The sequence below is a fragment of the Bidens hawaiensis genome, unplaced genomic scaffold (assembly GCF_021521415.1).
Source record: "Bidens hawaiensis isolate Kalapana, Puna unplaced genomic scaffold, B.hawaiensis_p1.1 tig00009774_1, whole genome shotgun sequence".
Taxonomy (NCBI): domain Eukaryota; kingdom Viridiplantae; phylum Streptophyta; class Magnoliopsida; order Asterales; family Asteraceae; genus Bidens; species Bidens hawaiensis.
In genome coordinates this window covers 60,911-132,999 of record NW_027491730.1, presented here as the reverse complement: position 1 = coordinate 132,999, position 72,089 = coordinate 60,911, and the positions used below count along the sequence as shown (strand labels likewise).

The window sequence follows — 72,089 nt, the reverse complement described above, 5'->3', positions numbered from 1 at the left end:
ATTATTGTATTCCCTTTTTTTTTTTTAATTTTAACCACTAATAAATAAAATTTTGTTACATTGGGTAACCCAACTTAGTGATTTGATATGGGGTTTTGGGTTTTAAAGAAAAAGTTAGTGCTTCATTTGAAGACCCAATCATTTACATTTGCTTATGCTAAGAATCAGTGATCTAGCCAACTAGATGATATAACGATATAGACGTAAAAAGTTAGGATTTTGGATTAAAAACGATTGATGATGTTGTTCATCTAGCGAAACTGTCACTTACTATAACATCCCTAAAATTTTGATCCAAATTTGACAACTTAGGAAAGTTGAAGGATAAAAAATAATACCAAATCAAATCATGAGAAAATATTAAATAAGGAAATGTAAGAAAGATAAGAAAATAAAAATATTTCCTAAGTTAAAGTTTACTTACATGAAAAGAAATTTCATCCCACATTGGAAGATGTAAGAAAGTAGAAGCATTCCACTAAGTTATAAATAAGGGAAATGGAATCCATCCCACATTGGAAGTGGTAAAGAAATAGAAACTATTTATAAGAGATAGAATTTCCATAATTATATTCTTTTATGAATATCATGCACCAAGTGGTCCTAGCGGAGGGTGCGTAGCACCCGACGCGCACGGGCTCGGACGAGGACGAGGTCGAGGGCGTTGGGCGCAATGTGGCGCTTTGATGGCGCACTTCGCACGCTCGCATCGCCGCGAGCCACTTAAGAGTCGCCTTAGTATTTTTGGACAACGAGAATTAGACCAGAAGTGACAAGTTACTAAAATACAGGGACTGAAAATGAAAAATAATTTCCAGAGACCTATCGCGCTACGCGATGAGTCCAAGATAGGCCTGTTCACGAGCCGAGCCGAGCCCGAGCTAAGGCAGGCTCAAGCTCGGCTCGATAATCAATCGAGCTGGCTCGGCTCGGTTTTAATCGAGCCGAGCCCGAGCTCTTAATCGAGCTAAAAATTTGAGCTCAAGCTCGGCTCGGTTTTAAATCGAGCAGGCTCGTTCGACTTGATTTGGCTCGAGTTTACCTGTAATAATAAAAATTATATGCAACCATCAAGCTAAACTAAATAAATATGACGTTAAGATCAACACCAAACAAATACAAACTAAATAAATACGTCTATTAACACCATCGAAAACAAAATATGTTCAACAAGTCTAAACCAAACCAAATACAAAATTAAGCAGAGAAGTATTATTTATGAGGGACGCCCGATGGCGGAGGTGAATATGAGTGGCTAGGGTTAGGGTGGAAAATGAAACGTATATAGATTATTGAGTGTGTAAACTATGAAGTCTCATCTCTCTGTTACTCAGTATATGGAATTATGAATATGAACTATGGAGTGAGAAAGGAAATTGGGCTGGATTAAAGGAAAGCTCATGTGTTAAAATAATTGGGCACGATAAGTATACGCATGTATGTATGTATGTGTATATATATATATATAATAAATTAAAATAAAAAAGTTCGAGCCAATCGAGCGAGCTCGAGTCGAGCCGGGGCTAGCTCAGGCTCGGCTCGTTTAGAAATCGAGTCGAGCTAGGCTCGGCTCGTTTACAATCGAGCCGATTTCGAGCGAGCTTTCTCAGAGCTTTTTTCGAGCGAGTTTCGAGCGAGCTTCGAGCCGTGAGCTTTTTGAACAGCCCTAGTCCAAGGAGACGGCCATCGCGATACGCGATGGGTCGTGATGAGTCATCAACACGTGTCGCCGGAGTGCGACACGTGGCAACACACCATGACACGTGACAGAACGTGTCAGACCACGTGGTAGACGTGTCAGGCCACGTGGCAGCACGTGGCATAACCTCAGAAAGCTAGGCATCGCGATACGCGATAAAGGAAGAAAGGAGCCCATCGCGTATCGCGATGGGATCCAATTTTGGCTATAAATAGGGAGGCTCACGGCATTTCCCACACACACATTTCCACCCTCTCTATAAAATTTATACTCTCTCTACCTTGGTTTGCGTACCGAACATTGTTTTGCGTGCCACCGACCCGACAAATAACACATCGTAATCCGTACCCCGCGTTTTCCTCGAAGTTCGTGCCACTCGAAAGTAACCCGACATTCCGTCTCGAAGTGCGTGCACGACCCAGCGACCGAACATTGCCTCGATTTGCGTGCCAAGGAAGGTGGATCAATAACGCCTCGAGAAACGTGCAGATATAGTAGAAGTGCTGCCTGTATAAACTTAGGAAATCTAACTCTGAATACCCGTGCGAGGTAAGGGGTTCTGCCTAAGTTATTATTATATTATTATAAATGGCTTAAGACCATAGTCAAAGTTATAGCCAAACCTTGATTACGATTAAGAATAAAATAACTTTTCTTAAGCAAAGGTTATAGTTAAAATATAGTTTCTTCTTGATTAAGAAACGTAAGCAAGTTTATTCAAGGGATATAACTAAATAGTATTTCTTTATTGTTTAGAAATACAATATTATAAAGTAATGTTTCTTCTTGAAGAAGAAACATGTTTCTTCTTGAAGAAGAAACATCGTGTGTAAATGATAAACAAACAAGGGGACTAAATGTCCAAATGTTTTGAATAAACAAATGCTTTTATCAAGGTTAAAGCTATACGAAATAGACTAAAGGTCTAAAGCTAGATTGTTGATTTAGTTATTTATACAAAATGTTATTCTCGTACTATAGGTCCGATGTAACAAAACAAGAAGAAGAATCAGAAAAAAAAGGAATCAGTAAAAGAAACTGATTATAAACAGACAATGTGAATACTGCCCAAACCTTTTATAATGAGTCTGAATGTTTGCATAGGATTCACGAATCCTTGAAAACTTTGTGTACAATAATAAGAAATGGACACTCTGATTAAGAGTATACATGTGTCTAGATCCAAACATACATGGTGACTCGGAGTTTCCCTGAGGCCATGCATATCATCAACATGCCTCTGAAGGTCTACGGGACTGTTCAGAGAAATGATATTGTGTATATAATTAATTGTACATGGTACTTAGGGTAATTTGATCCCAATTTAGTTGGGTGCCTAATGAGTAGTCACAAAGGTATTATTGTTGGTTTCACAAAGGTATTGAAATAGATTTTAGAGTCAGCGTTATTCACCAGCTTTGTGCTGACTTATTTTCCCACCCATGTTACAGGGAAACAAGAAAGGTTAGAACAGACAAGCAAGAATGAATAGAAGATTAGAGTTATAGTCATTAGATGCTATCTGATGGCTCAGATATTTTATTTGAAAACATTATAAAAGAGTTATGTTTTACAAAGAAGTGTATTTGAAATATCAAACGGGTATTTAAACCCGAGATTTAAATAAGTTTTTAAAGTAATAATATTTTATTAAAGACTTCCGCTGAAATAAAACCCGCAACTCTGATTTATTTACAAAACAGGTACCAACTTGTGGTCACACGCCTAGGCCCTAAAAGTAGGGTGTGACACTTACATATAGCAACTCATTCTCATTAGGTCGTGACATTGACATGTGTAATGAAGACTTTCCTAAGGAAAGACCACCTGCACGACGACAGTTCTAAGTGCCACAAGTTTGATAGAGCGCGCGACACTTGAAAGTCCTAACACAAGTAGTTAGTGACAATGATCGCAAAGTAGTACACGTCGCTAGCAACATTGTTGGCGAAAGTGCCAGTATCGCTAAATGAATGTGATGGCTTCCTGTGTGTTAACTTTTATGCTGATCATGTGACATTTACCCAATCATAGACCATTTAGCACGAAGTAACTAAGTGTGCTACGGTGAGTTTCTAGACCCTTTTTTAATGTTATGAAGGAACATCACTATAAATTGTTCAAGTGATTTGTTATAAGAATGCTCATCATTGTGTTGATAATACGAGAGGAGAACATTATTTTGATATAGTGTTATTATCATTTTTTAGTTAAAAACACTATCTTGATATAGTGTTAGAGCACTCATATTCTATTCACCATCTGTCACTTTATCTTCAAAATTTAAAAACTTGAACAAAAACATCACTACATCAGAGCATTCTCATTTCATTCCTCATCCCTATCTCTATAATTACACTAAAAAATACTACATTTCTCTCTGATGTTTAATTAAATAATATTTTTTATACCTTTATCATTACAATTTTCTCTCTGCTCTACTCACAACCAATCCAACAAATATTAAAAATAAATATGGGCAAACAATGTTCCCCAAATGTTTCCCCAAATTTACAAAAAATCACTACATTTCTCTCTTCACCCTATAATTTACACTCACGATCACTCACAACCTCACCTTATAATTTGCAAACTCCCCACACATAATTATAGGGGATGGGATAAGAATACTCTCACATCCCCTATCTTTATCTCCACCCCTAAAATTTAACAAAAGACCACAAACCAGCCAAAATTCTAAAAGATAATATTCACTCCCCCCCCCCCCACACCCCACCCCCATATTCCTCCTCTAGTTACACTTCTTCCTCCATTCATTCATGCATATGTGATGTTAATTGCCTTGGTTGGCCAAATGATCGCCGTTCTATCACTGGGCCTATATTTTTTTAGCATAATCGTATCAGCTGAAGCTCCAACAAAAACATTATCACTAGATCCAACACCGATGCATAATACACGGGCTCACACTACAACATAACATTGTTGGATTATATCACTTCTACATGAGCTTTAAATCACAAAATCTAATCCACTCACCTTGTGTGTAGCAATCTTTGTGCTACCAACTTAACAACCAATGTCATTCATCAGCGCACCAAACATCTAGAGATTAATCTTTCCTTCATCGAAGGCATGGTTATCTCCTTGAAGCTTTTAGTTTCCTACGGATTTGTCACGAATTAAACAAGTCAAATAAATGTAATAATAGTGAGTGTATGAAATAAAAGAAAAGAGTTTGAAGAACACAAAAGGCCATTGTTATTGTCCTATGTGTCCAATTAATTCATTCCCTTTGGTGAGTGGGACTGATTATCTCAACACAACTTTGTTGTAACATTCCAAAAACGCTCTTAAATTATTATGATTGCCATATCAGAATTGCCAAGCAATGTAGGGTCTTGTGTCCTATTCCCAACACTTGAATAAAAAGTCACAAAAGTGGGCACAAATGGTCTGGCCCTAAGGGTACCCCATAAAGGGGGGGTCTTAAAGTGAGAGTTATGAAAAGATATTGACCCTACACATATGAGCTGTGTAAGCACATGATATGGTCTATTCAATTATTAAGCTTCATGTGAGTCATATATTCACCACATTACTAGCTTCAACCATCTCAACAAATTCAAATCCAATTCATGCATTTGTTAGTAGAATACCAAGAATTTGGACATGTCACAAACTACACAAGTCGGGACAAGTTCGAGTTCACTTGACGTAATTTAACAAACCACGAGCCTGATTGCATAGCTTGGTGTTATCCTTGATAATGTAAACTTGGCTTGAAAACGTACATAACTTGTAGAAAAGTTACTAGATATTTAAAATTATTAAAAAAAAGTTGGTTTGAACTCGAACGAACATTTACACAAACACTATACTTGAAAAAACTCGATAAATCACTGAAGTCGAAATCTTAAAATCTAAATCCAAATTTTAACTTGTTATTACCTTATTTTTATAGTTATGTAAATGAATTAATAAATATATTATAAAAGTATTTTGGAAAATAATCATATGACCCACTCAATTATATGAATACCTGTGTAGAAAGAATAAAATCACGGGCATATATGAAAACAAATCATGTGCCGTGTCTAGGGTGGAACTACATTATAGAAAATGGAATTTTTGGCATCAATAAAAAGTAAATAATAGAAAATATTATTATATATTAGTAATAATAATCCTAACATACCTAAGATAGTTTTTTTCTTTCTTTGAGCTCAATTTTTTTTTCAGTTTTTGTATATTTATTGAGAAGGTTTCTTATCGGTCCGGGTCATACAAGTGTTTTTACCAAATTGAGTCGGGCATTATCTTGTAAAGTCGAGCGGAATACACTTCTAAAGGTTGAAATGGGTTTCTTCCAAACTTTTACATGGACTTGTAATTCTCCAGACCTCAGCCCTGACTGTTTTATTAATTATCTTTCGTTAGTTCTTGGGCTTTTTAGAAAGCTACAGGCCGGATTACTCAAGTTTCGACTGTTTCACTACTACGAATTAAAGAAAAGAACTACTGGCTTACTTGACACGTATCATGCGCATAGGTCCGTCCTGGATATAGTGAATAACATTTTATTAGTAATAAGTTATGACTATAAAAACCTAGTTTAAACATGATACAGTGATTTTTTTCCGTTAAAAAGTCACAAGTAGGAATAATAACTAATTAGTAATTACTAGTAGTAAGTACTAGTCTACTAGGATACATGGAGGTGATTTTAATTGCATCCAATTCTAAACTGGGTTTAAGCCCAAAAGCTAGAATATAGCTAGTCCAGGTTAAGAATACCGTTCAGTGAAGTTGGGCTGTAAATTCATCGGCCTATCTGTAACATCCCGAAATTTCCAAAAATGATATTAATTATATTACTTAATAATAGAGGGAAAGTTTACTCGGGTTATCGGGATATAAATAGAGTAGGAGTTGGTATGGGTCGGGCTAGTGTTGGGTAATGGATATGGGTTATGGACTTGGGTTATGAACGAAGGAAGGAGAGTCCATGGGCTTAAGCCCATGATCCCTAATATAAATACCCTTAACCACCATTTCTCACATATTCCATACACACACCCAAAACACACACAACCCGAACCAAGATCCGAAGGCGAAAACCCGAGCTTGTTGGTGCTGGAACGTCGTGACGGACCAAAACAACATCAAGGCTTATCCCGGTTCGTAGTTCGACTCGTTCAAGGTAAGTTTATAGTTAGAAATCGTTCGTATAGGTTCGATTTGATTTGAGAAATGATAGATCTGAGTTTGTATGGTAAAAACGAATTCAACAAAGCTAATCTTACTGAAAATGGTTATGATTTGATGGGTTTATCGATTGATAAAAAAGAACCCGTACCATTATGCCTAAATCGCACCCTCTAAACATCGATGTTAGGTCGATTTGATAGTTGGGGTTTGTAGGCGCTGGTCAGACGATTCCATGGGTACCTAAATCGAGTTATTTGGTTAAGAAACGAAGGATCTAAGAGCGAACAGAACCTGCAGACGACAACTTCGCCTTCATCTGGGCAACTTCGCCTTCAACGCGACGAACTTCGCCTGCAAGTTAAGTTCGCCTGATGAACTTCGCCTGCAAGCTAAGTTCGCCTGATGGCAACTTCGCTGTAAAGTTAAGTTCGCCTAAGGTTTAACTTCGCCTGAAGCCAAGTTCGCCTAAGGTTTAACTTCGCCTGAAGCTAAGTTCGCCTGAGGTTTAACTTCGCCTAAAGCCAAGTTCGCCTGAGGTTTAACTTCGCCTAAAGCTAAGTTCGCCTAAGGTTTAACTTCGCCTAAAGTTAAGTTCGCTTAGAAAATAAATTAAAAACCTAATGGAAAATGTGTTAAGACAGTTAATGTAAATAAAATTTTTCCAAGCTGACCTGGCAGCTCGACCCCGGCCAGGGGCTCTACCCCTTGGACCCTGCTAGGGGCTGCCGCCCCTAGACCCCGCTGCCAGGGGCGCTGCCCCCGGACCCCCGTTCGTAGTGGGTAGTAGTTAAGACTGGAAAGATGATATGAGTAGTGATAGTCGTTTGATACGTGTACTTGTTATACAGTCAGCCGTGCACAGCTGAAGAAAGGGATTACGATTAACGGTGAACGTAACCGTGTTCAGGTGAGTTTCTAGCCCCATTCCTTGTTATGTTTTCGGGGCTGTGTGCATACTCGATGTGTTGTTAATACATTTATCCTAAGTGATAAGTGTATGTCATATGTGATATGTGTGATAGATATGAATGATTGTTTGTCGGTACGCGAACGATCTTCGGATATTGCGCGTACTGTCAGGTTAAAAATAAAAGTACGAATATTATATATCGAAGATGTATGAATATTTCAAATGAATACTTGTCGGGGCGTGAACGATCTTCGGATATTGCACGTAACGACAAGGGGTATGGTTGTTAAATGAATGAGGTAAAGAATGCCTAGAGTGTTCTTATGTTATAATGTAAGTATGTGTATATAGGTACACGAATGGCATGTGAGTTCTACGTTCGACATAGTAAGTTAGGATGGCAAATCCCTCTAGCTTCTGTCGGACATAGACTCGGCTGGTGATGGCGTAGTTAAGGACTGCGAGCCTTATACGTGAAGTAGATGATATATGTAAACGTAGATAAGGACTGCGAACCTTATACGTAATGTAGATAGGCGTCAGCATAGGAAAGGACTGTGAACCTTATACGTGCTGTATTTGTAGCATAGGGGAGGACTGCGAACCTCGTACGTGCTATGAATTAGGTTGCAACATAGGGAAGGACTGCGAACCTTGTACGTGTTGTGGATGTATTTCAGCATAGGAAAGGACTGTGAACCTTATACGTGCTGATTTTGTAGCATAGGGGAGGACTGCGAACCTCGTACGTGCTATGAATTAGGTTGCAACATAGGGAAGGACTGTGAACCTTGTACGTGTTGTGGATGTACTATGGTATAGGAAAGGACCGCGATCCTTGTACGTACCATAAATGGTGAACATAGGTAAGGACTGCGAACCTTGTACGTGTTCACGACCTTGAGTACAGGTATAGACGGTGAACTATGAACGTACTCTCGGTAGACTGAGGTTAGTGATTGTAGATATGTATGTATGTATGGTAGCAAGTATGTATGTAGAACAGAAGGGTAACTAGTGAAGTATGGATATGTATCTACGGATATGTACGTATGTATGTATTGTATGGCGTTCGATCTCAGCGTAGCTGACTTTTAGTATGCACGCAGGTGAGCTGATTATAGAGTTAGCATGAGGATGACACACGGCATGGATTGAACGGCTGGCATCTGAAGAAAGAAGTAAAGATGTTTTAAATATAAAGTTTTGTGTTATGGTATCAAAGAAAAGATTTAATGTTTTGTAACAAATGATTGATGTTTTATATTCCGCGAAAAGTTTTAATAAACTCTGATTTGAAGAACTGTGTTTATGAGTAAATCCGACGCTAAAGTAGGGCTACCGGTAACGGGGCCTTACACTATCCATATTCCATATCATATGAGATGTTTTGGAAATCAATTCTTGAAAAGTTTGACTTTGTACTGTCCTTAAGTGGAAAGCTAGGTTTTATCTTTTGGTGGGAGGCTCACGCTTGTTAAATCGGTTCTAGGAAGTTTGGGAGTTTATTACTTCTCGCTATTTAAAGCCCTCACGGGCAGTTAGAATCAAAGCAAAGGAGGTTTCTTTGGGGTGGTAATGAGGATAACGAAAGGATAAGTTGGGTGCAAAAAATAATTAGAGATAAGGATAGAGGTGTGCTAGGAGTGGGGAGTCTAAAGGCTATTAACCTGGCATTATTGGCAAAATGTTGTCAAGGTACAAAAATGACAATTCCTCTATGTGGGTCAAAGTAATTACCGCCATTCACACGGGTACGCAAAGTTGGGCATGCATACTGGTTAAAAAATCTATTGGAGGAACATTAATAACTTGGAGTCAGGGGCAAATGGGAAAAAATTAAATCTCTCAGCTAGGCTTAAAGTTCAAGTGGGCAGGGGAGATAAGGCACAATTTTAGATTGATACTTGGGCTGGTGAAAATTCATTAAAATATATGTTCCCCTTACTGTTCGGATTTGGCGGTGGGCTAGGCCTGCTAGAGCTCCTGTAGCAAAAAAATGAACCGGCCACTTGCAAAAGTTTGTTGGCAGGTTTGGAAATGAAAGACAAGCCAGATTTATGGTTGTGAAAGGATGTGGAGGGATCAGAGGTGGAGTATATGGTGAAGAACCTAAGATGGGAAATGGATAATGTGAAATATCAAAAGGTAGAAGGTAACTTTTGGTTGAAATGCATTCCAATCAAAGTTAATTGTTTTGTGTGGAGACTTCTTTTGGATCGGGTGGCTACAAAAGAAGCACTTTTGATAAGGGTATTAATGTGGGAGATAATAAATGTGTTATGTGTGAAGCGGCGTCAAAATCGGCCTTGCACTTGATGGTGTGGTGCAAGGTGGCGAGATGGATCTGGGCTATAATTCTTGAATGGGTTAAGATACCGGGGTTTAATTTTTCCGAGTCTGTGCGAGAGATAATAGATTATCCAGCAAAGTTCAAGATGAATAAGATGGAGTGTGAGGTGATTCAAGCAATTGTTTTGGTTACGTGTTGGGAGATTTGGTTAACAAGGAATGATATGTTATTCAATAAAAAGACGTTTTCGATGGTGAAGGTTATAAATGACATTAAGGTTATGTCATTCCTTTGGGTGTGTAATCGGAACAAGAGATTGGGTATTGACTGGGAGAAGTAGTGTCGTTTTCAGTTTAGTTAATTTTCTAGAAGTTTTTGTTTGGCCTAGGTTTACTTGCGTCTTGTAAGTGTTCCTTTTTGTGGTTTTTTTTTATAAAATTTGGCCTTTCAAAAAAAAACATCTATGACATCTTGATATATTTTGTATAACTAGGATAAAGACCGTGTGATACATAGATGGTTAAAAAAATATAACTAAAAAGTTAAATATAATAATATACATAATAGCATACATTATAAATTCAAAAGATATAAATAATTTTCCAAAATACATAGATTAGTAAGAATATTTTGTATTCATATTTTAAAGAAAATCAAAATGGAATGTTATGAATCTATACCAATTAAGAAAAAGAGAAAGTTAACATCAGTTCATCTTAGCCTAGTTGGTAAGCCACAAATATTTTAAAAGCAAAGTAATGAGTTCGATGACATGTGAAAAATTTGTATTGCCTTAATAATATAGTTAGATTTTGCAATCCCATCAAGTACGCTATTCATTTTAAAAGCTACAATTATAGCAAAAAGTGTGTGCGCCTGTGAAAGTCAAAATGACACAAATGACTTCCTGTAGTTTCTCAGCTGGTCGGTTTGAGTCCCTTCGTCTAAACTAGAGATGAGCAAATTCAGTACCGGTACCGATTGGTACATGTACCGTACTGTACCAAAGTTTTGAGTTTCGGGATCGGTACGATACCGGTATTTCCCGAATTTTTACCTTCAATACCGGTACCAATACCAAACCGAATATTTCGTACCGGTACCAAGAATTTGTGATTTCCGGGCTCGGTATTTTCGGTATCAGTATGGTACCAAGCTCATCCCTAGTCTAAACGTCCATCAGTAGAGTAAAGCTACAATACTATCATGCCCTAGATAAAAACAACCATTTGCAACATTACGTGCTCAAAATATATATAGAACACCAGGGATTTGTAGAACAGTAATGATTTGGATCAAATAAAAATGAATTTTATCGTAAAAATTGTAAAAATAACTAAAGTAATTATGTTAACACTGGATTAATTATTATTAGACAATATTATTTTTTATAACGTAATTACCCTAATTCAAAACTGTAATTATTCTAATTATTTGATGGTTAGTATGTATGTTAATTTTATTTGTAGCGGATCCTACCCAAATAAAGAATAATATTTCCAAATAAAACGTGGGTCGGAAGTGAAACCAAGTAGGTTCGGACAACCGTTGATGATCCAAACCTTTATAAACAACTCCCACAACCCTTCTTCTCACTTTCTTTCTTTCTTTCTTTCTTTCTTTCGATTCTTCAAGTTTTGAAATCATTCACAAACCCTAATAATAATAAACCCAAACAAAACAAAACAATTTATTATCTGGGTTTCTTTCGTTTGACCCAAGAAATCAAATTATGGTTGGAGGTGCACAAACCGGTTTTTTTAAAAAAACCGGTTCGGTAATTAACCGGACCAGTTTTTTTTGGCCCGGAAAAAAACCGGTTCGGTTAATAACCGGACCGGTTAATAACCGGTTTTTTGCTGTCAAAACCCTAACCGGTCTAACCGGTTAGGACCGGTTTAGAAACCGGTTAGAACCGGTTAATAAACCGGTTTTTTTTATTAACCGGTTTTTTTTATTTTTTTTTAAATTTCGCGGTTTCAAATACGAATATTTGTTTTTTATATTTTGTACTTAATGAAGACCATTATTTTTTCACAGTATAAACAAACCGGTAACTACAAGGCAAAACGGACTGACCGAAGCCATTCTTTGCTTTCGTTGTTAGGGTTCTTTGCTTGGAAGATGAGTATGAGTGTGTGTTGGTGAATGTGTTTTCAACAAACCAAAGATTAAAAACACATAACTTTCATTTATAGTTTTTACATTAAAAATACAAACATTAAATCGTTATCGCATATTCGTAACTCAAAAATACAAACATTAAATCATTAACACTGAAGAAATCTCTGCCAAGAACTGTTGTTCATGATTTAACTCAAAAATACAAACATTAAATCGTGAACTAGCAGATGCTCCTGTTGTTCCCAATCGCAGTTTGTTCATGATTTGCCTCCATGTTTGCTGTTTCTTTAACTAAATTAGAAAAATCCAAATCAACAAGTAAATAAGAGCACATATTAGGAAAAAGAATGCTTAGACACGATTACATGAACAACTTGCTGTTTCTTACTCATGATTTGCCTCCATGTTTGCTGTTTCTTTAACTAATTTTCTTCGCTACCCGATCCCGAGCTATTTCTTAGGTAATCGTCGTACGCGGCTTCTTCATCGGTCATTGGTTGAGTGTGTCCTTCATTGACCTCGTCTTCATACAAGCCCGCTTCATACTCCATTTCCCCCTCGAGTGAGCGTTGATGTTGTGCCCTATCTAAAGAGTCCAAGTAATCCTTGTAGCAAATCGACATCTCTATAGCTGGTGCAGTGAGTCGAGTCCTCCTAATCGATATAACCCTGCCAGAAACAGAAAAAGTAGACTCCGAAGCTACCGTGGAAGCTTGGACCGTTAGTAAATCTTTGGCCATGGCGGCGAGGATCGGAAACTCATCCTCCTTACCTCTCCACCAAGCCAGCAAATCAAGACTTCTAAATTCATCCGGAGTCATGTGTTTCACAAAGTTGGTACCACCATACCTTCCAAGTTCACTGCTTGGGGTGTTTACCTTTTGACGTTTACCGGCGTCTTCCCAAATCATGTAGTACATCCCCATTTCAAGGTCGGTTTGGGATTGGGATTGGGCAACATCTCTTAACGAGTCATGAATTTGGGAAGACGACACGTATTTTGTAAGGTAGACATCATACATGTTTGACAAGGTGGTGTTGAAAGCATTCTTTAAAGTTTGGCTATAATAGGGGTTTTGATCGTCGTTTAACCCTAGCTCATCACAAATTTTTTCTATTAAAGCTTCAACACCACCAACATTGATGCAAGGGTTTAACGCAGCAGCACATGTCAAAACAGCGGGTAGTTCTTGAAAATATTTTCTAAATTTTTCTTTCATTTTTACACCCATATCAAAATAAGGTGCACCGCTACAATGAAGTTCACTCAACTTTGTGCACATGACAGCAATTTTTGGTAAAGCAATGGGGCTTGTTGGATAGTAAACCCCGGATAAACTAGTTGTGCAAGATTTAAAAATTTGAAGGACCTCCGTAACGATCTCAATCAATAACCAGTTTCTAGGATCGTACGGTGCACATTTACCCCTACTTGACAAAATTTGATGAAACGCAATTAATGATTCTTTTTGTTGGATGGCTTTCTCAAACATATTACAAGTCGAGTTCCATCTTGTTGGACAATCCCAATTTGGCCCCAACCATTGACAATTAGCTTCTACACAAAATTTTTTGTATCTTGAAAATGTTTTATTGTTGCTAAAAACATCTCGTAACATTCTTTTAAAATTGTTTCTTTGCGTTTCGATCACGTTTAACCCATCTTGCACGGCCAAGTTGATAATATGTGCAATGCATCGGCTATGAAAAAACGCTCCATCACAAATAGGTTTATACTTTAATTTTAAATGGCCAACCGCGGCCGTATTGTTGGACGCGTTATCAAACGAAATTGAAAAGATTTTATGTTCAATCTTGTATTGTCGAATGACTTTATCCAAGATTTGAAAAATATTTCTACCCGTGTGCGGGTAATCAAACAATTGAAACGCAACGGTTCGTTTCATCATTTGCCACGACTCGGGGTCAACCCAATGAGCCGTCACACAAATGTATGAGTCGGGCGAACCATGAGGTACCGACCACACATCCGTTGTTAAGTTTACACCAGTTTGTAAGTTTGAAAAGTATGAAATTAGTTCGGATTTAGCGTTTTTCCATGCTTTAAGACAATCTCTTCTAAGGGTCGAACGACTTACGTGTTGGTAGCGTGGTTGAACATAGTTTTGCATCATCTCCGTGAATTGAGGGTTGTCGAAGTGGTTGAAAGGAAGTGTTTGTTGAATCACAAAGTTTGAAAACTGTTGACGTACCGCTTCAACGTCGTACGTAAACACCGCTCCTTGATTCGTCATCTCCGGCTGCGAACTACTTCCCGATTCGTCCTTCAAGACCTTGCAAAAGGGCCTTTGTACATGCGCTTTTAAAGTGGAGTTTGCATCTTTGCCATAAAACTTCAAACAATGTTTGCATCGAGCTTTTTGGCTACCGTTAGACATTTCGCATAGGTCGAAATGTTGCCAAACATCATGGTTTCGTTTCGTGGGGATGACCCGAACGACCGTTTCTCCCGTGTTCGAGGCACCCATGTTGACGGATGAAGCAGCACTTTGGGAGGCCATGATAATCGACTACGAAATAAGAGTGGTATACTCGAGTATGAAATAAACGACTACGAAATAAGAGCGTATGGAGTGGTAATGTAGTATAATTGAGCGTGAGATAACAAAATAATCGCGTATGAAATAAACGTTTAGAGCGTTTGGAGTTGTATAATCGAGTGTGATCTAACCAATACCCAACCTAAACTATATATAGATGTTTGTGGGGGTAAAATGGTAAAAAAAAAAAAAACGGTCCAAAAACAAAAAAAACGGGCATATAGCCGTTATAAACCGGTTTTTTTATAAACCGGTTAACCGGTTTTTCCATAACCGGTTAATAAAAAAAACCGGTTTTTTTATAAACCGGTTAACCGGTTAATAAAATAAACCGGTTTTTCCATTAACCGGTTCGTTAACCTGTTTTGGATCTAGAACTTGTAACCGAAAGACGAACCGGCGGTTTCTAAACCGGTCAAACCGGTTTTTAAAAAACCGGTTTTCGTAAAAACCGGTTTCCGGTTTAAACCGGTTCCCCAACCGGTTTTTTTGGCCATCTCTACTATGAGATCAATAAGAATGAAGCAGTTTTCTGATATCACAAATTACCAGACACCCCCACCACCGCTTAATTTTGATCTAATTCTTCCACTAACGCCTTCATCATCTTCATCTAAACAGCAATTTCATCATCTTTTGAAGGTAAATTTATAATATTTTTTAATCAGTTTTGGATGATATAATAAATAATAATAATAAACTATTCAAGAAAACTCACACATTACTGATCACTTGATATTTCTTTTTATTTTTTTATTATTAAATTGTGCAGGAACATGCAGAGATGATGAAGCTTATTTCTGACCAAAAGTATGACTATATTTTTTTATGGTTTTATAATCGTAGCAATATCTTAATTAATCGATATGTTTTTCATGTAAATAATGGAAACCTAGTGGTGATAATCGTGTCAGGTTATCAGGGTGTATCTAGGTTATTAAAATTTAAAATTGATAAGTAAATTTGATAAACAAACGAACGGACATAAACGAACACAACATGTGTTCATGTTCTTTTTTATATTGAATGAACAAAAACTTATAACGAACTTCCCACCGAATAGTTCACTTAACATTTGGTTCAGGCCTAGATGAACCTGAACACGGCCTGTAAACAGGTTAAATGGGTCGTAAATGGACTGACGGTTTAAAATTGTAAATATTGTTGTCTTATTATTGTTATTATAATTCTGAATCACAGCAAGATCATAGAGATGAACAGAGTTGAGCTACAAAAGATGCGAATATTTGTTCAGAAAACACAGTCGCAAAACTGGAAGCTTGCTCAATCAAACAGTTGTATGATGGCGATTAGTACTTTGTTTTCATAACAAGCAATATCAATCTTATTTTCTTGAACACCAAGTATAACTCGATATTAATGTTTGATCATTTATTGACAGGAGTTTACTATAGGCAGGAAGAAGGTACAATGTTTTAAATGCACAATTTCTAATGTTGCGTGAATTATTGTGGTGTTTATCTTATATGTTAATTTTCTCATAACAGCTAACGGTGTTGGAGCATCAACTTGGCTGCAAAGATGCTTTGTTTAAAGCAATGCGTTTTGACCTTCAGGTATGCATTTAAGTAGGGGCGTCAATCGTGTCTGTTTGTTTTGATAAACCCGAAAAAGATCCATATATTTATCCGTGTACACATCAAATGATTTTCAGGCGAAGCGTGAGACGAATGACAAAAAATGCAAATCTATGGTGGGTTTGCTTGTTTTTCTTTTGTTTCTTTACCCGTTATAAAACAACTAATATTTTATTTCCATTTTGGTAGATGAAGGACTTTGAAAACACTCCTATCAACCGACAGAATACCAACAGACGTATACGTCCAGTAAGAAGTCAATGTAAATACTAAATACTACAAAATTAAAAACTTGTTAAATTGTTAATCAAGTTTTTAGCTATCTTATTAACTAGTCGGCACCTGATGTTTGCAGCAATTGGCCACATGACTACGGTTCAAGCTTCTGAAGAAGAAATAGTTGAGAATAAAAGGTTAGCATAATATTATTATTTGGACATATTTATGTGTTTAATGGCCCATTTCATTCAAAATTACTAAATGTTTGAGAACTGCATAACAATGCGTTTAAAACAATAGATACAAATACATAATTGTCTTATATACCAAACTCAAAACAACATAATCATAAAGTTCTCGTGGTTCTCAACATATTATTGGCTCAATAAATACTTTAATTATTCTGACGTGTTTGATTTTTCAAACCAGGCGCTGTGTGAGAAGGCAGACGGTTGGGTTTACATCTCAGGAAGATGAATTTAATGAGAATTTGTTTGAGATCAAGGATCTTAACGTGCACGAATATTACAGTCCAACTTCAAAAACAATTACACAACAAAAACATGAAAAATGCGGGCTGAAACCCAAACAACAACAAGAATCACAAAGAATTTCGTTTGGAAGACCGCCTCGAAAGGCTGCTGATAAAATACACACTTACAAGGAAACTCCTCTCAATGTCAAAATGAGAAGACCACAATAACATATTTATGATTTCCGGTTTTTAAAAAATATTTCAGGATATAATGTAAACAAATAGAATGTTTGATTTCATGGATTTAAGGTTTTTCTAACCGCTCCATCTTGTTTATTTTGAAACCCCTAATTCTTACTTCCTCAGGCAATGCAGTGTTATCTTTATCAATGCTTTCAACTACCCACCCTTTATTTTGCACCAATCCACCCACTTTAACCTGAAAAAAATGAATACGTATGGTAACGGGTCAAACCAGGTTCTGGGTTTAAACGGGTTGGGCGTTACTTGACCCGTAACACACCTAAAAGTCTCCATCTTTTCTTTTATAGTGTAGTGATTTAATATGATTCCAGCAATAATATTGTTTAATTATCTATGAATAAGTAAATATACTTAATAAATAAAGATTTAGGAGGTCGTATGCAAATAAATATAAAGAAGAATTTAGGCATGTAAATGAACTCAATGTTCAATGAACCGCTCGTGAACTGTTTGGTGGGAAGACATGTTCGTTCAAATAACTTCGTTTATGTCTGTATATGCATGTTCATTTACATTCGTTTATACTCCATTCCTTTATGTTTGTAATTTTAAATTTATTATACTTCATTCCTTTATGTTAGTAACAAACAAATTTTCATTCTAATTTATTTATTACTAATTTTAATTCGAAATCAATGGGATTTTCATATTTCTAAAGCCCTTGTTTAGTTAATTATTCATTCATGTTTGGCTAGTCATGTTTACTTTTAGCTCGTTTCATTGATGTTTGTTCATTTCCATTTGTGTCTATTTAAGTGCGATTGTGTCCATGAACCATTCGTTTAGAATAGGGAGCGAACATAAACACAAACATGAACATTCTGTGTAACTATGAAAATTTGTTCGTTTAAGTGTGTCCGTGTCTGTTCATCTGTTACGTATAGCATTGTCATCCTGTTTAGGTTTGTAAACAAATCTAAACAGGATGACGTTTGACCCGTTTGACACACTCATCTTTTTTAGCTATGTTTTGATTATATTTATAGTTATTTAACGTGCTATACGTAAAACATAAGATTGAATCGACCAATTTATAAACCACAAGACAAATTTTTTTAGCACACCTCTGCATCATCAACCGAATTGATAACAAGGGCTCCATTCAATGACAGATCTTGAATAATTACATTACTACCCTTGATGACCAATGTTGACTTCTGAGAAACAAAGTTGTTTCCACTCACTTTGCGCTTAACATCCGCAAAAGTAACGGCCCATTTCGGTTTCCACACGACACGGGCCCACACCTCAACTTCTTGACCATTAAATACCTCTTTAACCGGATCATCTATCTTAACACCTGCCTGAAAACAAACATAACCAAAAGGGCCCGTTGGTAACGGGTCAATACGAGTTTAATATTTTGATGAAGGATTAAGGTTGACTGTTGACCTTTCTAAAAAATCATGCAATTAGATTGATAAACTGCTGTTTCTCCAGAAGTGGCACTGTGATACGGGTTTCCCTTCGGTACCTATAATTCATATATTCAAATAGCCAATTAAAATAATTAATAATAATAATAATAATTTTTCATTTAGTGATTAGGAAACAAACTACCTTTGCAGCATCTTCTGGATTGTTCTTCACAGGTGCATATGCAAGCCATGGATCTGTAACCTAAACAAACCAGACGTTCAGTGAAGTGTTCATCGGGAAGTTCGTTTATGGTCATATATATAATAAACGAATGAACATGAAAAATGTTTATTCAGTAAAACGAATGAACATGAGCACATGTATTGTTCATTCAGTAAGGTTCATTTATGTTTGTTAGTTTAAGTTCATTCATTTACGTTCATTTGTATATTCATTTAAAACATTTATGAAATTAAAATATCACCTCTTACAGTTTAGTCTAGTTTTATAAAATATTTAAGCTCAACATATTGACGTTTCCGTTTAGTTTTAATTGGTATACGCTCGGTTATGTTCTTTCATCTATGTTCAACTATGTTCATTCGTTTATGTTTGTTTGTACTATTAACAAACAAACATAAACAGACATGAACATGCAAGTTTTCATAACAAACGGACATGAACAAGAAAATCCCATTCGTTTGATTATTCGTGTTTGACTAATTCGTTTGAATGACAATTTTGTAAATTCATGCAATGAGGAATAAACAATGAATAATGTTAGCGCCCATTATATATTTTTAAAGCAATAATCAGTTTTACTTACTGTAAATCCAACGCGTGCTGACGGGGACAATGTTTTAGGATAATCTTGCATCATACATTCTAACCTAGTAGATGACTTGAATGCAGTTTTTGTTGAATCCTTGTATCTAACAAGAATTAGATTAATTTTACAGCTCTTAAAAATGATCTTTTAAAAAAAAGGATGCTCGAAATATCAAAAGGTAGTTACTTGGGGTTAACAAACTCCTTTATAGCGCCACCAGTTTTTGAGAGCTCATCAATGTAAGAACCAAGCTCAAGAATTAACTGCAAACAAACATAATAATAAAATTAAGACTTAAAACCAAATTACTACACATGATTAAGAATGTCAAAAAAAGGTGAAATATATACTTGGTTTATGTTTCCAGGATATGGAGAATAACCGGTTTCACAATTAACATCACCATCAGGATGACCTGTTGCTCTAAGCAATGGATCCAGTTGATTATACTCCACATTAATCACCATTTCTCTTCCTGCAGTTAATATATTAACATTAAAATGGCATGATTGTAAATTTGTAATATATAATTAGATAACAAAATGTACCATCTGCATGGGTGAGTTTTGTAATGCCTCCAATAGCCTCTTTAGCTTTGCGAGGAACCGAAAGAGAATTAACATGGTAATTTTTAGTGGCGCTAACTCCTAAAGCTGCAGGAATTGCCTGAAAAAATAATCAATTTATTTAAAAATTATCTTATGAATTATAGTAATAAAGTGTGTAAGCAATTTATTCTGATGGAGACCTTGAATAGAAGTCCATTTGTATCTTGGAAAAACAGCACCCATCTCAAACCAGCTTCTTTCCTATAAAAGATAGTTATACATGATTGAAAAAAAGTTATCAGATAACTAAAAAAGTAACATTTTTTATAAATACTAAAAACACACCATTCTTTAAGAAGCCCGCTTGAATAGAGAAGTGAATGAACATCACCATGACCATGCGGTTTTGTCTAAAAAGATAAACAAAAACGGTTAATAACTCTTGAAGAAATAATAATACCTAATTATATACCTTAGAATATTAACCTGTATTCTATATTTATTTTTTGGATCTAAAGCAAGCCGAGCATCATTGTCAGCTAAACAAGCAACTTTTTCCTGTTTAAGAAGTTTCACTTGTGTCGGTTTCATCCCAAAATAAGAATTTGATTCCAAAAGTTGTAGCGTGCGTGCATGAGTATCGTCTGAAGTCATTATCACAAAGGGTACATCTCTTTTGCCTTCACCTACAATTCAACAACACTCGTGTGATTGACTTTTTATATGCTTATTTTGACTTTATATCGGTCTATTATAATATGCAAACAATTAGCAACCTTGAGCCTGTTCATAACTAGCTTCAGATAAAGATAAGATAGACTCTATGTAGTGTTGTAAGAAACAGGTTCCTGTAGTTGTCTCCATTGGAAGTGCCACCTATAAATGGATCGAATTTTAATAAAAACATGTATTAAAAGATCAAAATTCAAATAACAAAAATAAACCCTTTATTCCACTGTATCCAAGACGTTCACCGAGCCCACCTACCACAAGAACAAATGCAGCATTTTGCACTTGCGTGACACCGGTTTCCTCATATTTTATAAAGTTATCATCACCAAATGTCAGAATTTCACCGGATGGAACCTGCAGAAATGCATTTCAAATCTAAAACTAATAAAAAAAAAGTAATAACAATTTGCAATAATCGAGTGTTTAAAGATATGTTTTACTTACTGATGGTTTAAACCCATCAAATGGATTCTTTCCTGCTTTTGAATCTGCTAAAAGTTCTCTTGCAGTTTTGATATATGATTTCAAACCACCGGGGTAGCTTGAATTAAGAACAGCAACCTAAAAGAACATGGTATGATCCAAAAATTAAGAAAAACATGTGTAGCTCATAATTTATGAAGTATATATTTCTTGTAGAAGGATTCAAAATCTGGATTTAATTTTTATTTAAGATGATGGTTAGGTGCACAACTCGACCAAAACAAAAAACTGTGAGAACCGTAGGTGTGGGATTCTAGAACTTGGACTTGAGACCGGATCTAGAACAAAAACGAGAACTGAAACTTAAAAAAAAAACCTGAAACTAAAATGTGGAAGAAATGGTACAGAGAACAGGCTTGCTAGAGTTTATATGTATGATGTATCTCTAGCTGGCTCTAATACCATGTAAGATTATGAAGAGGCTGAAATTCATTACCAAATAGGTTACCTTACAATTTATAGACATTACACGTAGAATCCAACCGGACTTGAAAAAATCGAAATTGAAGGTTCAAATTCTGTTTTCAAAAATTTGGATTCGATTTGGTTCGAATACGATTTAGTAATCAAATTTCGAATCAAATACAAACTTGTGATTTTAAATTCGGATTCAAATTTATATACTAGAAACTTTAATCTGATATGCATTGACAAGCCAGCTAGAGTTTGTACTATGGCCTCGAGCTGGCTCTGATACCATGTAAGATTATGAAGAGGCTGACATGCATTACCAAATAGGTTACCTTACAATTTATAGTCATTACACATTCAAACCGAACTCGGAAATTTCAAATTCGAAACTGAAGGTTCGAATTCTGTTTCAAATTCGATTTAGTAATCGAATTCAAACTTGTGATTTTAATTTCGATTCGAAATTCGGATGCAAATAGGTATAACCTACTATAAACTCTATGTAATCTGATATGCATTGACATTATTTAGCAACATAATTGGGGATCTGGTTAGCACAATCAATCATTAATTTCACAATTGAAGATAAAACACAATTACACAATTACACAAATGACAATATGAATTATAAACCGTATCGAAACAAACCGAGCCGCACCTGATCGAAAAACGATACTTTGTGGTGATCATCAACGCCAGGATCCAGCCAGTCCTGGAACAAGTGTCCTTGTTCCATCTCCACCAGCATCTTAGCAAGCTCCACCTGTAAAACAATAACATAATTAGTGTGTAAACATGCATTAGTGAACAGAATAACGTGGACGTACATGATCTGGAGTGAAAATTGAGAGGTTTTTGTGGAGATTTGGAGAAGAGGAAGTGGAGAGTTGGTTGATTTGAGCATTGGCGAGTTTGTCAATGGTGGTGTTGATGAGTGATGAAGAAGAAGCCATGAAATTGAGCAAGTGTAGATCTCGATAATAATAATAATAATAATAATAATAATAATAATTGTTGTAGGGTGTAAGTAACAGTGGTTGGTAACTGCAAGCAGACGAGGATGAAGATGATGACGTACAACGGAATGGCTCTGAATTTATATGCGGCTCAACATTATTATTATTATTATTATTATTATTATTATTATTATTATTATGAGAAAGGTTCAAATAACAAGTTTAGGAAATACTTTTCGTAAGAAGGCTAAGAAGAAGGCATTTTAGTCAATAACAAAAACTCTTTATTTTAAAAAATAAAACTCAACTAAGCCCCTTCATCTCTTCTTCTCCACCACAGCCACTATTCTCCGTCACCCAGCCGCCACCACCTTCCCTGCCATCCACCTCGGACGCCTTCAACCTCACCCTATGCCACCACCACCGCCACCACTGCAGCCTCCGCCGCCACCACCAAACCAGACCAACCACCGTCAGTCCGTCACCCACCTCACCACCGTCTACCACAACGAAGACGACGATACCGAAACAAATCAGCTCGCCGGAAAAACCTTCATCAGAAATTGAAACCCCACCACCACTGGTGGATCTCTGCTCGAAGCGGTTAAGCTCCTTCGCCGCCGCATGGCTGATGCTCGCGATTTATTTTTCATAGAAAATTAAAAACACAATATGTTGGCAAAGGAGATGAGATACGTCGAAAGAAAAAAACTAAGGTGGAATTAGGTTTGCAAAACACAATACGTTGGCCATCGATAGTTCTTCCAACAACTTAAAACATGTAATTGTTATATGCCATGAGATGAATTAAAACACAATTAGACTAAAAACACAATGACATCGGAAAACGGTCAAAGTAAAAACACAATGGTAAACATTATAAAATTTTCCTGGAAAAATCGTCGAAAAACAATTACCGGAAATGATCAACTGAAAATGGTCACCGGAAAAAACACAATGAAAAAGATACAATATAAAAAACACTATGAAAATAAAAACACAATGACAAAAACACAATGAAAAACACAATTAAATTACACAATGTAAAAAACACTATGAAAAAATAAAACACACTTGTATAACACAACTTTGTAAAACACAATTTTGGTAAAAAACCCATGAAATTTTTTTTATTTTTATATAGCAATATGGTACTCATATAAAAGATAAAAAAACACTCGTTATTATGGTGAAATTGTTTTGAAAAAAAAATGTCGTATAAAAATATTATGGACGTTTTAAAATGATAGGGGTATTTGACATGTGTCTTGCATGTGGAGAGAGAACGTCAACAAATGTGTTATCCTTATTATCCCCTTACTTTGTTTTACACTTTATGATTTCTCTAATTTAATCTCAACTATTCAATTTTAAAATGAATGGACAAGATTATTTTCTATCATTTTTAGGAAAACTAGTCTTCTTATTATAACTCAACCCTTATTATTATTATTATTATTATTATTATTATTATCGTAGCAATGATAAGCTTAGGGGGTTTTGAAATTTCTTATTTTACCTTCTTACTACTATCTATATAATATCTGAACTAAAATATAATTATTATATATGTTTTTATAACTTTTATCTTTAAATGTCATGTACTCCACTACTCTATTAAATTTGTTTTTATGAAACATTAGTTTGAGATTAATGTACTACGTGTGTTTTCTAGTTAAAAATAACATATAACAATTAAGCAATGAAAATTTATATACGAATAATTATGAACATAAATAAAATAAAAATACACAATTAAATTACATTATTATTAATATATTAACGCTTTACATTGCGTTTGAAATTTTTTAGCAGAAGAATAACAACGAAATTTTAATTTAATGTGACCTTATGATAATTCCAATATGATATGTTGAATTAATATAAGTATTGAATGATTGAGAAAAACGATTGTATAAAGAAACTAGTTTCAGACCCCTGTATTATACGGGAATTAATGAGAATTTTAATCTTTAAACATCAAACAAAATAGAATAAACAACACAATTATCGTATATTGTTAATACGTTACAACTTACATTAAAATTGTAACGAGCAAAGAAAATGTGATAAGTGATAAAATTTGTTTACAAATTAGATATTACAAATATATATCTCTATAATAATTAACATGTTACAAATTATGTGTCAATCATGTTAGGCTGGTAGGTTGATGGGTTACGGGTTGGCTGGTACACTAGAATATGACCCATATTATTATTATTATTATTCTTGTCATAAATTTCAACGCTAACACGTATACACATAAATTCATGTTGATCCGAATACAATATGTTTAACCACTTATAAGAAAACGTGTTAATTAAAAACAAAATGAATTTAATTTATAGTTTGAAGAGTAAATGAGTAAAAACATTTAAAACAAATATATATTAAAAATCTTGATATTGATTTGAAAATCGTTACGATTCTTCGCGATACGCGACGCTTTTCTATCTATGACCATCACGTATCGCGATGAGGTCCAAAATCAGCTATAAATAGGAAGCAAACGGGACGTTCATTATTTGCACCAAAAATTATGATCTCTCTCTAATTCTCAATCACACATACATATTAAGTATTTAGTATAGTACCCGAGTTGTTGTAACGATACCCTATCCGATCGAAAGAAATATACACGAATCCGAAAGCTCTGCCTATTAAGGTAAGACACTGTGTCATCGTGTAAAGTTTCTACTCTCGTGATTATCGTTATGATTATTGGTTTTATACTAATCTAAATATACTACATTGTGTTTATCCTAGGTGCTTAATACCAAGAGGCGTTTTCTTTAATTGTAAACCTACAAGGTGAAACATTCGAGTTTTTGTTCCACTCACATTTACGTGAGACAACTGTTTTCCCGACATTGTCATGATGATTTCAAAACCTATAAAACTCATGACAAATGGTCTAAATATTTTCAAATATATTTTTAAAATATTTTAAATACATTATAGCGATTAAGTCTCTGTAAACTTACGGGATGGTTACTATTGATATTGTGGGGTTTTGTATACAAGGCTTGCCTACTGGGCTATTACAAGTTACTTATTGGACAAGTGTTAGCCAATAAGTAATATGACCACAGTCATAGATACGGTCGAGTGATAAGTACCTTTCGGTAATTTGTAAGCAGGCAGGTGTAAAACATCTTAATACTGTAACTGTAAAATGTGTCATTTACAAATGACACCAGTATTTCTTGCTAATCAAATATTTTAAACATGTTTCAGGTGACTTGTTAGAGACAAAGGAATGATGCATGCGGGCTTCCAGCTTAAATAAGTGGCTTGTCACCAGAATAAATAAACGTGGTATGTAAATTAGGGTTTAACCCTATAAAACTTATGTTTGTATCAAAAGGGATTAAATTCCCAGTTTAAATTAAAAATAAACATGGTGTTTTTATAACTCTGATCATTTTTCCTAACTACGGTCCTGATGAAATATTCCGCTGCAAAATAATTTAATAAACACCGATACCACCAATCAATGTTCACGGCTTCCCTCCCAGGGTATAGGGGTCGGGGGCTGTGACATAAGTGTACCTTAAAAAATTGGTAACATAAAAACAATTAAAAATATAAACTATAAAAGTTTTTTTTTAATGCATAAAAGGGTTGTTTTTAAACGTTGTCAACTCAAGGCCGACATGTTTTTAAAACGTGCCAACTTGAACCTTACCCGCTCTCTAAATGGGTCGTGATAGTCGACCCAACCCATGCTTTTTATCATGTCGAGTTCTGCTCATGTCAAAAATTACCCCCCCCCCCCCCCTAGTTACAGTTGCATTGTATTGTTAGTTGTGATTGCTAAGTTAATCATTTGAAAACAAATTATATGTGTTATAAACCTAATAAAAGGCCAAGAGGTATGAACACTAACAACATGTTCATCGTAAAAATGCTTAAAAAGGTAAAAGTGAGCCAAACATAACACACACCCACCCCTCTTTGTGGTGTATGTTGTAAGGACATGCAACTATGGGGTGGCACAAATCATGCTTTGGCATTTTGATGAAATTGATAATGTTGTCATGTTGTGTGTTGTTTTCATGATGACAAAGTGCAACATGAGAAAAACGTTTGACCACTATCTTTACAAATGGGTAGAACCTGAGCATAAAATTTGATTGTATACCGGACCCTTTTTCTTTATCAAGTCATGAACAATTTTGCCCTTAAACTTTTGATAAGTTGAGAATGCTGTGCAACTCCCTAACGATGAATAGCAACTGGTTTTATGATTATAAAGACCTCTGATACTGGATCATCGTCAATAACACAACCACAAATACATTGCATTTTCTTCATGTATGTTTTTAGAATAAGATATAAGTAATTCTTAGTGTTCAAGCTTGTACCTTAGATATATACATGAAGGGAAAAAAAAGGGGCATACGTAAGTCTTAACTCGTGTATGAATTGAACACGCGTCGGAGACATGGTTTTTAGCATGAATAGTTGAGATCTAAATATGATATGCGTGATATATATATATATATATATATATATATATATATATATATGAACGTTAGTCATATACATGCGTCTATTAGGTTATGTGTAGTGGATGGCTACAAAATGGGCAATTTGCGTCATGTACGACCAGTCAACAAATGATGAGTTTTTGTTTTTTGAGTGTAATAGTGTTGTAACCCAATATATATATATATATATATATATATATATATATATATATATATGTGTGTGTGTGTGTGTGTGTGTGTGTGTGTATCACACTCACACCTATATAATAATCACTATATATAATAAAAGAAAACAGGTTCTGACACGTGTCACCACCACATGCATTTGGAACACGTGTCAGCATTAGGTTTCATTTACTAACGTGTTTACCAATACCTATCCACGCCTTCTCTTTCTCTTTCATCAAATCTTCTCATGGAAGTTTCATAAAGCAGGCGTGTTTACCAGGCTCTTCACTTTTTATTCAAAATTCAAACGGCTTCCACTGCCAAGATCCAAAGAAAACCTCTAATCTTCTACCCAAATCTTCCTCACTTTTCCATCTTTCACTTTTTCTTTCATATTTCTTCCAATCATTTATTATATATGTGGTTGGAATCGTAAATTGCTTGAAACATCTAACCTAATTTCGTTCTCAGATCTTGCTTTGCGATTATCTATCCATTATTTTTGCAGTTTGTTTCAGATGTCTAGGGTTGGAAAGCTTCAAATCTGTCAGAAGACAAAAACTATTTGCAGGTAAGTTATAGCTTCAAATCTGTCAGAAGACAAAAACTATCTATTTTTTTTAGGTTTATAAACTGTTATGGTTACATGGAGTGCCATAAAACGTTTTTAATTTGAAATCTTTTTAGTAGTTACCTTACATCTGTGAGTGTTATTTTTGTTTCTTTCAGGGTTGTTGTTTTCGATCTTCATATCACTAGTACAGAAGAGGCCTGAAGATGCGGTTAATTTCCCTAGAAGGTGCGGGTCAAGGACCGCACTTTATACCATCGCACCATCTGTTAAAATACAACCGCATCTTCTTCAAACCGCACCTTCTGCTTATATAAAGGAGAGCCGCACCTTATGCTGCATCCAAATATGAACTGCACCTCTTAATATGAACCCTCTTAATATGAACCAATCCAAAAGATGGTGTTTTTGTGACCGCACCATTTGATTCTTTTTTATTTTTTTTTAGTTTCCAGAAAACAAATAATATTATAAATAACATAATATGAAATATGAATTTCCTGGAAAACCGAAGATGATAATATACAAAAAGTTTCATTGTGTCACAAATATATATATAGGTTAAAAGTAAAAGTAATACATAATAACTTTCAAAAACGACATCTTCATTCTAACTACTTGAACCGATGTCTTCAATCTTGCAACTTGAACCGACGTCTTTATTATCACAAGTCAAACCATAGAAATCACCTAACAAAACATATTACATTAGTAAAATGAAGCTTAAAAATATGTAAGTGTTTTCGACAAGAAAATGTAAGTGTTCATTTATGTTTGTTCGCTAACAAAATAAACAAACGGTTCACTAGCATTAATTAATGAACATAAACGAATAAATATGTCAGCTTCAAATTACAGTTAATTTCCAAACAAATCGGTTGTTTGCTTATCAAGGGTATTTCTGGTATTAGGCAATTTTGGGTCACAAGCTTCAAGGTTATTGCAAACTGAGCACATAACATATATTTTATGATCCGACTTCTCACAAGTCAAACTACAGGTTTTAACACACAATATCATTTCAGGACAGTTTGTTAATGGTTCATTAAGTCAGCAAATTATGACAATTTTAGTCAACAGCAAGTTATCTTTTAGGTTTGAGCCGTTGGATATAAGCAAACATTAAAAATGGTAGAATTTGCGCTAACCTTGAGATGCCTCAGCAGTCCAGCCCTCAAGCATTTGTACCAATTTGTTGTTGGTCCATAGATATTAACTATATACGATTATCAAAACATTAGTACTTGCGTAAAAATATGTGTGTGTACATACATATTGTTATATAAACCAGTTTTTGAAAACTAACCGCATTTAAATAACCATCTTCAAAGAGATTTAATTTTACCACTTCAGGCTCGTAATTGTCTTCATCAACCTAAATTAACAAAAAAACTGTTATAACACTAACAAATCAAACTAAATGAACAAAACAGATGAGAGTAAATGGGCCGGCTACCAGTTGATAAAATGAACTGCTCGCGAAGTTCTCATCGTGAAATTGTGAGGAGACACGACCCACTTGATTAGTCTAAAATAGCAAACAAATTGTTATAATATAAACAAGTCAAACTAAATTAAAAAATATATATTAGAGTAAATCGGTTGACCTTTTGTGAACATAAAGTTAAAGCGTTCGCGGTGTCATTGTCATTGTCATTTATTTGTGGCGAGTTGCTTGTATGACTCGATGAAGAAGAACTCAACTCCACTCTCGGGGAACTTGGTGACTTGCTTGGTGCCCTTTGGTTCACAAGCTACAATTCAACAAAAATATATTCTAGTAAATACTGATGCCCTAAAATATATTTTAACACTAAAATAAATTTAAACATATAAACAAAAATATACCCTTACCGATATTCTTGGCCACTGAATGATTTGACCAACCAACGTCTCAACCGTATTAACTTCTGTTGTTTTTGTTACATTGTAGACTTCAAAATCTTTAAATGAATCAACAATGCCATCCACGGAAACCTTGACACAATCTACCATTATTGGCTTACAATGTAAAACCGCACCGATGGTCGGCCACGCCTTACCTTCAGCCACCTTCACTAGTGAGTCACCCACGTTTATTAGCAACTCACATCGGGTTTCGCTCTGCAAGACCATTCAACATTTTTAATATACATGTACATATATATAGCAAACAATTAAAATATATTACCATGATAGGTGGATAGTTGACATGTCCATCAGTACACGTGTCCACTTGTCGTATCGAGTTTCTACCATAGTTCACATTTTTAAACAACCCTCCATGAACTTTAGTGTAGCCTATAAACTCATTATAACAATATCAATTTCATCAATTTATATATATATACAAAAGGGGAGGATTATGTGCAAAATTTGGTTAACAAAAAAATCATGGCCACATTATTATAACAAGAAGCAGCATACCAACTTTTTGGTGCCAACAAAAATATAGCAACATTATTATAACAAAATATAACAGCAAGCATCATAACAACAAAAATATATATCTTTATTTATTTTTTATTTTTTTGGAATAACAAATGAGCAATTAACAAATCTAGAATGTGCGTACAAAAGATTTTTTGCAACAAATATATGTATATATGTATAGTCATTACCTATGATCTAGGACACCGTTCTTGATCGCCCGCCGTGCTCGGGTCCAACAACTCGAACAAGCGGGTCTTCTTTATTTTCATTATAGCTTCCATCAGCTATCATAACTTGCTCGACTCGATACTACAAAAAACATTTGTTAAAACATCTAACTATAACATTAATAAATCAAACTGAATTCATTTTCATATAACTAAATAGCATAATCATTTACCAAAGCATCAGCCTTCTCAATCCCATCATCATCAAGTGAATACAGCTTGGTTTTTTTGTTTTTTGTTGCATGACCCATTATAAACAACCTAGAACGTGAGTTTTGTATTCCTTTAAGTCCCGGGTAGCTTTCCTCAAGCAGGGGCCATATGATACTTTGCTTTCGTTTCAAACCTCTATAGCCTTCTCGTCCTACCTTAGGCGAGTTTTTTCTCTTTGAATTACTAGCTTTTGCTTTTTCTCTTGTTTCCTTCACATAAATCAACAAATTGTCATTAATTACATGCAAACATATACATGTAATATTATTAATATTAATAAACAATTCAAATATACCATAGCCTCCTCACTAGTCTTTTGTATAACGAACAACTTCCAATCTTCTTCATCAATAAATGGAAATTTTTCATAAGCTTTCGGGGCATCGGGACTAGGGTCTGGATTATATATATAATTTGTAGCAGTCCTATATCGAAAGTTTGTGCCAAGTCTCACAGCCCACCTCCTCATATATTCTTTAGGCGCATCAGTCTCAATCTTCCAAAATTGCTATAGAATAAAAACACCAAGTTAAAATAATAACCAATAATTTATAGGTATTTCATATTAAGTTAAAATATAATACGTGCCTTCGTTTCTGACCACACGTAATCAAAATCTTTGTCTTCGAATTGGCACATTTGAATATGAATTGGAAAGCAATGTTGAACCGTCATCCCATAGAATGAACTAAATTTGCCAAGTATTTCTGGATCATCATGTAGCGGCATATTATTTTCATCAAATCTCATAGGTAACTTGTCCTCGGGAATTTTAGTTAAAAAAGCAGCAATCCCGCGTGAGGTTTTCTTTATGTTACTCATACCTATGGTGAGTGAAAGTCAAATTAATACACTTGCAATTAAATATAATCTAACAAACTACTACACGTGCAATTAATACACTTTAATATCAGGCCAGGACCACCTACAACCCTTTATTTATTCACAACCACATCAACCCAAACATATAAATAATGAAATTGAAACAAAACAATAACTTTGGTTCAGGTTCCCCACTGCCTAAACAATTAACAAAAATAACTGAAGATGTGACTTACTGTGCTTGTTGAAGAGGCAAAGAGGGCTGACGAGCAGTACAATTTCAGTCAACAGTTCGTCGTGGGTGGGGCTTATTTCAGTGGGTGGTTCGATTGGGGCTGAATGAGTTACTGATAAGTTAGGGTTTGCAATTAGGGGTGGTGTGTGAATAGATTGGCGGTGTACTTAATAGTTTGGCGCCTAATTGAATGGATATAGATCACTAGAGGGAATGTCAAATACTTTTGACTTTTGGGGGTGGAATTTGGCGGTGACTTGGAATTTGGCGGTGTGACTGTGGCTTACAGCATAATATAAAGCCAAATATAATTTGTTTATGTAAATGATAACATTTTTATTAAATGGCTATTAAAACAACATTAGTGGTGTTTAAGTTACGTAAATAATTTGTTTAATTTATGTAAATTATAACCAAACAATAAAATACGGTTGATGGAAAAAAAAAGTTTGGTTTCGGTTTTTTCGGTGCGGTGGGTTTGTGACTAAAACCGAACCGAAAACCAAACTTTCGGTTTTATGATTTTCTAAAACCGTTTGATTTCGGTTCGGTTCTTAACAATATACAATATAGAACACTCATAATAAAACAAACAAATAAAACACATATTTTTTAAAAGTTTTAAATGAAATCACACAAACAATCGACAATGTCTCCTTAACACTCATAATCAAACACGTCTATTTATCTTCATCATTCTTGTTTGTTCTGCATAAAATAAATTATTAATAAACTGGTTATTAAAATTTTTAAAAAAATAAAGATAAATTATATTAATAAACTGACTATATCAAACCTTCATCAACATAAATCTCATAAATGTCATCACGTAAGTATGTGGTGTGCCTCATATTCTCGTAATCACTTGGTTCAATATCGACCGAAAACGGTGGTAGATCATCAAAGTGGTCATCTTCCTCTTCGTTAACGACATTATCGACACCAAGAATATGTCGTTTACCTTGAAAGACAATGTGGTATCTTGGTTTGCTCGGGTCCTTGACAAAAAAAACTTGTGTGACATGTTTTGCCATAACGAATGGTTCAGATCTATAGCCGTCGGTTGCAAGGTCAACAAGTGTAAACCCATATTTGTCAACTTGAACACCTGTACGGTTGTTCACTCACTTCCATCTGAACAAAGGAATCTTAAAATCATGATAGTCCAATTCCCAAATTTCTTGTATAACTCCGTAGTAAGAATCCTTGGCGATTTTTATCATTGTTTCACGACGTTGACCGTAGAGCTCGGTCGTTGTTGCTATTAATGTAACTCCACTATTTTGAACGGCACTCTTTTTATCTCGATCACTGGTGTAAAACGTATAACCATTAATGACGTACCCTTGATATGATTTAACTCTACAATCTGGACCATCTCCTAATCTTTTCACGGTTTCATCAACATCAATTTCTTTTACCTTATTTCTCATCCACCTCGATAACTCTTTGTTTTGAGTTTTTATGTACCATATATCATCCTTATTCGGGTTTGTTGACCATAACATCTCCATGTGTTCATTAACATATGGAGCAAGACACGCCATGTGTTTTAGGACCACTAAATGTGCTGTTTGTACATCTTCACGATTTGGGATGATTGCTTTAAGACCAACTACCGCGTGACCCTCAAGTCGACCCGAATGACGAGTTTTAGGAACACCAACACTGTCGACACCCTCCATATAGCCGGTGAAAAAAAAAACAATTATAATATTGTAAATTAATACTAATATATATCATATGTTAATGATAACATTACCTTTGCAGAACTCAATCACCTCTTCAGAAGTATACCCTTCAATAATACTACCCTCTGGTCGATTACGGTTTCTTACATGACCTTTTAAGACACCCATATATCTTTCAAAATGGTACATGTACCGTAAGTATACCGGACCACAAGCCTTAATTTCTTGAACGATGTGAGCTATTAGGTTAACCATTATATCGAAAAATGATGGTGGAAAGTACATCTCCAGTTCACAAAGGGTAACATAAATGTCTTTTTCCCATTTATCAAGTTGTTCAACATCAATAACCTTTGAGTGAATGTTGTTAAAAAACAAACACAGTTTTGTGATTGTATTTCGGACGTCATCAGGTAACAATCCACGAATTGCTATAGGAATCATACGTGTCATCAAAACATGACAATCGTGAGACTTCATTCCAAGCAATTTACGGTCTTTCAACGACACCAATCTTTTAATGTTTGAAGAATAGGTTGATGGAACCTTAATATCATGTAAACATTGACAAAATTGTCTTCTTTCTTCTAGTGTTGTATTATAACAAGCAAGTGGCAGAAGAACACGGTCACCTATCTGTTACGTGGCAAGATTTGTACGTTTATATAAAAGTACCATGTCTTTTCGGACCTTTTCACCATCTTTAGTTTTACCCTGAATATTTAATAATAAGCCTAACAAGCTATCACATACATTTTTTCCTATGTGCATAACATCTAGACAATGGCCTACCTTTAAATCTTTCCAGTAAGGTAAATCCCAAAAGATTGACTTTTTTTTCCAGATGGCTCCTTTATTATCATGAGATCTTTTCCCCAACACAGTATTTTTAACTCGTAAATATGGATTGGACCGTGTTTGCATCGTTCGGTGCTCAACCTCTCCGTTAAACTCAACTTTTTTATTCCTAAAAATGTGACCCCTCGGAAGGAATCTTCGATGGTCCATGTATACAAGTTTTTTGCAATTTTTTAAATATATTGAACTTGTTTCATTCTCACAAACAGGACAAGCTTTCTTACCCTTCGCCTTGTATCCCGACAAGTTACCATATGCTGGAAAATCATTTATTGTACAGAAAATCATGGCACGCAATTGAAAGTGTTCTTTCTTATAAACATCATATACCTTTACACCTGAATCCCAAAGGGTTTTTAAGTCATCAATCAAAGGAGACAAGTACACATCAATATTATTACCAGGCTGTCTCGGACCCTGAATCAACAACGACATCATAATGTATTTTCGTTTCATGCATAACCATTGTGGAAGTTTGTAGATACATAAAAGAACCGGCCATGTACTATGGCGACTACTCATGGTCCCAAATGGACTGATCCCATCTGAACTAAGCCCAAACCGTATGTTTCTAGCCTCCTTCCCGAATTCACGATACTTGTTATCAATGGTTTTCCATTGAGGTGAATCCGCCACATGTCTTAGTTTTCCGTCAATTACACGTTCTTCTGAATGCCAACGTAATAATTTGGCTTCTTTTTCGTTTGAAAATAACCTTTTCAGTCTCGGTATAATAGGGAGATACCACAATACTTTAGCAGGCGTTCTTTTTTTTGTCATCTCATCGTCAACGTCACCCGAATCGTTTATCTGTTTATACCTTGATGCACCGCACACAACACATTTATGGTTATTTTCATACTGATTTCTATACAATATACAGTTATTTGGGCATGCATGAATTCTTTCAACTTCTAATCCCATCGGACACATTAACTTTTTTGCTTGGTATGTTGAAATTGGTAATTCATTATCTCTTGGAAGCCTGTCATGCCAAAACACTAACAACTCTGTGAAACTTTTATCACTCCATCCATTTTTTAACTTCAAGTTAAGCAAGTTTAACACTGTATCAAGTTTCTTAAAATTAGAACCAGGATATAATGGTTTTTCTGCATCTTCAAACAGGTGTTGTAAATTTTCAATTTCAGCATCACCCATGTCAGTCTCCATGTCATGTAACATTTCATTTACGTTTTCATTGGGATCATTTGAATGGTTATCATCGTCTATGGGGTCATTTGATTTTTCATCATCACCGTTAAGGTTTAATGAGTCATTGTTATATGTGTTATCAATAGTGGTCGATGACGTGCTAAAATCAGCTAGTGATTCTCCATGCCTTGACCAACAATGGTATCTAGGCTTAAAACCATTTTTGAACAAATGTGCCTCTATTTCATTGGTATCATTACAATACTTAAAGTTTTGACATTTGGAACAAGGACAACAAATCGACCGACTTCCTTTATCAGCGCGATGTGCTTCGGCAACCCTAAGAAAACTTTTAACTCCTTCCGCGTAAATTTCGGATTGTCGCAAAGCTTTGTACATCCAATCATCACGATCCATCTGAATATTAAAATAAACAAACAAGTGATGTAAATGTATGTAAACCGGCACTCTAAGGTAGTGGATCATAACCCACTTTTTGGATATTCTATCTCATATGTATACATTTTAACGTGCTAGCTATTTAAGAAAAAATCGGCAGCATTTCTCCTTAACTCCTCAAGTATGCGTATAAAACGCAAACCCGATGGAGTAGGAGTAAAAGCTACCGTTTTTTCTTACTTAGCCAACACGTTAAAATGTATACACGCCCTAATGAGATAGAATATTCAAAAAGCAGTCCCAAATGGGACAATCCAAAATTTATCTCTATTAGATAAATTTTAGACGGGTATTTCTATAAGGTTATCTTAAATTCATATTATGACAACTATATCATATATAAAATATCTCTTAAAACTAAAATGTACCTTCAATTAAGTGACAAAATTTAAGATGTGAAATTTTGAGCGTTTCTTGCTTGAAGTGAGGAAGAAGGAAGAAGCTAGAGAGTGAACCGTGAGAGGGAAAGAAGATACTATATAATTTTGAAATATAGCCGTTCACAAAATAATAACAATAATGGAACCTATTGCATTTGAATCGCACCTTTTGCATTTGATAATATACATTTTTGAACCGCACCTTTTGCATTTGAACCTATTCAACGTTAATTTGTTTAAAAGAACCGCATCTTCTTCTTTTACATTTAATACAAAAACAAAATATTATGAATTTGGTCTAAAGGTGCGGTGGATCTTGAAACCGCACCTTCTGTGTTTAACCCATCGCATCTTATGCCTATTTGTGTACTAGTGTATGTTTGTGGCATTGAAAGAGGCACGCTTCGCACTAGGTAAATAGCATCCTCAACATCTTAAATTTCTAATTATGTTTGTTTATTATAATGTCTGGTAGGTAGGGCTTCTGTTTCGTGTTAACTGCTCCATTTTGGTCAGCTCAAAACAAATCATTCTTTATTAAAAACTGTTTTTTTTTTGGGTAGAAAATATCAATTTGGGTTTGGTATAGGGTTTTGTTTACTCATATATGAATTTGTGATTATTTTGTAATATATAAACACAAACATACACATTTAGGATCCATATATGTGATTATTTTGGAATTTTTATAAGGCGGACCCATTTTTCCGATTTATGTTGGTTTTTTTAATTTTGGTTTAATTATTAAAGAATTGATCAATTTTATGTTTGGTTAACGGGTAAAAAATAGGTTTTTAATATTCGGTCAAATTTAATCTACTAACAACTCAACCTTTTGTTTCATTAACGAGTGAAAGAAAGGTTGTTATTATATGGTCAAGTTAAACCCGTTAACAGGTCACCATTTTATTAATTAACGTATAAGAAAGGGTTTTTATACTGGACAAATTTAACCCAGTAACATATCCATTTTTTTATTATCGGGTAAAAAAGTTTTTTTTTATAATCGGGTCAAATAAAGGCAGTTAAAAAAAGGGTTTATATTTTGTTTATTTAATTGGTAAATATGGTCTTTATAACCGTAGTGAATGGTTTGGTTTACGGTCGGTAGGTTTGGTTTCGCGGATGGTTTTATTTTCTTACTTTCGGTCGGTCGGTGTCAAAAGGATTAACCATAGTGAACTGTTTGGTTTACGATTTATACAAAAAAACGACCGTATAAAACCAGACTGTTCCGTGAGATTTAGTTACATTTCAAAATTTTAAATATATCATATTAAATATATTTAATTATGTAAATCAAGCTAACTGAAACATTGAAGTGAACACGTGCCTAACTGTAGTAAATTAGTTTTTTTTTTGGCTTATTATTTGGAATGATCATTGGCTCTATGAGTCTATGTAGGGATGGCAAAAATCCCCGAATCCGACGGGGAAACCCGAAAACCGGCTTATTTCGGGTCGGGTCGGGTTTTGTTTTTTCGGTTTCGGGTCGGGTTTCGGAGATTGTTTCGGGGATTGTTTCGGGTTCGGGTTCGGGTTCGGGTTTGGGTACCCCCGCCCCGACCCGCCCCGATATAATATATATAAATATAAATAAAAATAATATATATATACATATATTAAAAACCTAAACCTAACAATCTCAAATCTAAACCTAACAATCGTGAATCGCCGTCCACTGTCTCAGTACCTAAACCACCAATCCACCGTGCACCACCAATCCACCACCAATCCACCGCCAATCCACCACCAGTGCACCAGTGCACCACCAATCGGCAGTCCGCAGCACCAGTGCACCACCAATCGGCAGTCCGCAGCACCAGTGCACCACTCAATCTGCAGCACCAGTGCACCACCAATCGGCAGTCCGCAGCACCATCAATCTGCAGCACCAGTGCGCCACCGCCATTCCGCCCCCGATTCACTCAATCGCCGTCTGCACCACCATCACCATCCACTCAATCGCCCCGTCTGCACCACCGGACCACCCTCCTCCTCCTCGTTCTCATCCTACCACTCTACCAGGCTACCACCTGTAATGTAAGATCCCTAATTCTCTTATCGGTTTCGGGTTTTCGGGTTTTCGGGTTCGGGGACGGGGCGGGTCGGGGGGGTACAAAAAACCAAACGGGGAATCCCCGAATTAAACCCGACGGGTAATGGGGCGGGTACGGGGATGGTTTTTGGTTTCGGGTTCGGGTTCGGGTTAAGCAAAACCCGCCCCAAACCCGCCCCGTTGCCATTCCTAAGTCTATGATGCTCTACGGTTTAAACCTACAAAAATCTCATTTTTGTTTAACAACTCAACTTTTTGTTTCATTAACAAGTGAAAGAAAGGTTTTTGTTATATGGTCAAGTTAAACCCGTTAACAGATCACCTTTTTGTTAATTAACGTATAAGAAAGGGTTTTTTTACTAGACAAATTTTATCTAGTAACATATCCATTTTTTTTATTATCGGGTAAAAAAGTTTTTTTATTTATAATCGGGTCAAATAAAGGGTCAGCTTTTTATTTTCATTAAAGGTTAAAAAAGGGTTTATATTTTGTTTATTTAATTGGTAATTATGGTCTTTATAACCGTAGTTAGAGATGTTCAACGAAACCGGTTCATGGAACCGAACCGGTGGACCCGAACCGGACCCGAACCGGTTCCTACCCGTTTTTTGTAGGAACCGGACCCTATCTGATTCAACCCGATGATCCGTGACCGGTTCTTGCATTTCTGAGTGGGGGCGGGTAGGAACCGGAACCGGTTCTGGAACCGAACCATCCGGAACCGGTTCCTAACCGGTTCTAGCCGTTGGATCGAATATAGCCGTTGGAAATCGTTTTTTTGGCCGTTTTTTGACCGTTGGGGTCAAAAATAGCCGTTTTTTGGCTCCCCCAAGCACCCCACTACTAGTATAAATAGGTATTTGGTGTCATGGGTTCATCACAACACTCAAAACGCAAACCCGAACGCAACAAATACAAAAAAACGCTATTACAACGTTTTGAGTTCTCTAATCTCTTGTTTTCTCTTCTTCTATATTCATATTTGTTGTTATGGCTGTCTCACAATCATCGGTTGGTCAAGGTTCCAACGCCGAACCAAGTTTCGTTCGTATTGTACCTCATAATCGTAATCAAGAGATTTGGTGCTATTGGGATTTGGTTGAATTGAGTGATGACCATTCATTGAAGGCTCGGTGCAAGTTTTGTGGGATTTATTTAAACCCACTTTCGAATTCAAATTTGAAGAAACACATCGAAAAACCGTATTGCAAGGCGTTGAAAAAGAACGTCGATTCGCAACAAACGCAAATGGATAGTGAAGGCGGAATATTTACATACCAAATTGATCGAGTTCAAGATCGTATGGCGAAGTTTGTGATTCAAGAAGCTTTGCCGTTTAGCCACTTCGACAACCCTCGCTTAACCGCGATGATTCGAGATACGCTTCAACCACAATACACTCACGTAAGTCGTCATACTCTTAAACGTTATTGTTTAAAATTGTGGAAGAAGGCCAAAGAGGTACTAATTGCATATTTTGAAAATATAAATACGGGAATAAACTTAACTAGTGATGTTTGGTCGGCTCCACATGGTCTACCCGAATCTTATCTTTGTGTCACCGCTCATTGGGTAGACCCGTCATCGTGGGAAATGATGAAATGCACCATTGCTTTCGAACTCTTTGAGTATCCACATACGGGAGATAATTTGTTTGAAATTTTAGATTATGTTATAAAAACTTATAAACTAGAAAATAAAATATTTTCAATGGCATTTGATAACGCGTCGAATAATACATCGGCGGTTGATAAATTAAAATTAAAATATACGCCGATTTGCAATGGTGTATTTTTTCACTCAAGGTGTGTTGCACATATCATTAATTTAATCGTGCAAGACGGACTTGCTTCGGATGAGGTTACATCGGTTATAAACGATTTTAGACTAATGATACATGAAGTTTTTAAGAAAAGTAAAAAAAGACAAATGGAATATAGAAAATTTTGTAAAGATACGGGAAGAAAAGCTTTGGGAGCTAATTGGGATGTACCTCATCGATGGAATTCCACTTGCATAATGTTTCAAAGTGCTTTGAAACAAAGAGAAACTTTACAAATGTTTCATTCTAGTCTTGCCGAGAATGATTTGGCAATCCCCTTTTCAAATGAGAAATGGGAAATTATCAATGACTTATCGACTTTTCTTGAAGTTTTTAAAACATCAACTACGAAACTATCGGGAACGTATTATCCGACTGTAAGGCCCCGTTACCGGTAGCCCTACTTTCATGTTGGATTTACTCATAAACACAGTTCTAAATATCAGAGTTAATTAAAACATTTATGCGGAATATAAAACTTTCATAAAACATTACATAATTCATAACTTGTCTCAAAACATCATTTGTCTTTCAACATTAAAGCATTAAAATTAAAACATCATAAGTCTTCAGAGGCCAGACTCTTGTTCAATGCCACGTGTCTCCTCAAGCGAGCTGCCTCATCCTACTCACCTGCGTGCATACTAAAAGTCAGCTACGCTGAGTGAGTTATAGTTAATCATACACTATACAATACACATAAACTTATATTCTTTCATTCATACTTTCATACTTTCATACTTTCATTCTTTCTTTTGTATTAACTTACCTTCATATCTTACGTTATAAAGAGCATTACGCCCTACATTCCTCGAGCATTATTAGGGCTCGGTACCCTCCTTCCTCGAGTATTATTAGGGCTCGGTACCCTCTTTCCACGAGTATTATTAGGGCTCGGTTTCCCTCTTTCCACGAGTATTATTAGGGCTCGGTTTCCCTCTTTCCTCGAATATTAGTAGGGTTCGGTTCCCTAGTTCTCGAATATTAGTAGGGTTCGATTCCCTCTTCGTTACCATACAACCATACATCATACCTCGAGTATTATTAGGGCTCGGTACCCTTTTCGTAACCATACAACCATGCAACCGTCATTTCTTTATTTTATTAACTTTAACATTTTCATACACATAAGCATACATATCATACTTATCTTATACATAGCGTTACAACCTGACAGTACGTGCAATATCCGAAGATCGTTCACGTACCATCAAGCAATCATTCATACATTTCACATTATCCACATAAGGCATACACTTATCTCTAAGGATAAGCGTATTAACAAACATATTGAGTATGCACACAGCCCCGAAAACATAACACATAAATGGGGCTAGAAACTCACCTGAACACGGTTACGTTCACCGTTAATCGTAATCCCTTTCTTCAGTTGTGCACGGCTGACTGTATAACAAGTATACGTATCAATTAACTATCACTACTCATATCATCTTTCCAGTCTTAACTACTACCCACAACGAACGGGGGTCCGGGGGCAGCGCCCCTGGCAGCGGGGTCTAGGGGCGGCAGCCCCTAGCAGAGTCCAAGGGGCAGAGCCCCTGGCTGGGGTCGAGCTGTCTTAACACATTTTTCATTAGGTTTTTAATTTATTTCCTAATCGAACTTGGCTTTAGGCGAAGTTAAACCTGAGGCGAACTTCGCTTTAGGCGAAGTTAAACCTCAGGCGAACTTAGCTTTAGGCGAAGTTAAGCCTCAGGCGAACTTAGCTTTAGGCGAAGTTAAGCCTCAGGCGAACTTAGCTTTAGGCGAAGTTAAGCCTCAGGCGAACTTAGCTCCAGGCGAAGTTGTCATCAGGCGAACTTAGCCGTAAGCGAAGTTATCAATTAGGCGAACTTGGCCTCTGGTGAAGTTATCGCTTTGAAGGCGAAGTTATCGCTTTGAAGGCGAAGTTGCCCAGATGCAGGCGAAGTTGCCCAGATCAGCCGCTGTTTAAGTTTCTGACCAGCATTTCGAGCGATTTTAACACCCTTGCTATGGCTCGACATCACCCACTACGTTTCCCAACCATTTTCGGTCGTATCTACACTATAAAACTTGGATCTTTAAACTTCAAAGATCAAGAATCATACCTTTTTGAGCTTGTTTGGATCTCGCTTACTTGTTAGCCACAACTAATCTCTCTCTCTTTATCTCTCGGATCTGCCGCCCCTCTCTTCGGCCACCGGCGAAGTTGTGTGAGGTGTGTGTGTGTGTTTTTCTTTTTGGAGTGTGATGGAATGAAAGATATTTTTGGGTTTAGGGGATATTTATATCCCTTAAATCCCATGGACCTAAGGCCCATTATCATTTAACCCATCTCAATTAATCCGAGTCCATGATCCGCTCCTTACTCGATATCCAATAATTAATAACGCGAAATCACTAAACATAACTTTCTCCATTTAACATTAAAATTTTAGGATGTTACACCGACAAGTCCCTTGGTTCTTTCGGAGTTATTTTTAATCGTTAACAATCTTAAAGAATTTGAAAATAAAAGTCCAATGTTTTCAAACATCATATTACCAATGAAGTTTAAATTAAAAAAATACTTTCTTGAATTGCCACCGGTTTTTACTTGCGCCGCCGCTTTAAACCCAATGTTAAATGTTACGGGGGTTGAATGTGTGATAGACGAAATTTTTTCAGCCTTAGATATGCATGAAGTTGACCCAAACTTTTCAACAGAGGCAAAAAATGATTTTAACTTGAATTTTAAATTTATGTATGACTTTTATTTAAATAAATATGGGTCAAACATACACATGCCTATGCCGGGGGGGTCTTCATCAAGTTCAAGTGCTACCAGAGTACGAGATCCCATGATTAGCCTTATGAACACCGTTCGCAACGTAACGGCTAAAAAACAAAAGGGTAACACCCCTTCAAGCGAACTAGGAAGGTATAGTGCAAATGATTACTCTACCGGTTTATCCGAAGAGGAATATGGCACTTTTGATGTTTTGGCTTGGTGGAAGGTAAAGGAAACCGAGTTTCCGATTCTTGCCACCATGGCCCGTGATTTACTAACCGTCCAAGCTTCTACGGTAGCTTTGGAATCCGCTTTTTCTCTTAGTGGCAGGGTAATATCGGTGAGAAGAACAAGACTAAATTCTGAGTCGGTGGAGATGTGCATTTGCTTAAAGGATCACTTGGACTCAATCGATCGTATCAACACGTAACCACTCTCGAAGATGAAACACCACTTGATGTTCGAGTGCACGACGAACAAGAAGGCATTTCTACAAGTAATTCAGAGGAAGAAGTCGCCGCTCAATAATTACGACGAACAAGAAGGCTTTTCTAGAAATAATATGTCACAACTTTATATTTATAAGTTTAATGTTTTGTTAGTTTGTTTTTGAAGATTTTAAAACATGTAACCTTTTTTTTTGAACTTCTTAAAGTAAATAAAATGAATTTTATGTTAATTGTTTTGTTTGTTTTTCATGCTATACAAATACGAATCGTAGTTTAGAATCCAAATCGCAAACGAAAAACGAAAAAAAAAACTAAATGCACTTGTATTGCAAATCCAATGAACAAGTTTACATTGTACAATGGTTACATATTTAACTGATGATGTTCCAACTGATGAAACTCTGCAACTGATGTGTCACTGATTCATGTTTTGCATCAGTGACAACAAACTCTGCAACTGATGAATGTTCCCACTGATGAGTATTCCTCATCAGTGGCAACCTTCAGTAGTTGTCATCAGTGGCAGCTTTCCCACTGATTCAACCGATGACTGTTCCCACTGATGAGTATTCCTCATCAGTGGCAGCTTTCCCACTGTTGAGTATTCATCATCAGTGGCAGTCTTCAGTAGTTGTGATCAGTGGCAACCTTCAGTAGTTGTCATCAGTGGCAACCTTCAGTAGTTATCATCAGTGGCAACCTTCAGTATTTGTCAACTTGTCATCAGTGGCAACCTTCAGTAGTTGTCTTCAGTGGCAACCTTCAGTAGTTGTCTTCAGTGGCAAACATCTTCAGTAGTTGTCTTTTCTTCATCAGTTAATTGTTTATTTTTATGTTAATTGTTTTTTTTATTTTTCATGTTATACAAATACGAATCGTAGTTTAGAATCCAAATCGCAAACGAAAAACGAAAAAAAAAATAAAATTTTTACACTGTAACCGGTTGGAACCGGTTACGGTACAAAAACCGGGTTAGGAACCGGTAAGAACTGGTTAGATAGGTTAGGGGTCCGAGGGTGGGAGAACCGGTTCGGTTCCCTAACCGGTTCGAGCCTGGAACCGGTTTAAAAGGGGGTTTTGAATATAGGAACCGGTTAGGAACCGGTTCCGGTTCCTAGTCCTAAACCGTTTTGAACATGCCTAACCGTAGTGAATGGTTTGGTTTACTATCGGTAGGTTTGGTTTCGCGGATGGTTTTATTTTCTTACTTTCGGTTGGTCGGTGTCAAAAGGATTAAACCGTAGTGAACTGTTTGGTTTACGGTTTATACAAAAAAACGACCGTATAAAACCAGACTGTTCCGTGAGATTTAGTTACATTTCAAAATTTTAAATATATCATATTAAATATATTTAATTATGTAAATCAAGCTAACTGAAACATTGAAGTGAACACGTGCCTAACTGTAGTAAATTAGTTTTTTTTTTGGCTTATTATTTGGAATGATCATTGGCTCTATGAGTCTATGATGCTCTCTGGTTTAAACCTACAAAAATCTCATTTTTGTTTTAAATGAATGTTTAGAAACATTATAAACTACTAAGGTTTACTAATGATTGATTAGTTGATTGGTTAAAAAATCACATCCTATAAAAACTATTGCCTGCCTTTAGGTAATTCAAATTTTTGATATTAAAAAGAAACCTTTAATTCAGTTTCTATATAGTCATTTAACTATATTTTTCTATAGTCAACACACCATTTCATTGCTTTAGGGATATCCAGTTGATTCATTCGTAACATGTATGTTATCCGTTATCATATTATTGTTCTTGATTAGTGATTTTTCAAAGGATTTGATATTAAAAGGCTATGTACCTGATTATGATGATTTGAGGCCAAGGAGATTTATGGGAATGATTTATGCCCTCCTTGAGTTGTTTTATATGTTGCTTTTGCCATATTTCATAATTAATGTCTAATGGTGGTTGTTTTTTCTATTATTAGGCACCGTTTAATATGATCAGCAACCCGGTCAACTTAACTGTACTCATTGCTTCTAAGGTTTTTAAGAAAACAGGTACATTAAATTTATCTCATTAACACCTTTACTTAGTGTATGTAAAGAGATTTCTGCATTCGGATATTATAGCAACATATTATTATATTTTCATTTGGGATTAAGATCTTGGTGTTTGGAATAATAATATAAATAACACCATCAGTTTTCAGTATATCTTGCTTGTAAAGTTTGTAACACGAAAGTTACCAAAAAGTGTTACCATTTTTCATATTCAAAGTCAAATATTGTGTATCTCAAGACTTTGCATAAAAGAGGTATCAAAATCTCTGTCCAAGATACTTCACATTTCTTATTCTTTTCAGTCTTGCTTAAAATAACTTGTAAACACATATTTTAAACTATAAAGATTGAGATCTGCAATTTTCTCCTTTTACTTTTTAACTTTTTACTTTTGAGTATCTGAGATTTGTCTACATTCGGTATAGCTTTGGTTTGTTTGTTAGGCTCTATTTACTACAATGTGTCAGTGTGTGGTGGTCAAGATGATGTTATTTAGGTTTAGCTTTTTGATGATTTAGTTGAAAAAAATGAAAAACAAATGCTAGAAATTACTTTAAGCTATTAGTTTTGTGTTAGGAAGATTAAATTTAATTATGTATTTATATCCTTTGTTTATGCTCTGCATATATAAGTTGAAAAAGATGCACAACTAATGTTATTGTTTTTGTATGTTATGCAAATAACTTACTATTTGGATGCTTGCTTGGTTATTTCGGTTACATCGTGTGTTCTCCCTTTTATTTTTAGCATGTATGCTTATAGTGTCCTCTATTAGTTGATAATTTACATATTGGTAATAGAGTTTTTTTTTCCAACTAAGTTTCCTGTTTTGATTATTTTACCTCCTATGATTAGTTGATGGACTTTATTTGATATGCATGCTCTCGCATCGTGCATTTTCATAACTGTAGTATACAATTTTCGTTATGGTGGTAGTTAAAGGGCCACTCTTGAATTTGGTGGGTCCTGCTATGTGTTTTGCGTTTGGGAATGAAAAACACGTACTGTGATCTTAGTTAACAATTTCTAAAAACTCAAATGTGAAATAATTTATATTATTTAAAAGTATTAGGTATTTGTTTAACAGACAAGTACAATATTTTTTTACTATGATGAAAGGAAACGGACAAATATGGAAGTCATTGGTCTCTTCATGATTTATTCATTTCAATAATGTCACATAATTATGTAACTTCTAAAGCTTTACAAGTAAGTTCAGTAATTTTCTCTTAATTATATATATTTGAGATTAACATCTTAATGGTGGCGGTGACTATCAACATATTGGTCATGCCAGTATGTTTCGTTGTGATGCATGGCCCGGTTAAAAGGTTGTTCTTATTGTAGTTGGGAGGACTGCTCTGTCCAGAGATCAAGCCACTGCTATGAGTGACAAGTGATGAATGTTGGTTTTGGTTATTTACTTTTGAATTTGTTACTTTCATATTTTGTTGTTAGAACTTGCAATAGAAATGTTGGATCAATATATGTTCTGTTCTATTGTAAAGTTTTTGGAGTAGTCTTTGAGTCTTTATTATTTTTGTTGGATTAAGGTTATTGAAACCTTTAAATCTATTCTTATAGTTATTGATGATTAGCAATAATAACAAACACGATTGTTTTTTTTTATCCTTTGAACTTCGTGAAGGTTACTATCGGATTTAAGTATGAGGCATAATTTCGTCAATAACTTTTTATTATGTTCAATTATTGTTATTCATTTAGAAACATTTTGTATGTTGATTACACAATCCTTAAAATCAAATTTATAGTTTTATAAATATTGTAGTCAAATATGTTTTAACATTATATTTTATATATCTTATTATGTTAACTTTTATATCTAAACTAAACACTCTACTAAAACTCACTACATTTTCTCTATCCATTCAATTAAATAATATTTATTTATACATGTATCATTATCTTTTCACTTTCTCTCACTCACAACCACTTTCAAAAAATATTAAAAAGTTATAGATGATGAACAATAGTTTTTTAAATATACAAAACAATCATTACGTTTTCCAAAATATTAAAACTCTTCACTTATAACACCCTAAAGGCCTAAATCATTCTATAAATTACAAAACACCCTTCACATAAAATATTGGGTTGGATGAGAATTGAGAATGCTCTAAATCTAATTGCGTCTTTTAGGGTGGACGAAGTACTTCCGGGATAGGATCGGCCGATAATATTATTCGAAACGGCGACTAGAAGTAACAAGTAGCCCCACAAAAAGGATACAATACAATACATACACCAAAAAGAAAAAGTAAATAAAGTACTAAAAATAAAAAAGAGAGAAAGAGAGGGAGATACATGCTTTTAAGTTTAAGTTGTGTTCAAACACTTTCACTTCACTCTTGTCTCTAGTCTAGTCTAGTCTAGTCTACCCTCTTCAATTAAAAATGTAAATGTAAATATAAAAAAAACTAAAAGCATCTTCACCACCATCACCGTATCTCCGTCGTCCACTACCAACGTTTGTCTGTCCGTCTGTCACTTTCTCGAAACCTACATTGCACCTGATCCGTCGCTATCTTAACCCTACGTCTACACCTACTTCAGTAATTAAATTATGAGTTTTTTTAATAATACGTTGTTTGAATATATTTATAAAAAAAAAAAAAAAAAATTTCGCTAGAGCGCCTGCTGGAGCCCCTCCACACCAGGGGCCAGGGGCTCCAACGAGGGCTCCAACGCCCCCTTATCCAGTTTCTCTCTCTGCCAGACGTTATAATATTATTGGTTGGAGCCCCCACTAAAGCCCCCACACCAGTTAGTCTTACTTTTAGCTTAACTGTTGTTGTACACCGTAAATTAATAAAAAGAGGTTTTTATCTTTAATTATTGTCAGTCAATCAGTTTTCAACACTTCTATTTCTTTCTCTTTTTTTTAATCTATTATTAACGTTTACTCACTCCACCTTCCCTACCAAATCTATCATTATTTTTATTCATCCAAAAAAAATAAAGTTCATATTCATATTCATATTCATATTCTGTCTTGTTATTGTTATACATCCTTTGATTTCATGTATTCACACTAATTTACTGTAGATCCTGATTCATCTAATTACAGTTTTACTTAATCAGATTGCACAATTGGAGTTTAGAATTAGAACAATTGAACAAACATTTTATTATTAGTTAGCTAGGGTTTCGAACTTTCGATGGACGGGCGAGTGAGGAAGTACGGGCAATTGAGTCCTGACAGGGCTAAAGTATGGAATGAGAGGTCTCCCAGGTATCAGCAGCGGCGGCAGTCCGAGCCGGATACCGTGCAGGAGACGGACGTGCAGCCGAAGAGCCGGAAGGTGCCGGTTGTTTATTATTTGTGTAGGAATAGGCAGCTTGAACATCCTCACTTTATTGAAGTGTCTCTTAGTTCTCCTGAAGGTCTTTATTTGAGAGGTATGCTGTGTACATATCGTATTTAATGCGGTTTGTGTTTTGGTGGAATGGTTGATTTTGATTGTGGAAACTGTTGTTGTAGATGTGATTGACAAGCTTAATATTTTGAGAGGAAGAGGCATGGCTTCGTTGTATTCGTGGTCTTGCAAGAGGTTATTTCTCCTTTAATTTCTAGTTTTTGTTACTTCCATGATTGTAAATATCGCGCCTAGGCCATACCCTACCAACTAGTTAGTTGCTGATTAATCGCTATTTGATCAAAATCGGTCAAAATTTGAATATTATATATAAAATTTGGTGTGTGTGTATATATATATGTATATTTTAAAAATTACATACAAATTCTAGTTCGATTAATCCCGATTAATTGCTGTCTTCACTGTTTTTATACATCTGGTTGAGAATGTGGATTTTGATTTGCTTGCTGATGCAGGAGCTACAAGAATGGGTTTGTTTGGCATGATCTTTGTGAAGATGACCTAATTCTTCCTGCTAATGGAAATGAATATGTTCTCAAAGGCTCTGAGCTTGTCGAAGAGTCTAATTCAGGTTCTTGAATAGTTTTAAACTTGAAAAATCGAGTAGTTTTTTGGTGTTTTACAAGTTTAAAGGTTTTATTATAAAAATTGCAGGTCGTTTCGTGCCTGCTGTAAAACTGCAGAACCTAAAATTATTACCAGAACCACCATCTGCAAGAAGTCAAGATGACTCATCATCATCAACAAGCATGAGTGGAAGAGATACTAAAAACTCTCAAGATGATGAGTTGTCACCTCCAGTTAGGCTTTCTAGTTCATCAGGTGTGTCACCAGAATCTAGATTAACAAAGAGCACAGCGTCAAACGGTTGTCTTAGTTTAACAGAATACAAAATCTACAAAACCGATGGCCTTGCTGATGCTTCCACACAAACCGAAGAAAACACGAAAGCTAATAATAAACCCCGAGAAACTTGCACACGTGGCGTATCAACTGATGACATGGCACCAGAGTCGTTAAGCCCGTGCGCTAAAAGTAATTCTGAAATTCAAATCGATCCGTCCCCTCCGTGTTCATCGAGCACATGCTCATCTAAAACTGAGACTTTGGAGTCGTTAATCAAAGCTGACGCTAGCAAGTATACTAGTTCTAAAAGACTGGAAGAAAGTCAAGCCCCGGTCAACTCAAAGCTTCGTGCTACAGATATGTTAATGCAACTGATTTCTTGTGGGTCAATATCGGTCAAAGATCATAGCTTTGGCTTAATTCCGTCTTATAAACCAAGATTCTCGGATTCAAAGTTTCCGTCGCCTTTATTTTCAACATCTGTTATGTTGAGTGAGCTCGATTGTTTGCCTGACAATCCAAGATTTATGAGTATGAGATTAGAAGATAAAGAATACTTTAGTGGGAGTATAGTTGAGACCAAAATACTTAAGGAAGAAGGCACTGGTACTCTAAAAAGATCATCTTCCTTCAATGCTGACAGGTTAGTTTTTCTTATAGACGAAGCGAACGTTGTTCGTGTTCGTTTGTTTAACTTTAACCGAACATGCGATCAAACACTAACAATTAAACGAATGGTGTTTTCTTGTTTGTGTTCGTTCGTTAGGAAATAAATATGTTTGTGTTCGTTTATGTTACTTTGCTAATAGTATAAACAAACGGGTCATGAATCATGAACATAAACGATGACAAACGATTATAAATGAACAAACATAACTATAACTGAACATATATGAATGCCTGTTATATTTAATTAAAGTGAACATGAACATCAATTTGTTGGTGTAAAAAAACTAATAAAACTAGACAAAATTGTATTGAGTGATATTTTTGTTTTATAAACCTAGATTAAATTGTTATGGCTTAAATATATATTTATATGGACGTAAAAGAAAAGGCTTAAACCAATGGACATAGATGAATGTAAACAGACAAACGTGAACGAGCGTAACATTTAAATGAACAAACATAAACGAATGTTCACAAACATAGATGAACGAACAAGGCATGTGTTCATATTTGTTCATTTAACTAAATGAGCAAAAAGTTTTGTTCATGTTCATTCGCTAATAATAAGCGAACATAATGAACGCTTCACTGAATGTTTGGTTCGTTTATGGGCCTGGCCTCTTTCTCTATATTATCTAGTTTTTCATTTTAAAACATACTAATTCAGGTGTTATTGTCACAATTTTGAACTCATTTATATCATTTTAACAAAAGGGGATTTTAAAATGCAGGACAAGTAATGGTGATTCAATTTTAAATAAAGACGAAACTACAACACGAACAAAATGCATACCAAAATCACTCAAACCGTCATTCGGTAAACACCCGAAACACCAACCGATGAGATCACCTGTTTCAGAGGGCCCACGGATCTCATCTGAAGCGGGCCCCAGTTCAAGAATCGTATCCCCGTGCCCGTCCAATGGCAGTAGCAAACGAATAACCGACCCATCTTCCAAGAAACAATCGGGTCGATTGGAATCATTCAGAGAAGAAAACGTGGTCAAAATCGAAGAAAGTTAAGTTATGATCTGATTTCCAAATATAAATTATAAACAATATATTTATTTCATGTTGTTTGATATTGTTAATACTATTTTAACAGGCTTGCTTCAGGAGCTCGGGTTATCATACACTCGGATGCGTATCATGATAATGAAGGTAACTTGTAGGTGTTTGTTAATTCAAACTTGTTAAATTTAATTATGGAAATATGGGCATTTTGGTAAATTCTGTCCGTGAATTTGAAATAGTAGAGAATCAAAATATTTCTGAAAAAAGGTGCTTTTTGATTATTGGTCTGCCTTTTTATAGTCTGCTTTTTTGGCTTTACAACTCTAAATGCAATCCTCATATTCTGCTTATTTTGAAAAATCATTTTTGGATGATTATTATTATTATATTTTTATATTGTGTTATTTTAGTTAGTTATTGTTGGTATGATTGCATACAGTGTCAGCATATATTGTAGACAAAATAGAGGTACGACTTTTTGTGTGATTTTATTGAGTCATTCTTGTTGTGTGGTACCAGTGAGTTATGTGTATTCGTGAGGTTTTGTTTACTAGCCGAGGTCCTACTTTGATTTTGAAAGTCAATGCATAGGATTCCTACTGACTATTAATACTAAAAGCTTAATATAGAAAAGTCAAAAGTTTCTTAAAGTTGTTGCTAATTTGGCTGTACAGAATAATATTTTGGGAAACATCAAAACATGTTTGTATTATTTGTAGGTGCGTCAAGAGTGCATCGACCGGAGCTTAATCGAGCTTGGGACTAAAACTAAACTTGTTTAAACGAATCCGAGTCTAAGTTTCATTTATCCAGCTTGAGTAGATTGAGCCTACTATTTATATATTTTTTTTGTATTGTATTAGATATATCATATATATTAAAAAATAGTAATTATTATACATAAAGTTATTATAAGAAATACCTTACGGTACTTTATAATAAAATAATTATAAATATATATTAAAAGTTTATAAATCATCAACGATATCCACCGGTTTGTGGCCTTGTGGTTAGGGGTGTTCAAAAGTATCAGAATACGTATCATAATTATCCGAAAATCTGAATTCGAACTATCCATATTTCGGATATTCGAAAATTCGGATAGCAATTCTTGGATTTTTCGGATAGTTCGGACATCCGAAATATAAAATTTAAGATAGATCACAACTTGTGCTACTTTTGATCGATAAGGACAATGAAAGATTTCAGCTAAGGCATTGTGGGGTCGGTTCGAATCCCGAGCCCACCTGGGTTTTCGTTCCTTAGTGTGTTACGCCAGAGAGTTCTGCTCTTTTGGCGGCATGACTGTCAGGTGACATTGGCGGTATTGTTTTCCGTGGGAACGCTCAAACCAAACTCTGAAGCTAGCGTGGGCCCAATTAAGTCAACGTAGTCTGGCAGAGTGGGGCAACGGGGCTCTCCAATTTAGGGAGTGTGGTGGCCTAAAAACACAAGAAAGTCACCGTTTTAATTAAAAAAAAGTAAATAATTAACGTTCCAACTCTGAGCTCAAGTTTAAAAATAGTGTGCTCGAACCCTGAGTGTATGTAATGTGTGTTGTGTGAGGTTTTTGTAGATGGTAATTATATGAGCATGGGAATTGATAAGTATAACTAAAATAAAATAAAATAAAAACCAATCTTTAACCTGTGGGCACAAGTAGCACAGGACCACTCTCAACCCCAAAGGTTCCTAGCATGTTCTTGTCCAGTTGTCCTAACTAAGCCACAGTACACTCGAATATATATCTATGTAAAATATAGCTTTGCTACCTCTATAGATTGTATATACACGTAGACATCCATATGCGCTTTGTAGTTTGTATCTTTTGCTCGATATATAATTCACCCATGGGCTTTAGAATGAACTCATTGGGCCTTGGCTCGATTTCTTTCGATCTGACATGGATAGTTCATGTTAAGACAACCGCGAGACTAGATTGAGTGACGAAACCCTGTGCGTAATCATACACCATTAAATGGTGCTACTGGTCAAAACGTGAGTACAATCTCGTTTGTTGTTCTTAGAGTGATGAGAAGATGACACAATTGGTGATAATACTATACTCCTAGTCCGTGGGAATAATAATTGTCCTTTGCATACCCACACCCTTTAGACAGAAGGTCCACTGTCCTTTTGATGCCAACATCTCACATACTTTGCTCCAAACGTTTAATGTATTGTCTAAATTTCCCTCCTAATTTTCAAGTGTTAGGGGGTAACACCTTTTGACAGGTCCATTGAGGAGCATGAGGGGAACACATGTTAGGTACTTAGGTATTTTAGGAAACTAAGCGGAAATCAATCTCCCCTGTAACATGCGCGAACACACACACACACACACACTAGCGAACAACCAAAACTGCAAAATAGAAAACGAACACATGGGATTTAACGTGGTTCGGTTTCAGTGAGAGCTTACGTCCACGTGCTGCAACTAGGTAATATTTTCATTTAATGTCAACACGTTAAAAGTACAGATGTTTATATTTATATAGAAACGACTAGGGTTTGTAACTTGTAAAAGAAGAAATCTCTAAAGGGTTGGGCTTAGGCCCAGCTTACCCAGACCGTCTTTTCTTTTTGACTTAGGTAAAACTATGCCTAAACAAAGGCCTATGAAGCCAACAAGGTTTTGGGACATATCGAACAAAACATTCTCAAATGAGAGATTATGAGAGGCCAAGAGACGGTTGAAATACGCAAATAAACTACTCCTAGGTTAACAGTTTAGGTATCCTCCACCTCCGTCATTGTCGCCGTCATCACCACCACTACAAAGGTGGTGGTGCAAGCAGTAGGGGTGGCGAGTGGCGACATAGGTGCATGTCATGGCAGTAGTGTGGTGCTCTGTGGACGACGATAGCCAGCAAGGGTGGCCCTCGAGATAGATTCCATTTCTTTCATGATTATTTCATGACTTAAATACTTAATAGTATTCATTTCTTAGAGAAAGTTTCACGAATTAAACCCGCCCTTAATTTTGACCATGTAGCTGTTGCTCTCCTAAAGTAATAAGGGAAGTGAAATTGCAAAGGTATGTAGAGACCCCGGGCTCTCAACAGTTGCATATGTCGTTTAATTGACGAGCCTCAAAATTGAGCATTGCTTGTTGATCGCAACATATGCCTCCCTTTGTTGAAACACAAGCATTCGTTAGAGTCAGCAAACTCGCACTAGTTACACACAAAGACGGGGTGAAATTGCCAATACGAGCAAGTATTCATAGACCCTATTGGTAGTGGAACAAGTCCTAAGAGGAATAATGGTGAAATAATAAGTTCATGCCTATGACCAAATCACAAGCTAAGGTGTAATATATTGAGTTAATATGATATCAAGCTCGATCTTGATCCGGTTTGGGACTGACTACCCTCAGGTTGATTATGTATAACATTACCAGTTTTCGTTACTCGCTTGGTAACGTTCTAATGTATACAATATACAGAAGTATCACGAAATAAAAACCAACAAAATGTCACATCTACAGGTATCAAGCCCATAAATAATTATCAACTTCGTGTAATCATCTATAAAACGATTAAACTTTTTATAAAATTTGCATCATTATCTATAATACGATTTGCACATATATGGGTTTAAATCCGTTTGTTTTTGGAAGTTTGAAACAATTTTGGACATTTTATAGAACATTTTATAAAATTTGCATCATTATGTATTAAACTTTTTATGTTTTGTAATAAGATTATCTATATCTATATATATACTATATATAAAACATAAGTGATAGACCTCTTAAATTTTAAGATGTACCAAACTTGTTGTTTTAAGTACAAACCATAATGCATATAATTAAGACATTTTATGGGCAATTTTGTCTTTTGATAATTTTGTCTTTTAGCAAAAATAATGTATTGATTTTAATTTATTCAATAATAATTACAAATTTGGTCCTTTCACTTTAATTATATTTTGTTAATTTATATAATAGTTACATATATACCCTTTATTTTAAACCAACTACCCCCATGACGTTTAAACATTTATAACTTTTTCACACGTTAATATTATTTAAAAAACATTATACCATAAAAACGAGTATTTTATTCTCTTTATTTTGAGTATGGTATTGCTATATTTTTTTTTTCATTTTAAAAACTTAACGTGTTACGTGATTACCATTAAGAACCGGCAAAACGGGTCGGGCGGGTTCTCATGGGTCTAAAAGGTTAAGGTAGGAATGGGTCGATACACAAAAGGTTAATTTGGTTTGGCTCGGGACGGGTTCGGGTCGAAAGGGGTTAAATCAATACGGATTTTGGGTTTAACATTGTCAGGCGGAACGGGTAGCTGGTCAAGACTCATTCAATGTAGTGTTACGTGTGCACCGACACCTGATTGCGCGCGTACAGTCGTTTGACGTGCTTACTGACACCGTACACCAGTTGAGCTTCCAATGCCGCATTACGAGCATATCATCGTCGGGTTACGCATATACTGTTGTGAAGTCACGCACTTACTGAAACGGTAACACGGTTATGCGTTCGATGTCATGTTTACGTACATACCCCGCTGCATCGTGCGGGCACCATGCTAGTTCCTTAATAATGTAACACATTTTATTATGATATAATCTTTTGTATCACATTTTGTATATCAAAATCATCTTTATGTCTTAAATAAAGTAATAAACCGAAACCGGCCCAATACCTATCGAAAGGGCCTAGAGGTAAAAAAAAAATCTAGTTGATGATCCAAAAGGACCTAAACCGCTTAAAATAGTCCCCATTGTTAGCAAAACCGGCTTCACGGTATTAAAACTTGAACCACCGTTTTAAACCGGTTTGAAATCCTAACTGTTTTTAATAGCCAAACACACACCCTTTATATTATATCACATCTCGTCTAACAAGCCATAAAGCCTTTTTAAGTAATATACACCTCTAGATGACCACCGAAGAGTTTAAACTTGAATATTCACCAAAGAAATTTCGTCTCTTATCATTGGGCTACAACCTAAGTGGTGTATATTAGGTTCCTTTATTTAATTTTTCTTTTTCTAGACAATGGAGCCGCTTACAGCCGGATTTTTTTTTTCCCAATTGAATATGTTTTCTGTCATTTGTTTGCATGTGTTGGTCTAACCATACCACTCTATAGTCTATAGTACTCTAATATCTCAATACTCAATAATACTCTCTCTAGTAATGGCATTTGAATGTTATCAATCACAAGGAAGATTTAAATCATACCACTCCAAAACACACACTCTTTAATTTGCATGCGTGAAGATTTTATAAAGGTTTAGAAAACAATTATAAGCGTTCTTTGATTTTTGTTTTTGTTTATTAAAGTCGGCAACGCGTTCAGTTTGTTTTTCAAAGAATTTCCACATGCTAAACACTTTTCTATATTTTGTAAAAAGTACCGCGGAGAGAAACAAAAGTCAATAAACCGTCTAATTGACACCAACGAGTAAAATTAAATTCATTTCCATTTTTTTCTTAACATCCTTTTTTCTACGTCTTGTATTTGACATTGTCAATCTTCTTTTTGACTTTCTTAAGAATTTGATCTTGTAATATAATGTAACGTACGACTTGTATCACTCAATTATTCCATGATCATTGATGAGACGATGAGTACATATGACAGTGTATAACATTATACTTACAAATTCGCATCAATAAAATAAGAATAAAGTCAGTGCCAGAACTAGAAGAAAAATTCAAATATATCAAAAAAAATAATAATAAAAAAAATTAGACACAGGTGTATCATAATACTTATCCTAGAGTATCCGATCACAAAAGAAAAAATAGAATTTTGTACTTTGTCCAAAAAGCCGAGGGTACCCCAAAAACCCGTGCTTGTATGCTACATGCCTACATTCGCAAATGGGTGGAGTATTTGTTTATTAAGAAAAGCACACCAACTTTCACCCTAGTATTGTTGTACAATAATTTAAAATATAGGTGGTTAATTATATAGTGTTTTGATCAAATAAAAATTTATCTTAAACTTACAAAACGTATAAATAACTAGAGTGATTATTATTATCATAAGTTTTTGAACTATATTGCGTATTATTACTTTATTTTTTTAAGTGTAATTACTTTAATTCAAAACTATGAGGAAATGATAATAAGTCTAGTTATGTGTACGTTAATTATATATTATATAAATATTGTAAGACACCAACAAAATTCACCCTTAATCGTGGCGTTTTGAAACTCCTTTCGCCATGTAATCGTTAACATCAAATCAAAAGAGTTTTGCAAAAAAAAAAAAACATACACACAGCTGCATAAAACTTTTTCGACTTGAAGTTTGCTAATAATTTATCAGTGTTCATAAACTATTGAAACAGACCGAATTGTCTAAGCCGAAAAAAATATACACACAGCTGCATAAAACCTTTTCAACTTGAAGTTTGCTAATAATCTATCAGTGTTCATAAACTATTGAAACGGACCGAATTGTCTAAGCCGAAATAAGTCGGGTCGATTTGAGGCTCAAAACGACTCAATTCTAACACTTTAAATTATAATTCGGTTGTCTTCGGTTTGGAACATGGAACCAGCTGAGTATAAAACCAAACTGGTCATTTAACATGTATTGTTATTGTTATTAACATTAAATTAATTGAGATAGCATGCCTAACAACTGTTACCAAATAAGATGTTTTATAATGACTTAACCTTAATGATGATTCAATCGTTCACTCCACATGTATACGTATACGGAACATCAACATAATTTTAATTATCATTCTTAACTATACGGGACCGCTAAAATGTTTGTTCAATCACAGTCGATTATTAATTTTTTATATATAGAAAGTACCTTTATATAGCTGTTGAACGCAACTCGTCCTCTTGAATGAATGAGGTTGGTACACAAGTATATAAAAACATCGTCCTTGGCCAAACTATAGTGTCATTTGTGTGGACCAAGGAGTGACCTTTAACTTGATATTTCTTGTCTATGACTTTTAAATTTGATATGTTAAATTATTTTTATGGTCCTAGTTTCATTATTATTTTATTGTGTGTGTGCAATAAGTTAAATTGCATTATATATATATATATATATACAACAAAGAATTAAAGATAGAATGATTGGCGGTACTAAAAGTAAAAGCAACTTTGCGCACTATCATTTTGAAAATTTCTTAAACTTTTAGCCACATCTTTCATGAATTATTTTGGTATGAAAACAAAATGGTGTTTGTAGGTAGTCTTTTTAATGTCACATGGCCATCTCTTTGTTATGTCATGTGTCAGCTTCAGTTGTCCAAAGCCATGTCGTTATGTTCTGCTTACTTTCATGGATCTCTTGTTATGTTATGAGACCATCTGTAGTGAATAGAGTTTCTTTATGGGTGTTGTGCAACTTATGACGTCATATCAATATAGGGGCTTGTTGGTTAAAATGGGTGTAGTGAATGTAGCCCCAACAATTATAACCTTATTATTATTATCATTATTATTTATAAAAAATAATAGCATATAAAAAACCCACCAATCAAAACCAAGCCCCCCCCCCTTCCATGGCGCCCATAGCGCCCCGGGAGCGATGTTCCCGGCGCTATGGGATGGGAAACGCCCCACTACATATGGTCTGAGCTTATGAGGGAGTGATCCCAACTCGTAACTAGTGATATGTCAAATGTAAAAACACTGATGTGCGTATATTTTCCTTAACCGTTAAGAACACTCCTAAAGATAGGTAAAAGTAGCGAGTAAATCAAAGAGCAATTCAACACAATTAGACTAGACTTAATCTTCAAATATTTGTCGCGTCACATCCGCCTATCACTAAAATATGCATGTAGTTGGCATTTGCTGCGTATTAATGACAACACCCCCAAATAATGGCTTTACTTTGAAATTTGGCTAAATGGATGCTTGTAGCGATGGCGATATTAGCGTGCAACGACCATTCATCACCATATCAGTTCCATGGGCTTATATGCTGCTATAAAATTACTTGGCTTCCATATCATTTGACAGTGCCGAAGTCAGTGGCGTAGCTTAATTAGGGCCAGGGGTGGCCCTGATCCACCCTGTTTTTTCGCTCGGTGGTGTAAATTTATCCTTTTTCGACCGAAAATTTTTATACATAATGTAAATTTACCCGTTTTCGACCGAAATTTTGAGCCCGCCCCCCTCCGTTTTTTGCTCAATAGTGTAAGTTTATCCTTGTTCGGTCGAATATATTTATACAGTGTAAATTTACCTGTTTCTGACCGAAATTTTGAGCCCACCCCCTCCGTTTTTCGCTAAGTAGTGTAAGTTTAATCTTTTTCGGTCGAAAATTTTTATACAGTGTAAATTTACCTATTTTTGACCGAAATTTCGAGTTTGCCCCCCTCCGAAATTTTTATACAGATTAAATAAGCTTATTTAAACGGACCGACTCGATTTAATAGCCATAAAGCCTAAACTCTATGAAAACATATATATCAGCAAACCATCAATATTTTCTTATTTGATCAATACAAATAAAAATCAAATTAAATAATAAAATGCGAACGAAACAAACATCACAAACAAAGTGAAGAAGATACAATTACAACAACGAGCTGGGTAGAAGCGTGTTTTAACAATATACATATTTATATATCATCAACCTCACAACGGCTCGTGAGTGCGGCTAATGAAGATGAGTTCATAGATGGCACCAGCAAGACCACCACCGATTATGGGTCCAGCCCAGTAAACCCAGTGGTTCCCCCAGTCCCAGCTAACCACAGCTGGTCCAAATGCCACTGCTGGGTTCATAGATGCACCGGTGAACGCACCACCGGCTAGAATGTTGGCTCCCACGATCAAACCAATCGCCAAGGGCGCAATTGTGCCGATCTCACCCTTTTTTGGGTCGACCGCGGTGGCATAAACTGTGTAAACTAGTCCAAATGTCATCACGATCTCGAACACAAATGCGTTCCAGACCGATACTCCGTGGGCGAGTGAGAATCCCGTGGTAGCCTGCATTTAAACAGAATTATTAACTTAAATATATACCATGTGCGCAAAATACAATTTACTTACTCGGGTTGGTTAAGAGTGTATTGGTGGGTCTCACTAAGTTTTTTAGGTTCAAAAAGCTCGGCTTAAAAGTATATCACTTGAAATCGACTTGATTAGTTGATTATATACAAGCCAATCCAATCCAACCCGGCTAGGTTTGTAACCAAGCCCGAGCCAAGGAAAGCTCGCTCATTATCATGTTTAAATTATAACTAAAATTTTAATAAATTAAAATATAATCTGGATTTAATTGGTATACATAAATTGCAACTTTTGTAACTACTCCTTCCGTCACTCGTGTAATGGTTTGAAAAACACAAAATTTAAGGTAGATTGAATGATTATTTTTTTCGCATACCAAATGACAATATTGCACTTGGAAATTAACTCAATCAATATTGTTTATTAATACTAGTTGTGTGTGTGTTTAATGGTAAACTTGAAAATTGACTAATAAATTTTGAAAATGTACAATGTAAATGAGACAAACAAAAAAGAAAATATAAACATTTTTAATAAGATGAAAAGAGTATTATTTATATGTTATGAACGTGTTAAAATAATATTAATTTTTTCTTTATATATAAAGCTTACCCAACTTTTTACAACTCTATCTCGAGTTTAAAAATTCAGCTTATTTTAATAAATGAGCCGAGCCAAGCAACCTGACTCGGGTTGTTTGACTTTTAGTGACTAAAACACACCTTTCCGCTTAGTTGAAAAAATAAGAGTTGGCTCGAGTTTTTTACGAGCTCAACACATATAAGTTAAACAAGCCGAGCCATATCAACTCATTCTACTCGGTTCAACTCGTTTACAACTTCACGTAGCTAAAAATAACATTAATAATCTGAAAAAAAAAAAGTAATGATGAGCTTACCAAACCGCCAGTAGAAAAGAAAAGAAGTAAACAAGCAACAACCGATCCAAGAAGCTGGGCAATAATATAAAAGATCCCACGTAGCAACGTAATATTACCACCAATAAACAAACCAAACGTGACAGCAGGGTTGACATGTCCACCAGAGATATTAGCACTAATCGCAACCGCCACAAACAACGCCAACCCATGCGCAATGGCCGCAGCAATTAACCCATCCGGTGTGGTTGGACCACCATAAGTTATCTTGCTAATAGCCATCCCAGAGCCTTGACCTGCAAACACGAAAATGAGTGCACTTATGAACTCGGCCACAAAGGCCTTGATGGCACCCGGGTGTGTCACTTCATCTTCGTACCGGCCGATGGCTACTCGGTCGATTATTTGGCGGTGGATTTGGATCTGTGGCATTATGGGAAATTAGTAGGAAGAAGCTAGATATAGAAAATGTGTGTTGAGGTTTAGTTTGAGTCATTGGGTTTATATTGAGGATGTTATGGAGTGTTTGTGACTGGCTGAGCCGGTTGCCGGTTGGGTTTTGAAGTGTGGTGGTAATTATGATCAATTTTGGATTTGTTTGTATGTGAGGTAAAGGAAAAGGTGATGGACATGTGTTGTTGATGTGTTCTAGATTGGATATTATCGAATCCATGTTAAGATTATGAGATTATTTGTCGGTGTCTTTTTCGAAAATGTTATGTATAGTTGTATACAAACTTCTCTTTTAAGAGTAGATATAGGACATATGAAATTAGTCATCACTAGACGTTTGTCCCGTTCATATAAGTAGTTGTAGAGATGAGCTCGTTAGCAACTATTACTAATCAAACGATGCAATACTGACCGAACAAGTGTTAAGGACAGCAGAATAATATTAAATGGTAGCTCAAATCATCTCTGATCTTAATTCTTTAATCTCTTTTGATTTTGTAAACTCTTAAGCTATGTTAGTGGAATATCACTTAAAAGAGAATACTACTTTTGGTCCCTTTTCAAAAGATTAGGTGTGAATATGTTCAAAAGTGAAAAGTCTATAACAAAGTAATTTTGAATTTTTGATAGACAAATATTGACCGTCGTTACATATCAACCCTCAACTCCTAGCTAATGCATATTTTTAGGTATTTTTTTATTAGACAAATTTTGTTGAATTGTTTGCTTTTAAAATGTTCCTTACTTCAGCAATAGCAAGCATTCTCAAAAACAAACTATTCGGCTTTTCTTTGATGGAAAGATGATTCAAATAATTTATTTGACTTTCTTTGACTATCAGGCCTTCAAGTGAGTTGTTTGTTACTAAGTTAGATTAACATGCGAACCTCTCTATGCATCCAATTCATTGCAAGGTCTGTTAGGATTGTGGAGTTACGGGTTTTTATGGAAACCATCTCTCCAGGACCGTTTGGGATGGGGAGGCAGGGAGGTCGACCGATCTCAGCGGCTCGGTCTGATTATCTCGTAGGCCTCGAAAATTTTAAATCTTTTTTTTATATATACACATTTTTTATATATAAAAAACTGTATTTGACCCAAATAATCAGCTTTATAGCTCATTTGTCATCGTAGCATTATTGTTTATATATGAGTTATCGAATTTATATTCTAATTAAGGCCCAAATTTATAATCGCCTTATGTCTGAAATTTGTTACGATTCTTGAAGAAGGCCCGCTCTCTCTATACTTAAGGATAGGGTTATGATTTACTTACATCCACATTTCCTAAATTGCCAATACCTTTGCTATTGGTGAAATTTGATTAGTAACTTAGTATATTTAGCGGCGAATACACACGCCCCTCTAAATCATCCGTGCTCCTAAAATTCATCTAATTTTCACTTTGTAAGACTCAAACCTTAAGCACTTTAGTAGAGTAGCTAGTGGATAAATACCCAAATCAGAGTACTTTTACATATTTATGATTTTTAAATTCCATATCAAAAAAGTTATTGAAAGACATGTATGAGATAACTTTTTCCAACTATTTAAATTTCATATCAATTTTTAGGAACTCAATAGTCTTTATACACATTTTATATAAATTTTTAAAAAATACTAAACGTCTTAAAATTACTTTATAGCTTATAGCCATTTCATTTAAAAAAAAAAGTGAAAATCTTAAATATATTTATAAAGTTTTCACTTTTTCAATATTACAATATGTCATGTAGTTTTCTAAATCTTTGTTTAATTAACTATTCAGTATTCACAAACGTCCCCCGCATTGTATTAGCATATAACAAATAATATACCACAAGACATGCATACAGTGTATTCAATATGCAACACTCTTAACACCAACCCTAATGCATCATATTCGTAAATAATTTTGGACCATACATAGTTACATACTAGGTTTTTGTAGGTGTCTTGTGAAGCATACACAAGTGACACAATAACAAATAACATGTAAATATGATGTGGACCAGTAATAAAAATTACCTCACTTTCATATTAACTTATTACATCTCTAGTCTAGTCATAAAACTTAATACTTATGTTTGAATGCTACGTAGATACGACCACTTATTTTGGTTTTTCCTTTATATATAATACTTACAATATACCAGCCCAAGCCAAATTCTGAAGTCGGCATGGACCCAGTTAAGACAACATAGTCTGGCCAAAGTGGGGCATCGGGGCTCTCCAATTTCGGAGGGTGTGGTAACCTAAATACAAGAAAGTCGTTGTTCTAAAAAAATGTAACTTGAGGGGCTGTTTTGTAATGAGTAGAAAGTAAAGGGGATGAAAAAGAATATGTTTTGGATATTCGTAATCTTAGATGTCGTGGACATCGTAATCCATTGTGACAACTAAGCCTTGGATCCAACCGGTAAGAGACCGACACGTGTGCGTAATGGATAAACACCACATTGGATTATCTGAATTGATTGTTTACAAGAGTCGGATTTGGCACTCATACCACGCGGAACTCGTGGTCTCGGGTACTGTCGCAGGTCCGAACAAAAGTTTTTAACCCGACATATCAATTAAAGTGAAAGCAATTTACAATGGAAATGATAAAAAAAAGCAAGTAACATGTGGTGTAATAGATGAAAATAAAAATTAGCTGTTAAAATAGTTCTAGATATGATAAATTTAATAAAATGTAGAATCACTCAAATGTATGTGTGAAAAACGGTCAATATATATATATATATATATATAGCAAAGTTTGTTTGTAAAAAGTTTGAAAAATGAAAATAAATAAATTATCATTAAAGTTAAATTATGGGACGAAAAACCAATGTAAGGTTAGTCCATTTGATGAAGACACATGCATCTTAAAAGGGAAGTCTTATGTTCAAACATGTATAAAGACGTGTAACATTGATATGTATTAGGACTTAGGAGTAAGAGAGCATCATGTTCAAAAAATAATAATTATAAAAGAAAAAAGTAAAGAACCATCTAATTGATTAAGTAAAAGGATAACACTATCATTTTTAAAGTTTTAAGTAATTGTTTCATAATAAAAACATAAAAGTATAGAACATAATGTATGAAGTAATAAATTTTCAATATAATATATTAGTTTTAGAGCCAGTGTAATACATTTGATGATTTAAAATTTAAATAATTAAATTATAAATAAATCAATACATAATATGTATAGAAAAAATGTATTACATCTATGCTTGTATCATTATATATAAATTATTTATATCACAAAATGATTTATTCCAAAAAATGAAATTAATAATACAATGAAATTAATAAAAAAAATAATGCATGTGCAAAAACATACACAATAACACTCCATATATTGAAAATTTATAATATAGTATCATATATGTATAATTTAAAGAAATTTGGTTATGAATCAATTTCGAAGAATACTTCTTATATAATAATAGTTTTGAACAAAACCATGAAAATGATTTTTATAACTTTGAGAGGTTTCTCGACTTTGACAATTGACAAAAACAAATATCAGGTTAACCCTTGTGAATTTTTTGCTTCACTTGAGTATAATTTTGTACGACATGCTTTACATATAACATTCTGATCACTATCTAAGGAAAAGTCAACGCTGACACAAATGTTTATAATTTGACAAAAGTTAGAAACATTGATAGGCCTGGAGGTGACACGTCTGAAGTATTTGTCAATTTCTTAAACTTTAATAGTAATGGAAAAAAATACTCAATGTGCAAAATTCCGAATCTTTTGGCTATTTTTAAAAAAATGGCATTAAAAATAAATTCGAAACTCAATCACATTTAAAATTCTAACTTTCATTTGTTTTACAGTTATATAACAATGTACAAAAAAAAACCAATAGATAAATGGATTTGTTTGTAAAAAATGGATCAACTTCTTAACATATATTTATTTCGTAAATTGAAAGCATATTAGAGTTTTTTATTTACAATTTTCAACAATATACATAGTATAATATGTTAATGAAAACATTTAAAATTATATACTTTTCAATATTTAACAAACACGGCTTGTTTATTTTTGGATTTCACAAAGAATGTTGTGAAATATATTCAAACAATGTATAGTAGTATAATATGTAAATAGTTATTTTTATAAAAGTTTATAGCTATAACATAAATAGAGTTTAAAGTTATGTTATAGATAGAATATAGATGGAGTGCAAAAGAAAAGTTAATAATAATTAATCTATGTCTTATATTAGTTTTGGGGGGAAAAAAGTTTAAGACCTAACTATAAACCGACACGTGTCTACAATTATTTTACTTTATTGTAATAAGTAGATATGAAAAAAAAAATAAAGACACTAGATCTTTTGAGATCTTATAAAATCTCACGATCTTTTGAGATCATATACAAAGTGGCAATGGTTTTCTCAAGAATGGTGTTAATTATTGGATTTTGTAATGTATAAATTTTGAATCTCCACGTCCAATATATGTTACAATGTGTTTAAGATGGAGACGAAATGTATCAATATGAACGTGAGCTTAGACCGAACGTAGTGAAGAAAGGAAGGAGGGCGTCAAAGCATCTAGTGACTCCAACGTGGGATGGTGGTGGCGTCGCGGGGGCGTGAATGGACAGTAAATACCATGCATAAGGGGAATAAGCATAAGGGGCAAAGATGGGTGGCACGATGAGGATTTAGATCGCTAATCCAATGTGGGCCAACGTTAGTGGCGGCGACAACGCCTTAGGTGGTTATTCCACTACACTCGGTCTTATTTATGCTAGTGTTTGCTCGTTTAAATTGCCTCTAGTTTAGTTTGTTTCAAACTTTATTTATATTTTTATAATTATCATTTATCATATTTATATTTAACATAATATATTATGTAGTTATTTGAATATAGTTTTATATATATTTATAAACTATAGAGAATATTCATTTTGTATCAAAACAATTTATATAAGTAATATCTTCGTTTAGCTTAGTCTAGCTCAAAATGTGAAGTCTATACTTGAGTTCGTAAATAAATTATATATAAGGTCAAATATTGACTCAAACTTGCCTTGATATTTTAGTAGCCGGATCTCAGATAGCTATGAACGACTCTACGCTCGCATCTTTACACCCACTTTATTTATTTACTTTTATCAAATTATAAAGTTACTTAGTTTTCACTTTATTAAAGGCAAGGGATCCTCTCACACCACCCTGGATCTCCATACACCATATTTTGTCCTATACGGCTCGTATAGGACCTGAATCATGTCAGAGGTTGTCTGCCATTGTTTATTGTGCCTCGTATAGGCCTATACGGGCCGTATAGGCCTATACGGCCGTATAGACACTTTTTTTAAAAAGAAATGATGACCATATATATAATATATGTGATTTATACGGGTCATATTTGGCTCGTTTATAGACACTTTTTTTTAAATGATGATCATATATACAATATATGTTATTTATACGGATTGTATTTGGTTCATTTATCTTAACGGGTTTAAATGTTGAGCTCAAGCTTAGCTCGTCAAAAGCTCAAGACTGTCTAGGCATATTTGTTGCTTACATATAATAAAAATTTGAGGTTTTTTAACATCTAGTCAACATACATTAAAATAAAAATGCACCCCAAAATTTGAGGTTTTTTTAAATCGTTTTCCGGCAGCGATTAAGGCAGTCTGAATGTTTCTGCAAATGTTTTCTATACGGTCGTATAGCCCTATACGACCGTATAGCTTTTATGGTTTTGTCTGAATGCAATACGAGACATTTAATGCCTATACGGTCGTATAGGCCTATACGGTCGTATAGGTTGCAAGAAGCTGTTTTTTTTGTCCCATTGTCAGGCATGTATACCCTATACGACCGTATAGGCCTATACAAGCCGTATAGGCATGTGGGAGTGGTGTGGGAGGATCACATCCCTTATTAAAACATCAAAATCTTATCTTTATGAATCACCGTTACTAAACATGTGATGTTTGTGGCATTAACATCCATTGTTTTTTTAATTAAATCTATCACAAACAGTACTTGATTCTATTAACACTGACACTATCATCAATGTTAAAATGTGGTGGTCCACAAACCTAATTTATTTAAGAGTATGAACACATAAGTTTTTTTTGGGTGTTAACAGATCGCTTTTCGGGTGTCAAACTTGGCATGAACACAACACAAACCTAAAAGATGTATCAAACATACAAACTCAAACATGACTCCTGTATTCACATGTTGACAGAGGGACCTGATTTGTTTAAAAAATATTATTTATTTTTCATATTTTACTACTTTAATTGTCTATAAACTATTATGTATTCACAAATTCACACGGACTCGACCTGCATATTACTACAAATATTTATGAAACAGTTGACTGGAGAATGACCTATTTAGCTAGTGAGTTGTTCATTTAACGTTTTAAACAAAACAAACTTGAATCCATTTAAACTAAGAAAGTGGGTGTTTGTTTAACTTTTGGTTATAAAGTTTTGATATAAAATATCCAAAATGAATAGTTTACATAGCTTATAAAATTATTGGGGTCAACACACAGACTCGCCAACTAACTGGGTATGAGCCATTTAACTTAACGTATTTGTAGTTTAGCCCAAACCAACCAAACTCCATCTATATTAACTCAACCCCATGACACTTATATTAGATTTGATTGCTTTCGTTTCTTTTAAATATTTCACACCGATGTTAAAATGTCCATAAGAAATGGCCTAGACGCCTAGTGGGCAGTGGGCCGTCAATAGATTTATCATTTCATGCAAGCTACGCATTTGACCGGATCTTCAACTAAGTCAATGCTGTTAAAGCATTTGCACTTATCTATAATATATATAAACGAAAACACAAAAATCCTACGTGTCGCGTTGTGGTCGCTCCCCCTTTTTTTGGAGTCACCAGATTTGCTTGATTTTTAAATGGAGGCTTCTCATGTATTTGACCCGAATTCATGGGTATGAGCCTTACCAAACCCAGATATTCCTTAACGGGTTATAACATCTCATTAAATTAAAAATTATTCTCACCAAATTATTAACGTAAAAAACCTATAAAATAGGATATACTAAAAATTAATATCTTATTTATTTTAATATATATATATATATTATTTAAATTAAAAAACCAATTTTATAGTAAAAAAAATAAACGGGGCTTGGGTCTTATCAAACCATAAGTATATTATTAACTTTCATAAATATTGTTTATAATTAAAAAACCAAGTTTATAGTAAAAGAAATAAACGGGTATTGGGTCTTATCAAAACCATATAGCTTTTAAATCGGGTTATAACATCTCATTTATTTGTGAAATAATTTATCACCAAATCATAAGTATATTATTAACTTTTATACAATAAAAAAATAAAAATTCAAAAAATAAATAAATATTAGAACAACTAATATAAAACATCCCTGTAATACGGGGATAAAACTAGTGGATTTATAAAAGTCCATAAGAAATGGCATGGTGTCCCGTCAATATAATTCATTTGAACATCAATATAACAGTTATCGTTATAAATTAACAATTTCATTTCATAAAACTATATAAAAGTTTGATAATAATTTCTTTATATATTTTGCAAAGTTAGTTTAGTTTTCATTCACGTGGTTTGATCATTTTAATTAAGTTCAATTCAAATTTGAAACCTTCCCCTTGAGCTACTATTGTTTCAATTTTTTTTACCCCTTTTCATACACAAGACTAATTCTGTTAGATTTTTTCTGAAATGATCAAAATAATGTTATTAAATTCTTTAAACTGAACTAGTTAAAAATGACCAAACTGTAAGAATGAAACAACAAACTAACTTGAGTTATTTTAACTAATTAAGTTTAAAATAATTTAACAAACATTGTATATTTAGTTATTTCATGAAAATTCATTGGAAAAAAGGGACTAACAGAGTGTTATTGACGAAAATAGTTAAGAAAAATGAAACCATAATGACTCATAGAGTTGAACATAACAAGTTACAACATTTTGAACTGAAATAGTTAAAATGACCAAGTTATAATGATGAAAACTATACTCAACTATACGTAATATATTATTTTGTTATATATATTTTTAAAAGAATGTACAAATTTATCTTGTAGTATTGTCCTTGTACTATTGTACTACAATAACTAGTACTACAACTATTGAAAATTCATAGCATTTCTTGTGAATGATACATGAACGAGGCATCCTCTTTTCGGCCCATCCGAGAGTCCGAACAACCTCGGTTATTTTTAAGGTATGTTTTTTTTTGTCTTAGGTTATACTTGAACGACATGATTCCTGGCTGTTCGATTCATGTATTGATTGATGATTCGAATATTAATAATTAGATTTATATTGAATATTTGTTAGCTAAAAGTTTGAAATTAGTCATTTGATGTTTTTATTATTATCCTTAGAATGAAACCCAATTTCTTCTTATCATTTCTAATCAAAGTAAGAACGTGTAAAGTAGTAAATGAATCCTATACTAAGGTTTGTAGACATGTCTCCGAGTCAAGCCGACATTCTCACTTCTGCTTCGTCCACTACTGCTCGCACAGGTGCTTCACTCTAATACAGAACGCTCCCCTACCGGCTACCGATGTACTTTTACATCCACAACTTCGGCAGATCGCTCTCATTCATCTTCGGCATAAGAACTCTCGATCATCGAGCTATTATGCACTCCTTCAAGGGTGGCTGCTTGCCTGCTTCTAGCCAAACCTCCAGGCTGAGCGACGACCCTTCCACTCGGAAATGTCGGATCACTAAGGCATGACTTTCGTCCCTGCAATAGTGAAAATATTGCCCAACCAAAGATACTCACCAAAGCATGTTGGGTTTCATTATTATTAACTAAGGCATGACTTTCGTCCCTGCAATAGTGAAAATATTGCCCAACCAAAGATACTCACCAAAGCATGTTGAGTTTCATTATTATTAACGCAGGGGCGGGGGGGTTCTTATTAGAGAAACTACTTGAAAGAAATCGGTAAGGGCCATCTATAAGTGATCAATCGCACGCACGCCCATAATCAGAGTCAAACCCATCAATACCACAACCACGAAGAATGTTCTCCTAGAAATTCCAAGACTGTGCCCTCGCGACCACAAAAGGATATGTAGATACATCTATAGTTGAACATAAACCCAAACCCTCAAAATGTGTCTATAAAATGCCAGCTTCCATAGAAAATCTTCAAAAAAAAACACCTCCACAAACCATGATACCGTCAATCAACCCCCAAAGACCATTATCAAAAACATAATCAACTTCCCCTAAATAACTTAGAATGGAGCAAAAAGAGTACGCGTTGATCTCACATACATGAGAGACAACCCATCAATACCATAACACGAGATGCCTTTTTCACAGTCAAACTACTAACGCCCATTTCGCCTTGGCGGGTACCCTATTTAGTGTAAGCCCAACCCGTTGAATAAACGGTTTCCGGCCGATCCGGTCCGGTCTGTTATTGAAAAATGTGGTTATATTAAACAGTATCTCAACTGAGTTTTGGGCCTGTATTCTTAAGCCCAAGATCCAATATCCAAACTCCAAAGACAAGTGTCATCAGTCATCACTCATGATACATACAAATACATCCAACAATAAAATAACCAGAAGACACCATCTTCTAATCTTTACAAACATTATCATTTTATTCTCTCTATCACCACTCACCCACCACTGAATGCAAGCAGCAATGGCGGCTCACTCAATCTTATTCTCATCTTCTACAGCCGCCACCAACTCACTCATCTTCCCAATCTCAAACCCTAACACCACCACAGTCTCACTCCCACTCTCTTCCTTCCACGGCGTATCCCTCAAAACCACCATCAACCGCCATTCCTTAACTCTCTCTGCCGCCGCACCTAAACCCCTCACCATCGTCGCCGCCACCAAAAAAGCCGTCGCCGTCCTCAAGGGCACCTCCACTGTCGAAGGCGTTGTAACCCTAACTCAAGAAGACGACGGTATTGTTTTAATTTAGTATTTAATTATTAATAGTTTCAATTATTTGATTTGACTTGAACCTAAAACTTAGGTGTTATTTTAAGAGGCTACCCCTTAATAGTTCAAATAGTTTAAGTGGTAGCCTCATTAAGAGGTGCTTCCGGTGAGACCTTCAGCTCGATAGTGGTTTTGTATCAAGCCTTGGACCGGCCGATTGATGTATGCGCCCTTGTCTTTTGGCTATCAACGCCACCACATGATGCGTGATTAACCTTCTGCCACTTTTAATGTTATTTTCATCATTTCATGAAGTAAAATAATGTCAAAGTTAGTGCATTTTTACTTTTGCCCTCCTTTGAGGGCCTACACGTATATATGTTATATGCGCACACAACAAGTAGGCAAGTAGAGCGTATTAATGACCAATAACTATAAGAGGCTGCCAAACAGCTTCTTAGCTGGATTGAAATATTTTCTGGATTAGGCCTCAGGGTTTGAATATGAT

The 72,089-nt window shown here is 35.0% G+C and overlaps 5 protein-coding genes, 3 long non-coding RNA genes and 1 pseudogene across 10 annotated transcripts in view; 4 read left to right on the top strand and 5 right to left on the bottom strand.

Moving 5' to 3' along the window:
* Positions 1 to 15,263: 15,263 nt before the first annotated feature.
* On the top strand, positions 15,264 to 17,279 carry LOC143533529 (uncharacterized). The gene is made up of 8 exons (XM_077028287.1): positions 15,264 to 15,401; positions 15,532 to 15,569; positions 15,960 to 16,065; positions 16,162 to 16,185; positions 16,268 to 16,336; positions 16,547 to 16,619; positions 16,713 to 16,770; positions 17,006 to 17,279. Exons 1-8 carry the CDS (start codon positions 15,264 to 15,266, stop codon positions 17,277 to 17,279), a joined length of 780 nt encoding a protein of 259 aa, XP_076884402.1.
* LOC143533510 (UDP-sugar pyrophosphorylase-like) lies at positions 17,001 to 22,665 on the bottom strand (annotated as a pseudogene). Its single transcript, XR_013135371.1, has 15 exons — positions 22,505 to 22,665; positions 22,336 to 22,440; positions 21,228 to 21,344; positions 20,828 to 21,137; positions 20,538 to 20,737; positions 20,397 to 20,461; positions 20,252 to 20,312; positions 20,052 to 20,169; positions 19,854 to 19,978; positions 19,690 to 19,766; positions 19,501 to 19,606; positions 18,876 to 18,935; positions 18,708 to 18,789; positions 18,380 to 18,615; positions 17,001 to 17,490 (listed from the first exon to the last, which is right to left on the bottom strand). The product of XR_013135371.1 is annotated as a UDP-sugar pyrophosphorylase-like (transcript).
* A 7,427-nt stretch (positions 22,666 to 30,092) lies between these two features.
* On the bottom strand, positions 30,093 to 30,809 carry LOC143533487 (uncharacterized). The gene is made up of 3 exons (XR_013135367.1): positions 30,681 to 30,809; positions 30,469 to 30,589; positions 30,093 to 30,148 (listed from the first exon to the last, which is right to left on the bottom strand). It is a non-coding gene; the product is annotated as an uncharacterized LOC143533487 (long non-coding RNA).
* Positions 30,810 to 31,014: 205 nt separating this feature from the next.
* Positions 31,015 to 31,958, bottom strand: LOC143533486 (uncharacterized). 2 transcript variants are annotated; one of them, XR_013135366.1, is made up of 3 exons: positions 31,779 to 31,958; positions 31,309 to 31,544; positions 31,015 to 31,228 (listed from the first exon to the last, which is right to left on the bottom strand). It is a non-coding gene; the product is annotated as an uncharacterized LOC143533486 (long non-coding RNA). The 2 variants fall into 2 exon arrangements; XR_013135365.1 differs by having other exon boundaries at positions 31,309 to 31,958.
* Positions 31,959 to 33,516: 1,558 nt separating this feature from the next.
* LOC143533528 (uncharacterized) lies at positions 33,517 to 35,898 on the bottom strand. The gene is made up of 2 exons (XM_077028286.1): positions 34,222 to 35,898; positions 33,517 to 34,104 (listed from the first exon to the last, which is right to left on the bottom strand). Exons 1-2 carry the CDS (start codon positions 35,896 to 35,898, stop codon positions 33,517 to 33,519), a joined length of 2,265 nt encoding a protein of 754 aa, XP_076884401.1.
* An 8,652-nt stretch (positions 35,899 to 44,550) lies between these two features.
* Positions 44,551 to 47,001, top strand: LOC143533485 (uncharacterized). Its single transcript, XR_013135364.1, has 2 exons — positions 44,551 to 45,423; positions 46,774 to 47,001. It is a non-coding gene; the product is annotated as an uncharacterized LOC143533485 (long non-coding RNA).
* Positions 47,002 to 48,542: 1,541 nt separating this feature from the next.
* Positions 48,543 to 51,743, top strand: LOC143533509 (protein SOSEKI 3-like). The gene is made up of 5 exons (XM_077028272.1): positions 48,543 to 48,846; positions 48,929 to 48,998; positions 49,280 to 49,395; positions 49,479 to 50,313; positions 51,071 to 51,743. The coding sequence occupies exons 1-5, from the start codon at positions 48,606 to 48,608 to the stop codon at positions 51,360 to 51,362; spliced, it is 1,554 nt and encodes a 517-aa protein (XP_076884387.1). The 5' UTR covers positions 48,543 to 48,605; the 3' UTR covers positions 51,363 to 51,743.
* An 8,165-nt stretch (positions 51,744 to 59,908) lies between these two features.
* On the bottom strand, positions 59,909 to 61,703 carry LOC143533508 (aquaporin TIP1-1-like). The gene is made up of 2 exons (XM_077028271.1): positions 61,230 to 61,703; positions 59,909 to 60,307 (listed from the first exon to the last, which is right to left on the bottom strand). The coding sequence occupies exons 1-2, from the start codon at positions 61,638 to 61,640 to the stop codon at positions 59,951 to 59,953; spliced, it is 768 nt and encodes a 255-aa protein (XP_076884386.1). The 5' UTR covers positions 61,641 to 61,703; the 3' UTR covers positions 59,909 to 59,950.
* A 9,615-nt stretch (positions 61,704 to 71,318) lies between these two features.
* Positions 71,319 to 72,089, top strand: part of LOC143533484 (superoxide dismutase [Cu-Zn], chloroplastic-like) — a 2,482-nt gene continuing 1,711 nt past the window's right edge. Inside the window, exon 1 of the mRNA XM_077028254.1 lies at positions 71,319 to 71,604. Within this exon, the coding sequence (XP_076884369.1) occupies positions 71,319 to 71,604 (286 nt within the window). The remainder of the gene's footprint in view (positions 71,605 to 72,089) is intronic.

Bases quoted from the DNA above. Each gene is read 5' to 3' on its own strand.
- LOC143533508 (XM_077028271.1), bottom strand. From the start codon at position 61,640: ATGCCACAGATCCAAATCCACCGCCAAATAATCGACCGAGTAGCCATC. The intron at 60,308-61,229 runs GTAAGCTCATCA...GTTTAAATGCAG, and splicing joins TCTTTTCTACTGGCGGTTTG to GCTACCACGGGATTCTCACT.
- LOC143533509 (XM_077028272.1), top strand. From the start codon at position 48,606: ATGGACGGGCGAGTGAGGAAGTACGGGCAATTGAGTCCTGACAGGGCT. The intron at 48,999-49,279 runs GTTATTTCTCCT...TTGCTGATGCAG, and splicing joins TATTCGTGGTCTTGCAAGAG to GAGCTACAAGAATGGGTTTG. The intron at 50,314-51,070 runs GTTAGTTTTTCT...TTTAAAATGCAG, and splicing joins TCTTCCTTCAATGCTGACAG to GACAAGTAATGGTGATTCAA.
- LOC143533529 (XM_077028287.1), top strand. From the start codon at position 15,264: ATGAGATCAATAAGAATGAAGCAGTTTTCTGATATCACAAATTACCAG. The intron at 16,337-16,546 runs GTATGCATTTAA...CCATTTTGGTAG, and splicing joins CAATGCGTTTTGACCTTCAG to ATGAAGGACTTTGAAAACAC. The intron at 16,771-17,005 runs GTTAGCATAATA...TTTTCAAACCAG, and splicing joins GAAATAGTTGAGAATAAAAG to GCGCTGTGTGAGAAGGCAGA.
- LOC143533528 (XM_077028286.1), bottom strand. From the start codon at position 35,898: ATGGATCGTGATGATTGGATGTACAAAGCTTTGCGACAATCCGAAATT. The intron at 34,105-34,221 runs GTATGTGATAGC...GCCACGTAACAG, and splicing joins TTATGCACATAGGAAAAAAT to ATAGGTGACCGTGTTCTTCT.